Genomic DNA, 72,089 nt, shown 5'->3' with positions numbered 1-72,089 from the left:
AGATTTTTTGGAAATTTGGGTTTTAAAAATGAGAATGAAGGTGCTATTACACTTCATTGTGATAATCAAGCAGCAATTGCTTACACCAAAGATCCAAAATTCCATAGTAGAACCAAACACATTGATACCAAGTATAACTACGTTAGAGACATAATCGCCAAAAGAGAAGTGGTAGTACAATATATTTCTACGCATCAAATGGTAGCTGATCCCCTTACTAAACCGATTCCAAGAGATGTATTCCTTGCACATGTAAAATCTCTTGGATTGCGTAGAATTTAGATAATTGTATTTATCTATGAATATTTCGTTGAGCTTGTATTGTACTTATAAGACGTTTGCAAAAATGAGTATTATGGTTTTTCATCATTAACTATTGTTACATCATACACATCACATATGTTATTTGTTAAAAGCTCAACAAGGATGTCACACAGATTTTAGATCGGCTCACTCACACGAGCGGTCGCCTCTAGCGCTAAATGAGCGAAAGGAGATGAGATATAATGTTAGGATTATCGCCTCAAGAAAATGAGATGAGGTTATATACTATATTTATAACCGTTTTGGATCGCCCGTATCCAAATAATCTGTGATAGCCGGATGTGATTTCTCACTATTACCTGCTAAGAGTAAGAGTTATGAGAATTCAAGTTTGGCGTTAAGAAATGACTGAACTAAGATCCGTACAATATTCTGCTTGACATCAAAGATATAAAGAATATTGTAGCGCATGATTCATACCATGTGTGCTTGGACGACCAAGAAGGTAGTGGGAGAATGATTCCCTGCTTCTTCACTGTGTGAGACCATATAAGGATAAATATTTTCCTTATGATTGTACCCTTATACTTTTTACTACTATTTACGTTTTATTCGTGGTGTTTGCTATCTTAGCTTGCTACCTATGGTTATGGATGATTCGGCCTATGGAACATGTCTAGAAAAGCAACTATGTATAAAATTGTAAATTTTGAGTAAGAAAGGAAGATTTGATTCAATGTGTTCATTTGGCGCCAATCTTGTCATGTTTTTAAAGAAATGTGACTTGATAATGAATACACAAGTATATATGTTCTTTAACATGCTCTGTGAGGGATTAGAGTTTATCATTTCAAAAAGGATAAATCTAGGGTACTGCGAGAATAGTAATAATTTATTTTTAAGAGTAGAAGCTGTTATGTTATTCCTAACAGATGCATAGCTATAAGATCCCAAGTGCAGGTATACTCGCTAGGTCGCACGACCTGTGTACTAGTATGAAATTGTGAATATTTTTTTAGAAAATCTTGCAATGAGGTTTAAGCCGTCATGTGCGAGTGGGAGATGTTGGTATATGGGTCGGGTCGCCCATGACGGATTGACCCGAACCCAATTACCCAATATGGGTTTGCATGGGAGAGTGTTGCAACCTTTAATGAAAGGTGGTAACTTATTGGAAAGTTACACCTATTCATGGCACCCAATTGATTTTTATATATATATGTATTATATTACATATCAAACTAATGAATTGATTCGTAATTAAACACTCCCTAAATATATACAATCTAGAGTACACAAGGTGGTCGATTACAAGTATTTTTCATAGTAAAAATACTTAAGACTTAGTGACATAAATCATTCAAACTTGTGGAATCAACAAGAGGTATGTCTAGAACGATCCTATATTATTTCCGCATATTACAACACTTGGTGATGTTAGTTTTTTTCCATATTCTTAAAGTAGATCACCTGGTCTACTTCAATGAGCATGAAGATTATTTTTCATATTTAGAACATGTATCTAATGAGGCTTACGATAGGGAATTTTATAGTCTCTGAATTTTACGGAAGGTCTTAAGTCTCTAAATGCAATAGGCCGTGATTCTAGGGGTGCTTCTTCATCGGTTCAGCAAGACAATACTACAAATTATTTGGAAGCAGTTTTTCTGTCTCTATTGGTGCAAGGAGGTGTGAAGCAAAGGCAATCATGTCAGGTAGATTAGTCGATATGGATAAAATGGCAGAGGAATCAAGAAACGCGACGAAATCTTATATGGAGAACAAAGACCTCCAACAAGCGGAGTTCATTACTCCATCGGTCAACCATTATAGGCGGAACCTGGAGGTCGTAGGAAGAAAAAGAGAAGCCTATAAACTGAAAATAATGGAGAAGAAAGGAAAAATTCAAAAAAATCAAATTAATCCAGCAAAGCAATAATGGAGAAACCCCTGATGCGAGAAATCAAGGACCCAACCAAGCTCGAAACAAACAGAACAATCAAACAGATCCAGCCCGACACACTGAAGAAAGAACAAATTCAGGATACAATGCTTCTAAGCTTATCTCATGTTTCTAAACCTATCCATCAATTCAAAATCATGATCAAAACTATATAACCCTTGCATGCAATCCATTTTTTAAATCAAAAATCAAGTTTATGCAATTTCATCCATAAACCTCAAAATTCAATTTGAAAATCCATCAATTATTCAAGATCCATTTGAATTAACCATGAAAATCAACTATTCAACTCAAATCCACCATAGAACATCATTTTCATGTTAGATCCAACAATTAAATGAAAACCCCCTAATTTGATCAATTACAAAATTAAACCACAAATCAACCATTAATTCAACAAATCAAGACATGGGTTTTGATTAGTTTACCCTCAAACCTTTACCTTCAATTTCCAGAATTTAACGTTAAAGAAATCACAAATAATCAACCTTTAAAGTCTTGAGTAAATTTGATTGAAACCTTTACATGCAAAGCTTGATTTTCTTCTTTTATTTGATGATCAAAACTTGATTTGATCTAGATAATATAGCTAGAAAGGGTTTGTGTTTAGGTATAGAGAGGTTATAGAGAATAGACTTAGAGAGTATAAATTTCTACCAACTTAGGGTTTGCATCAAATGGGTTTTATAGGCAGAATGTTTTGCACGATCGTCTATGATACTAGATGATCGTCATGCAGCTCGTCCAAAAGCCAGTTTTGTCGTTTTTTGAACAGACGGATGTCTACTTCCTTGGACGATTGTCTATGAACTAAAAACCCTTAAAACCTTCAATTCTCGATTCAAACACTTAAAGCTACTCTCACATCAATAAATACACCATATCTACCCATCAAAGAATATATAATAAAACACATACATCACATATAAATACATCACATATATAAACACGTATTTCTATCAAATTAATTTCAAAACTAAACCCAAAAACATATCGAAACTGACGTCATTTCTCAAATTATGACGTCACTCGGCTATGGGGTATTACAATTGACTTATACTCCCATTATCAGGGTTGCATCTTGGGGAACTATCATGATGTTGATCAGATGACTCGAGCCTTCTTGTTTTATTTGTTAAAGACTACCTTATTCTGCTATTCAGAGTCTACTCTACCCCTCTGTGTTTTGCTGGCACTAAAGGATTCAGATCTAATCATGACTTATGATTGGGGATTTGTTACCCTTGCTTATTTGTATACCAGAATGGATCAAGTTGCCTGTGGATGATCCTGTCTCTATGGGATGTGGCATGTTGTGCACGTGAGTTCCCTTTTTGACCCTTGTTGTTTGCATATTCTGTCTTTACCGGCCTTTTGACTTAATTTTGTATTCCCTTTTTATATTTGGGCCATTCAGACTGGCGTCTTGACTGGATTCATATGTATACCACTTTCGGGTATTCCTCTCTTGAGATTTTAGGATTTTCCCCGTACCTTGACTTAAAATCAGGGATCTACTCGTAGGAATCAGCTAAACGATGTAACCTGGATTGATGTAAACAAACGCAAGAACTCTGGTTAGTCTATAAATTGTATTTAAAAATTTTAATTACCTGGAATAACTTTATAGAAGCGATCGTCCTGGAATACCCCTCCGAGGAGGCTTTGGCCAGGTTGGTTTCAGGGAGTTATTGACAAGTTTGATAAGCACTACTTGATGCACGATCCGAACTGTTAGACCTGGTTTTTGGGTGAGTGGGTTCTCAACTAGTGGGCTGCGGCTCGCGAGTGCCTTATACCTAGGGTGCCGCCATTTTCTATGCTGTGTGGTCGGGATGTTGCCTCACGTGGTCTTTGTTGTGACTTGAGGGGTTATCCTGCTGCCGACTTTGCTTATGTTCCTTGTGGGATCTATACAAACGACCTAGTGAGACCCCTTCTTCTATGTAGATTACCTCTGGTAGGCGTGGTGGCACATCGAGTGCCCATTATTCTGGATGCTCCAATCGAACAGGCTGCTATTGAGCCTCAGGTATGCACCATTTTTCTTGGTCCTTTGTCCTTAGAGTCTGCTTTGTTGTTCATCTAACCCCCTTTTCTCAGTCTGGTGCCTTCTTAGAGACGGCCTAGACGTGGATATTGTGCCAGTCATGCACGGATGTGGGTTCCTGGATCTCTTGGATGATTTCTGGCTAGTGAGCCAGTGGTTGCTGGATCTTCTGGACTTATTCCTAGTTTGATATGTCGGATTCCAGAGAGCGATGCTCGCTATTTGGATGCTCGTGGGCATAAGCAGAGTTTCATCCTTGCCAGATATGTCGAGACTTCTTTCACGCCTCCTAGTTATACTCATGTGAGTCTGCGCTACATGCTTGTGCTTTTGTTTATGCTGGCAATTATTTGCCCCCTTGACTGAGCGCTTATTTCTGGTTTGCAGGTACCGTTGTCCAAAACTGCTCAGCTGGCCAACATGGCTTCTTTCTGGAGGGATCATTGTGTAATGTATTTGGATAGATGAGGGTAAATATTCAATATGCTTATGCATTATTCTAACTTGTATGTATGTATGCGTGTATGCAACTATAGTTCCGATTGCTCTTTGGGCTTTTGTATTTCCACATTAGGGATCTAGAGGACCAATTGCGGCATACTGATCTTGAGCCATCTGGTGGCGGTGTAGGAGCTAGGCCATCTGGTGGTAGGTGAGGATTCAGTACCCCTACTAGTTGTGGAGGATATGCTCTCGAGGAGCGAAGGTGGCGATATGGAGCTACGGGTTCAGGACTGGAAGTTCGATCTTTGGCTGTGAATTCTCTGTGTTAGTATGTTGTTTTGGATAATTAACCTTGCATGTCTGGATATTGCATCGTGTGTCAGGATAGACTGTTTTTTGCATTCTACAGCCATATTATATGTTGGATTCCTTGTTTGTGCCTTTAATTTTATAAAAAGAGGTCTAATTTTTCATCTTCCGCTAAAATTGGCATGGTAGCACAAACGTGATGGTATTTCTATAGCTGGAACCCGATGCCCCCTAATGTCTGGTAGTAGGAGCACGATGTCCCTTATGGATGTCCGATAGTTACTAGTAACCTGATGCCCCATATATTATAGTAACAGGAACCTAATACCCCTATAGATGTCTGGTAGTAGGAACTTTATGTCCATTGTGTTATGATAATGGGAACTTGATGCCCCTTGATGTCCGGTATTAATGGCCCCACGCCTCTGGATTTCGTGCTGTGAATTTTCAAAAATTGGCTCAGTTTTCCATTTTCCGATGGAATTAGCCTTGTGGCTTCCGAACTCTGGTTTCCCCCCTCATTGAAGCATTCAGTTTTTTGGTTGGGGAACTGCATGATTCAATGAAGAGTTTTGTTGCCTTGCTTGACCCGTTAGGGATTCCATTGTTTGGCCTTGTGGGACCCATCTATTCGTTTATAGATAAATTATTTTATTCCATTTTCTCATGGATTATGCTTTCAATATTTATGATCGTTTTCCCATTCTTTCTAGGAACATGTGCTGGTCAATAATAATAACATGCATGCATGACAAAAGATCTATTTTATTGGCTCATTGAATAACTGGTACAATTGAGATATTTTTACTTAAGGCGGTCATACCAATTTCACTTTAGTCAACATGAGTATTACTTTTGTAAATTACACATTTGCCATCCTTTCAAATATAAAGCACCTCTCGTCCCCCAGTCAAAATATATAATCGCCAATCCTATTGTTTGTAAACCAAAACAAGTTACTTATACCGGTATCACAAATCCAGCTAGTGCCATTACATGCGAGTACTTTAAATCAGTTCCGAATTCGATCATAGGTAGTATCTCTTGAGTTGGTATTTGTAAGATTATACTACACATGATGACATCTTGCTGATTTTTCATGTAGTGGATGAACCTGTTCCTGAGGAATTTCCCGAGTCATGGCCGAGCCATTAAGAAGTTCTTACTGCTAAGAAACATCGAGCAAACACTGGCCCTAAGACGACTAAGAAGGAGCCTTTGAAGCATGTGAGGTCTAAGGCTCCTAAGTCTTCAACTCCCCAACTGATCGACGAGGATGATGATCTGGGCAATCAAGTCACAACCCATGCGAGACCTTAAGCCGTTGCACCTTCCATCCTTCAACTAATTGACGAGGATGATATTTACGATCCTATAGTTACCCATTCCATGATCCATTCAACTCATAACTCTCTTTGTTAGAGTGATGATCAGCCTTGTATTGTAACTAAAAAATTCCAAACTGAAATCGCTCTTGAAAATATCGAGACCCATCTTGATACGATCCAGCATTTGAGGTCTAATGGGCTTTGAGTTTTTTAGAGCAAAACTAACACGACCAATTTGCTTTATGCAGTTTCATCCTTGGTTAAGCATACATGTTGTGATCAAATCAATCCAACTGGTCATACTTCCCTCTTCATTGTTCATAAGAACTTTTTAATAATAAAAGAGAGTGTGGCCTCTACTAGATCAGTTTGTTGTTCCTAAAAAGGCAAGAAGAAAGAAAAAGAAGATATTTGACTATAAAGTGCAATCTCTCTACAAAGAAGGCATTAAGCTCGCTCCTAAGATCGACATAGCCACTATGAAGATAAAGACACTTCTTGTACAGATCGAGCAACTCCATAAAGAACTTGCAGCTAAGAAGATTGCATTACTGCCAACCAAAGATCGGTTCAAGTTAGTCTTGGCAAAAAACAACTCTCACAATACGCGTTGATCCTTAATGAAAGCAGAGCTGTTTGCTGATCAAGCCAAATATGACGAGGCTTGCAAGGAATATGCCAAAATGAAAGAAACTAATTGGCAATGTATTCAATTCCGTATAATTTTGATTCGCTTGCTAATTATGAATATTTCTTTATTTATCTAACTATTCATGTTTTATGACATGTGATGGTTATTTTTGCATTTGATTTATTGACTTCTGAAATACCCATAAGGCTATTCGGCTTCATTTTAATATTTGGATGAGTTACCAAACTTGTATTTTTAAAACGATCATCACTTCCCAAACTAATCATGTTTTATTATATCACTTGTCATCACAATTTACACATTTGTATTCGACTATAAAATTTTGAAGTACCAATCAATATAGTTAGACATTACATAAAAATTCGACTAAAGATCCGAATTTTCTCATTATAAAATTGGAATAAAAATAAACAACACTGTCTTGATCAGATTGGTCCTAAGTCCAAAATGTCATTATTCTTGGATATCTCTTTGTCAGTGCCATCTCAACAACTCGGTACATATTTCTTGAGGAATTGCATGTTGATAGCCCTGGCATGCACATCTCCATCTATGTTTTTTAAGACATAAGCTCCATTTTTTAGGACTTGAATTACTTTGAAAGGTCCCTCCCAGTTTGGGTTCCATTTTCCCAAAGTTCGGTCCTTCTAGTCAGGTGGAAGAGTGGCTTTCCATACCAGATCGTCTACTCTGAATGTTTGATATTTGACCTGCTTGTCGTAAGACCTTACTACTTGTCGTTTTTGTGCTTATAAGTGATCAAGTGCATCCAATCGCTTTTCATCGAGATCCAGAGCTTCTACTACCATTTTCTCAATATAATCCTCTTTGGAGATCATGTGTTGCATCCCTCGTCTCACTTAATTTACAGTTAGTTCCATTGGGATAACATTATATCCATAGTGGTCAATTTTTGAGATGTTCGATTTGGCTGTACTACCTCATATAATATCTAATGTTGTTGGGGATAATATGGAGTAGAATGATTCATTTTGAAACCATAGTCCTCTAAAAATGCTGTAGCTACGGACCTAGTGAACATAAATCCTTGATTGGTTGTAACAGACTCGGGGAGACCATGTCAGTGTATCAAACATTCTTTAAAGAACTTAATCACTTCACCCTGGTTTGGGGACTTTAATTGTTTGGCTTCAATCCATTTTGTAAAATGATTAGTGGCGATTATTATAAATGTATGTCCCTCATAAGAAGGGGGGTATATCTTTCTGATCAAATCGACTGCCCATCCTCTAAACGACCAAGGTTTGATAAGAGAGTGCAATAGTTCTGACAGTTAATGTTGGATTGGTCTGAATTTTTAACATGCTTCACATCCTTTAGCATATTGAATGAAGTCTTGCTCTAGTTTTCGCCAATAAAAACCATACATGTGGATGCGCCATCTAATCCTTGGCTTTGTTTAATGTGCCCCCGACATTCCTTCGTGTACTTCAGCCATAACCAACATTGCCTCTTTTGAGCCGATGCACCTCAGTAGTAAAGAGTCATTAGAACGTTTGTGAAGTTCATCGTCCAAGACCACATAACTCAGAGCTTGTTCTTAATCGCTAATATATTGGGTCTGGTTTGTCAAACCATTTCAACAACTCCTTTCTTCAGTCAACTGTTAGATCCAGCTGATATATTGATATTTGGTCTTGCAAGGCCAAGCCCCCAGTATAGAGACGAGGCGTTGATCTTTTAATTGTCTCGTATCCCACCATAATCTTGTATCTGTTTCTATGCTGAGCCGAGTCATTTTTTCTATATTTTCTTCTCTCTCGGCGAATTCGAGCCATAACTCCGAGAATTTGTCAATGAGGTGCTTGGCTTCATTGTAATATTAAATTAATGACTCTGACTCACATTTGAATTCTCTTATGACTTGCTTGATCACCAACATCGAGTCTCCTTTAACTTGGATCAGCTAGGATCTCTAACCCGATAACTAATGCTTCATACTTTATCTGATTCTTGGTACACTGAAACGTGAGTGAAAAAGACATCTGAATAACCATGTCTTGCGGTGATATGATTACTATTTCGGCTACTGCCCCTTTATTGGTCCTTGAACCATTGAACCACACCTTACAAGGGACTATACCAATATATGTTATTTCCTTCTCAATTGGGAGACTTGGATGGTCTATAAGAAAATCAGTCGATGCTTGTCCTTTAACTGCTTTTTACGGAACATGCACCAGTGTAAACTCCGACATCACAATTGCCCACTTACCGATGCGATTCCTTAGGTACGGTCGAGACAATATGTACTTGATTACATTTATTTGGGATAAAACATAAACAACCACAGGTAATATATAGTATCTCAATTTACAACATGTAAATTAAAGACATAAGCACAATTTTTCAATGGCTGAATATCGTTACTCCGTATCAGTCAGACATCTACTTAAGTAATAGACTGATATGTCAACTCCTTGATCTTATTGAGCTAACATACAACCCAATGGTTCATGTGTTTTTAATATGAATAATAAGAAGGGTTAACGTGGCTTGGGAGGCATCATGACTGGTGGTTTGGATAAATAGTTCTTGTTTTCCTCAATACATGCTAATGCTCCCCTGTCAAAACAAATTGTGACGTCTCATGAGCTTCTAAAAGTATACTCCATCTACATAATCGGCCTTCCACATTCGAAATGAATCTTCGTAAAAATTTGATTTAGCAGATTAACCTTTGGAGCTGCTTCTTAGTCTTAGGAGGATTGGAATTCATAATTACTTTTACCTTGTTCTTATCTATCTCCACCCTCTTTTGGTGAATTAAGAATCCTAAGAAGTTTCTTACCGAGACCCCAAATGCACACTTGAGTGAATTCATTTTTAGACCATTTTCCCTCATTCTCTAGAAGACTTTACAAAGATTGATCAAGTGTTGTTCATTAGTTTGTAACTTGATAACAACGTCGTTTATGTAGACTTCCAAACAATCTAAACTAGAGAACATTTTGTTCATCGTCCGTTGGTATGTTGCTCCGACAATTTTTAGTCCAAGCGGCTGTCACGACCCAAATTATTGAGCCGCGACCGGCGCTAGGGAATGGGAGTGGTATCTCCAAATCCCGTAGCAAGCCTAAACCACTACAAATTTTTCACGATTAAAACATATTATTATATATAATACGTTTTCAGTAATCTTCTTTAAATAATATAATTCAAATATCAAAATATCGTATTCCTTTCCTGAAAACGTTCGCGAAACAATTCTTAGAAACCAGGGTCTTACCGAGTGATATCTCATATCCAGCACCGCCCTGTTTCTAATCATAATCATAACCAATTCCTCTCAAAGCAATTGGTACAAAATTCAAACGGATAACACACCTTTATAAACAACTTATTTATAAAATTGTTTCAGAGTTTACTACACAAAGTACCGTTTGAAATCAAATTATTAATATTAATCTTATACTGACATCTATTGACTACTGCAGCTCTAAGGACTTGTACTTTGTGCAAGTCAGAAGACTTCCAACACAAAGGAGATGGTCTGTCTGATCAGACTCCGATCACCTGAAAGAAAACACTGTGAGGGGGTCAATATTTTGGAAAATACTGAATGAGTTTGCATATTGCTAACGGTATTGTAAAAACATAACATCGCATTGTAAATAAAGCTTTAATATAAAAATATATAATCAAGCATTTGATCCGTTCGAAACTAAATCCTAAAACTCAACACAACTTACGAATATTCAGATCATACTGATCCAAATGGTCAGACCCGGGAGTGTTCACACTCAACCACGTCAGCCGCGACCAATCTTTTAATCCCAAAGTGTGAGTCCAACTCACTAGATACGGGGCTCAGGTTACTTTAACCGAGTTCTCGCTCGTATCGAATTTTATCCAACTTCGAAATTCATATTCATATTCATATCATGCATATATATATATATAATCAAATTATTTCTCATAGTCAAACACACTATAGACTGACTCAATATTGTGATCACATAGCTTATTAACACCCAATAGGTAGCTAGTTTCTTCGGATCACATACTAGAGTCTCGGTTCAAAAACAATCATTCAAATCATCAAGTCATATAAATGCGATGCATAAAATCGTAATATATGAAAATAACTTTTATAAATAATACGCGAAAGTAATTGCAACTCACTGTGACCGCTATCCAAATATGCAATATAATAATCCCGCAAACGTAAGCTCCACGCGTTGTCCGATCACGTAGCCGCTCCAGCTAGATGGCTTGGTAGCTTGTCGGGATACGTCAGTTACTTAGTCGAGTTACCTGTACGTTTAATCCATAAATGTAAACTTAATGCTAAAACCCTAAGTTATAAATATAGGTTAGCGCGATCGTATTCCAAATACGACTTTTAACTTTGATTGTGTTCTAACACTTGGTCGAGATACTCGTTTTATCTCTTGTTTATCGCTTTTCAAACATAGGTTCCTTTTATCTCAAAATCCTAATCGAACACGTTATGTTCGACATCCAAATTTCTCGTTTTTGGGGTCCGTGTTTCCTTTTTAGTGACCAACGTTCTTAAAGTCGGAAAAGTAGGTCTTAACGGGGAAAAATTCCCTAAACGAATACGTCATTGGTTGTGCGAGCGCACAAGAGAATGTGTGCGTTCGCACAACCTTGTGTGCGTTCGCACACATAGGTGTGCGATTGCGCATTGTGTGCGTTCGCACACTGTGCATTCGCACGGTCTCGAAATCCTTTTTTCGGGCCGCTCCGATGTGCTCGATACCCTAAAACGAGCTATACACCGTTTCTATCAATATCTACTTCAAAAACGTCGATTGAAACATGATTTAGACGTATAGGATTCGATTACCTCGTTAATTATTAAAACAACCATAGAACTTTCAAAACCTTGAGTTAATCATTCAATCTTACCTCATTTTGAAGCTCGTAGTAGATTGAATTCTGAACAAATCGATATAAAGAACTCGCGATTTGGGCAAGAAACAGCGAAACCGCAGCGAATCGATATCGTTCGTCATTTCCTTTCCTTATCTCCTTCTTTCTTTTTCTTTTTTGTACTCTTCTTGAATCATCTGATTCATTCGTTTCCTTATTATATAGTTTGGCTAATTAGCCACTTTAATCCTTTATTTCTTTAACTTAAATCATTTCTCTTTTAAACTTTCTATTTTAACCCAATGGTTAATTATTCACTTTAACTCGATTACTTACGTATTATTTATATCCAAATAAATAATACTAACCCAAGATTATTATTTTCCGTCAATAATCTTATAATTGCTATTCTCGAGGCTTAATTGGATAATTTATACTTCAATCCTTGAACTTTTCAAAAATTGCAATTTAGCCCAAATCGCATCCGCGTCCAAATTTTAAAAGGTCTCCGATTGACCTGAAACTTTTACCACAGATACTATAAAACATTTCGCGGACCTTGGTGAGATAATTTCCATTACAGGATTTATATTTTATTTTATATTAATTTTCTAACCTTTTTCCTAAATTCCGCTAATCTCGCTTATCATAAATTATTCTAAATTCCTGATTTTTATTAAATTAAATCCATATTAACTTAATTTATCGGAATTTGCGGCACGTGGCATGATTTAATTACTTTAAAATATTTGGGGTATTACAGCGGCATAACTACCCATTCATATGCACCGATTGGCCCCGAACAATGAAATGGTGTTTTAAGGACATCATATTTACAAATCGGGATTTGATTGTAGCCAGAATGTGCATCCAGGAAACTTAACAGCGTATGCTCGGCCGCGCCATCGACCATCATATTAGTTATGGGCACTGGATATTCGTCCTTTGGTGTAGCCAGATTCAAGTTTCCAAAATCCACACATACTCAATTTGCCATTTCGTGACAAAAACAATGTTGAATAACCATTATGTATATTTTGCCTCTCGAATAAAATTATCAGCCTCAAGACGTTTTATTTCATCTTAAATAAGCGTCTCTACTTCTTTGGACATGTGTTCTGGTGATTACCTAAATGGTTTGAACCCCTCTCGTAGAGGCAATTTGTGTTCGGCTACCCGGCGATCAAGACCTGACACTTCTTTGTAAGACTATGCAAACCTGTCTTGAAATTCTCATAACAAAGTGATGAGTTTGTTTGTCAAGCTCTCCTCGAACCCAGCACAAATGAATATTGGCTTGACAAACTCGGTTGATCCCATGCTATTTTAAGTTATTTCATCTTTCAATTGAGCGGGATCGTCTTCTAACTTTCCAAATGCAATTTTTAAATCAGTTATTTATAATGCACCTATTGGATCTTAATCTTGATATTCATAGATGCATCTAGCCAATTCACCATGCTCTCTTCCAAAAGGTCTCGGACCTTACCTCTGGTTATTTGGTGTTTACTAATCATCGGACTAGTATAGTTGATCGACCCTTACCCCCGAGGGTGACTGTTCTTGGCCGATCCGCACAAACCACTATTCGTGGAGTGTGGTGGTATTTTGCGCTTAATAGCTGTATGTATTTGACTTGCTCATCATACATCAAAGCTTACCATACAATAGTATCCTCCTCGAATGGGTTTGGATTACCTTGCACCACTTTGGCGACGTCATCTTTATGCCACATAATTAACATTTAGTGCATTGTTGATGGTATGCACATATTAGAATGAATCAAGTCTCAACCGAGCAAGACGTTTTAGCTACTTCTCGCATTCACGATAAAGAAATTGTCCTTTATCTCTACTCGGCCAATTTTTGTCTTTAGGGTACTATAGCCCTTAGGTGGTGTTGCTCCTCTCGCGAATTCAGTCATGTAGACATCAGTCAGTTCCAACTGGTCTCACTCAATCCCAAGTTTCTTCAACATTCGGGCGGGCAAGATGTTCACACTAGCTCCTTTATCGATAAGCACCCGGTTAACCAGTACACATTAATATTGGATGAATGTGTGTTGTCATCTGGTTGGGTGGTTTGCTAAAAGACTCTATTACTGAACTTTCAGTATCTACTTTGTCGGGCATAACTACGTCTCCATCTAACATACCATTCTGTCTGGGCTTATTGCAAAATGACTCTTGCAATGTTACTACACAAATTTCACGTGAGACTTTTCGCTGATGGCTCTAGCTTTTAACTGCCTGTTGGCTGTCGAGACCACAACGTCTTTGTATGAAAATTTATTTACCGTTTCTATTCCAATTGGTTCGACTAACATTTCTTCAAGCCCTTCCTTACTTCCAGTTTTGTTTGTCAACATAGTCTTTTAAACTGATTGTCCCGATAATGTATTTGGTAACTTATTATCAACAAAAAAAAAATTATCTTTCGAACTGGTGATTTGGATTGGTTACCTTCTTCTGCTTTAAGCCTATCTTGGAGACGCTCATTAGCACGAGTAGAATTACCGTTTGGGTAAAGTAATTATTTTTTGGCAGGTAAATACTTTTCATCTCGATTTGATCATGTTGTCTATATGAGAGCGGCCATTTGCGAGACTCTTGTCTCATTCTCTACATTCTTCTCTTATGAGTATTGCTCATGTGAGGTTGGTTCTCAGTTCGTCGAAATATCCGTTTGAAAACTGCAGCACCTTCCGCTCCCCTAAGCTGATGTTTTTGCCATTCTTTTATAGGAAATTTGGGCTTAGAAGTTTTTGGATTCTCCTGAGGTCGATTATAGTTTTGTTCTGCCTTGAACCAGGTCTTGCACGATGGCACCTAACTTCGGATATGTGCTCAAAGCCTCTTTTTTAGGAATATTATCCATTATCACCGATGTTTTGGTCTGTGCATTCTCCATACGACATTTTGGCTTCTTAGGATCCCATTTCTCCATGAGCTTCCCTCTACCTAGGATACAATCAAATAGTGGCCGAATTGTTTTGATGGTAATACACTTAACTTTTCAAGTTGGTATCAGTGCTTGAGAATTGCTATGTAGCCACTTGTAATAAACACTATCAAAACATCCTCTTCAATGGTCCAACTCCTTATATTTTTGCCTCTTTCTCAAAAATGTTGACTGTTTTCAATAAAATCTATTCTAACAATAATAATAAATGGCTTAATTACTTAAAAAAAACCCTACCTTAAACTTTTTTTTTGTTTATACCCTGACCTTGTAAAAAAGTCATTTGTACCCAATTTTGGATTTTTAAGTTTCATCTCTACCCAAAAATACTAAAATTGCCTCTTTTCACTTGAAAAAAAGTTTAAAATAATCCTTTAATTTATGTTTATATACTAATTAGATGTATGATATAACCTTTTATTTAATTGTTTTTAATTTTTTCATCATTTAATTTATTAAATTGTCAATTATATTTTTGTATTGGGTAGAGATGAAACCTAAAAACCCAAAATTGGATACAAATGACTTTTTTACAAGATCAGGGTATAAACGGAAAAAAAATCAAGGTGAGATTTTTTTAAGTAATTAGGCCTAATAAAATTAGCCACATTTTATAATAAAAAATATTAAGTAGTCTGATCACAAATAAAAAACATATCTAGCAACTATTACAAATAAAAACTTACACTTTAACAAAAATATAAACATGGTATTTAAGAATGATACAAAAACTAAAATGCTTTTACAAAAAATATAATTACAACACAGGATTTATTTTAAAAATACAGAAAAACAAATTCAATTACCAACTATGTATAATACAAACCATATATACCAAAACAAATTGTTTTAAAAACTGGACCGCCCGGTTGAACCGGTTCAATCTGTGACCAGACAACTATTATGTTCAATTAACCTCTTAGAACCGGAATTCGGTTCAACCGGATATAACTGGATTAAACTGCAGAACCAGACTGAACTGGAAACTGAAAACCATATTGAACCGCCTATTTGCCTAGTTTTGTCTTAATTTTTATGGAATGCAATTTTTCTTCAGCAAAGACCAGATTCATCAGATGCTTCCACGGAGGATCTTGATGTTCTTTTTACTTGTCTCATAAACTTTTTTTCATCTAAAAGACTAAACCCCATACTTGAAACATCAACCACCATAAGAATCAACAACCCACAAAAATTAGTAATCATGAAAAAAATCAAATAGAAAAATAATTTCCATTTTATGATGTGATTCAAATATAGAGAAATTCAATAGAAAAAGAAAAAACTAAACCCAATAATAGAAAGAAAAATGAAAAAGACCCAGCAAATCTTAAAAAGTGCAAAAACAATTAAAGAAGTCCAAACAAAATAACCATTCAAACCATAAAACAAAAAGAAAAGACAAAGGAGAAGAAAGAAAGTTAGTCATTTGCAGAGAATGGGTAAATTCGAAGAAAAAAATTCAACTTTAAGTTTCCTTTCAAAAGCAAAATTGTTAAATCAAAAAGTTAAACAATTGTAACCGATACCTTCTGCCAGTTGAGTGCTAGGCTTTCGGTGTACATGAGTGTCTATTAATTATTTATACCTCCATCTATTTTTATATAGATGTCTATTAACTATTTATACTCAACCGGTTCAATTGGCGGTTGAACCAGTTGAACCGATTTAACCGAAATCCGATAACTACAGCGATTCTGTTATCGATTCAGTTTTTACAACAGTCTCAAGACAAAATGAGTGAAATTTTAACAATTAAAAAATAGTCAGCAAATAGCTACTAAACATACAAAATAAACCATACATACCAAGACAAAATGAATGGAATTATAACATATTTGCGTAATATAAATAAATATGAGTTGGTTCTTTTTCTAAAACAACAAATAAAACTAAACACAAATTTTGCAAGAGGCACCAAAAGAGTACCTGGCAGGCATAAGAAGATCAAAGACATTTCCACAATCATCACAAAGGCAGATTCTCTACTCATATATCAGTCATATTCACTTGTATAAAAAAAAATCACATAGTTTGAGACATAATGCCAAAACAGTTGGTTTATGAATCAAACATAGCTGAGTTATGTTAATAGCATCAGTGAATTAAAATCACTAGAGTAGGATAATTCAGAGAAGTAAGCAAATGAATATACACATTCATAAGCTATTACAATGATACTAACGTGCATTCAACGGGAACACAAAAAAGTGAAAGGAAATATTCATATAACGATTCAAATACAAAAATCTCAAAGGAGATGAGCAGCAATAATTATCTTTTAACAAAATCTAACTAACTTTCAAAAGTAACCTCGCATAAAGTTTCTTTGCAATACTTAAAAATAACTAATAATAGCAAAGTTATAATATACTATTGGTGTCTACTAAAGTTAACTCTCCAATTGTTGAATATTTGTTAGGCATGTGAATTTCTGAAATTACTCCAGATGTTTGATATCTAGTAAAAGTTAATAATTAATGTAAACTCAAATTTGTATCAAAATCAATAAACCACACATTATACCCTCAAAATGGCTACAAAAATCAATAAGATCGTCATCATACACTCAAAATGTGAGATAAGACGATAATTAGCAGCACTATGCATACGTTTTAGTAAGATTAGACATTGAGTTGTTCATAATCAAATTCAATATCTAGACTATAACGGGCTTCTGCCAATATCAATTAAAAATTTCATGGAAATTATACTATTGAGAATTTGCACAACCACACAATTCACGCAAAGTTTGCACATGTATAGTCAACTTGGATGCATTCCTTATACCCATCAAATCACAAATAAAGTTATAATTAATTAATTATCAATAACCAAATTCAAATTATATAAAAAAAACAAACCACACATTATTATCCTATTCTGTTGCAACCCAAATATAGCAAACAAAAAAACTGCATCTATGAGCATGTTTCTGATATCAAATAAATTATCAGTATACTCTTATAATAAAACTCTTCTATCAGTCACAAACCACCAAGATAAAAAAAATCAAGAGATTATCAGTGTGAAAGAATAACAAGTGCATACCTGAGAAAGAGCAGTGACGGCGAGAGTGGAGTAGCGGCGTCGGGAGGAGCAGTGGGGGACACGAGAAATGACGGTAATGGAGCAGCGATTGTCGCGGAGCAGCGACTGTGGTGATGGAGTAGCAACAGTGGTGTACGAGAGTTGCAAAAGAGATCGTGTTTTGTTTATTGAAATAAAATTTAGCTCATAAATGGGAAAGATTAACCTGGGTTTGATAGGGAATGGGTCATTCCCATTTCGTGGGTTTTATAATTGGGAAATTGCAGAAAATACTCTGTTTTTTAAAAATATTTGTAAAAATACTCTGTTTTTAAAAATTTATTTTTTTATCTTTTTTTCCGAAAATTTATTTTTTTACTCTGAAAATTTGTAAGAATACTCTGTAAACTGTTTGAAACTGTATTTGAAATTGTTTTTTAGAAACCGTGTGAAACTCTATTTGAAACTGTTTTTGAAAACAGTTTTAATTTTTTTTTAATAAACCGTTTGAAACCCTATTATAAACTGGTTTTGAAACGGTTTATAAAGTTTTAAATTGTTTTTTTTAAACCGTTTGAAACTCTAATTGAAACTGTATGCGACGGTTTCAAATTGTGTTTTTTGAAACTGTTTGCAACTGTTTGAAACTGCGGAGTAAAAAAATAAATATTTAATTTTTTTAGGTACGTTTGCAAACTTTCAGTTTATGAGTTAAATTTGTAAATAATTTTAATTTTTTAGGTATTTTGCTAAACAATTGCAGAAATTACTCAGTTTTCGAAATATTTGCAAAAATACTCCGTTTTTTGGAACATTATTTGTTTACCTTTTTTTTGAAAATTTATTTTTTACTCCGTTTTTTTTACTCTTAAAAAATTTGTAAAAATACTCCGTTTTTTAAACTGTTTAAACTGTATTATAAACGGTTTTAAAGATGTCAATTTTTTTTAAAAATTGAAACCTTTTGAAACTGTAATTGAAACAGTTTTTAAAAAATACTCCGTTATAAACCGTTTGAAACTCTATTAGAAACTGTATTTGAAACTGTTTTAAATTCTATTTTTATAAAACCGTTATAAACCGTTTGAAACTCTATTAGAAACTGTATTTGAAATCGTTTGAAACTCTATTAGAAACTGCATTTGAAACGTTTTTATAAAACAGTTTCAAATTGTGTTTTTTGAAACTGTATTTGAAACCGTTTGAAACTCTATTTTTATGAAACCGTTATAAACCGTTTGAAATTCTATTAGAAACTGTATTTGAAACCGTTTGAAACTGCGGAGTAAAAAAATAAATTGCGGAGTAAAAAATAAATATTTATTTTTTTAGGTACGCTTATAAACTTTCAGTTTTTGAAGTAAATTTATAAATATTTTAATTTTTTAGGTATTCTCCTAAACTGCCCTTTATAATTTCCATTTCTAGACCTTTTTTTTAAAACAAACAGATTGTATGGGAATGAATCATTCCTATTCTCATTCTTGGGCTTTTTTTTAGTCAAACCAAACACCCCCTAATATTTTATAATCATCGACTTGTCAATTTTTTTTAAATGAGTATATTTATTAAATTATTTTAGTTCATCTTTTAATAAATAATAGAGAAAATAACAAGAAAACAAGAAAAAAAGCTTTACTTTTCACACAATACAATTTTATTAAGTTTGTTTACTTTGTTACCAAATATGAGTGTTTTATTTCATCAACCACCACCTTTTTCTATTAACATCACGTGTTTTATATAAAAAAAAACCCTAATTTAATGTTTTTTTTTTTTTAATTTTCCCCCTTTTCAGCAGGCCTGACCATGAAACAGGTGCACCATGCACCTGTCATCACAATTGTTTGGGAAACAGGTGCATGGTTCACCTGTTAATATATAAAAGGGGACAATTTTTTTTAAAGGTCCCCATACATTGTTTATTAAATATATAATATATATTTATATAAATATTTATTTAATATTTAATATTTATATTAAATATTTTTTTAAAAAAAATTAATCATTAATTTATTTTTATATTTATAAAAATAACATATTAAAATAGTTTATTTTATATAAAATTTTAAAAATATTAATTTTAAGTTCGAGATATTTGAATAGACTATTATCAAATTAATTTTATAATTTTTTTACTTCTGTTACATATTTTAAATATGTATATTCCGATACATATATGTTGTTTGGTGCATATTCATAATATTTAGAGTTGGTAAATTTTAGTTAATAATTAATATTTTTGTTGAAAATAATTCTTACTTTACTAGTGAATATGAGAATGGTGATGTTACTTTTTTTATTCTTATTATTTTACAACTATTGCAAAAATAACCCTTAATTTGCTAATGAATATTTTTTTTGATACATATTTGGATACATATTTGATACATTTTCAATACATATTTAATACATCTCTGATATATAATTTAGATCGTTTAGATATTTTTTTATTTTTTATTGATTTAATTAAATCAACCGACTAATTAGATCTGTTTGTTATTATATTTTAAAAAATGGATACATCTCCCATACATATTTTATTTAATTCTAATGGACTATATTTAATTGTAATTCGAATATATTTTTAATACATGTCTGATATACAATTTATATATGATAGATACATATTTGATACATTAATTGAATTAACTGACTAATTCAATTGGTTCGTTTTTAAATTTAAAAAAGCTTATAATTAGTATTATTATATTTATTGTTTTATAAATATTTGATCGGTTTGTTTTCATGATTTGACTGAAAGTTTCAAGGTGGAAGAAATAAGAAAGACGAGTATAAGTGCAAAATATTCGATAAATATTTGATACATCTCCGATATATATTTAATGCATCTTGTATACATACGTGATACATTTTTTGATACATAATTTATACATGGTATTTATAAAAAAACAATATTAAACATGATAGATATATTTTTTAAATGTACTCAATAGATACATCGCTGATACATAATTTATACAAGATAGATATATTTTTAAATATATTCAAATAGATACATGATAGATACATTTTTATTAAATTTATATACGATATATATTTAAATAGATACATGATAGATACAGTTTTATTACACTTATTTTTTTATACATATTTGATACATTTTGCGACGTATCAAATTTTTTATTACATGTTTTATATATTTATTTTAATATATATTTGATACATATACGATACATAATTTATACATGAGAAATATATTATTCATGCATTAGACCCGTGTTCGGTATGTATGAACAATATATTCGATAAATAATTAATAAAATTATTTTTAGTACATATTTGATAAATCTCCGATACATAATTTATACATGAAAAAACATATTTGATAAATCTCCGATATATATCAATATTATATTTGTTTGATACATCATTGATACATAATTATTTATTGTAGTTAATTAAACTAGTTTTTTAATTTTTGTAAATATTATTTTGAATAGTTTTGTGGATTTTTTTTATATTTGTAAATATACAGAAATAATAAAATACTGTAAATAATCTGTATATATTTTTAAAAAATAAATAGATTAGTATCAATTTTTTTTGAAAAATGTATCAATGATGTCTCAGAGATGTATCATATGATATTACAAAACTGTGTTTATAATTTGTTGATGCTTGCTTGCTATAGGTGCTAACGCGCTGACGCGCTCTGACGTGCTGACGCGTTATGACGCGCGCTGACACGCTCTGACACGGAAATCACATGTGCTAGCTGTTGTTATTCCTTGTTATTCCTTTTTATTAAGATGGTGTTATACTTGCCATGTGTCACCTATTTAATGGAATGGTGTTTGTTGTAAACGTTTTTGCTTTTGCGGTAGGAATGATAAATAAGAGAGTTAGGTGACAATGAGTGAAATGTTGAGCTATTTTTGTGGTATTTTTGTGATTTTCTCTAAATAATATACAATTGATAGGGACATGCATATTTATTTGAATATTTATTTAAATTTGGCGACGATGAATTTTCTGTTGCATTAGCATGTTTGTGCGCTACTTTCTATCTTAAAAGTTAAAACGGTAAAATTTAAAAGTTGAAATGTTAAATGAGTGATTCTAAAAAAAAAAAGAATGTTAAATGAGTGTAAAGGTATAAAATTAGGAGTCAAATTCCGCATTAAACCTTAAGTAAACTAATTACCCTAAAATATCGTTGGTTCGTGATTTCATAAAATTGGCGTAGACTAAGGCCAAGGCGCAAAATAACTGTAGCAGGCCCAATTTCTCTACCATTGGAAAGTAGAATGGCCCATAAAGAATTCTATATAAAGCGCAACAAACCCTCTCGTCTTCACACAATTCTTTCAAAGAAAATAGCAAACCCTAATTAGGGCATCAGCCAGCCGATCTTCTTCAAATTTTTTTTAATTTTTCTTCTTAAATTCTTTTGTAAAACTTGAAAGAAAATTAGGGCAAAGATGAACAGTGCTTAATTTCTGACACCTCTTGTATGAGAAGAGCTTTGAATAAAGGCTCTTCTTTGAGCACAGACAGCAACTTTCTGAGCCTTTTTTTAATTTTTTTTTTCATTTGTTTAAACAGTTTTTTTTCTCTTTTTAGTTTTTTGAATTCGTGATTTCATCAGTGAGGAAGTTTAAATTTATCTGATTTAATTTTAAAGCCGACGTTAGTTAAACTATTAAAATAGTTTGAGTAATTAAGTGTTGATTGAACTATTAGACATCCTTGGCGGTCAGCTGTCTGAGTCTTGTCATATTTTTATGTTTGGAGGATTCAAAATATTTTCAAAACACTTATCAACTATATCAAATGATAATTATTTTTTATAAAATAAGGAAAATAAAAGAAATGAAATTTTTCTTGAGAAAATAGTAATTAAATATTTATGTGGGTGAAAGTTAACTAAATAAAATTGGATTGTATTTGATATCTAGGGAACAAATTCTAAAAACTAAGATTGAAAGCATCAATAATTTTAAATGTAATTATTGTTGTACTGCATTTGATTGTTAATTTAGTGTTTTTAAATGTTTATAGAAAATAAATAGATGAATTTTATTAATTAAGCGGTTGGTGAATACTAATTGTTCGATAACAAATTAGCGTAGAGCACTATCTATTAGAAATTGCTCAATGTTAATAGAGCGGTTAGTCTTCACCTACCGCTCAATTGGTGGGATCATTCTTCTTTTTATATAAATATTAAAGTTATGGATATAATGCAATATCATATATAAATATGACCGCTCCTTTCAGTTGTATTTTTTTGATGAATTTTTTTATATAGATGTAAAATCGGTTTTTTATTCTATTTAATCGATATTTTATCTATATTTTGACCTTTATCCTCTCAATAAAAAATAATTCTTTCCATGTTTTTATATTGGAAAAAGTTAATTTTATTTATTATGAATCATAATTATTTTAAAAATAATTTACATTTTTTAAATTTAGACAATTCTACATTTTCATAAAGTTTAAATTAATTTTCTTTGATTTTTCTATTTTTTTTGGGTGTTTCTCTTCTCCAAGAATGAAGCTTATGATAGAGATTGTCTAGGTTCGGCTTAAAGATTAGTTTACGGTTTTAAAAGATCAGTTTACAGTTTTAAAAGATCAGTTTATAGATTTAAACACTTGCAATGTATTAAGGTTTTAGATTTTTATAGATCTATAATATTTTTATGTTGCAAGTTTTTAAATTTATAATTTTTATAATATTTGTTATTGTATTTGGATAACTTTTGATGGTTAATATATCAAAAAAAAAATATTCATATCTGTAATTTTTGTTATTAATAAAAGTTGTAGCTTTGAAAACAAAATTAATTTTTTTAATTTTTTTTCCAATTAAAATTATTTTAATTTATTTATAACAAACCAATACATAATCTGGATATGAAAGTTTGAATTTCAACTCTACTAAATAAAGAAAAAGAATTGAATTTCCTTCGAATTTTGTAGGGATTTTGTAAAATAAACAGTGTAAATTAATTTAATTAAAATGAAATTTTTTGATCTATGTTGTTTATTTTGTAGGGATTGTGAACATGAATTTTTAAAATTTAAAATAAATTTGAATGAATTTCAATCCGAATAAAAGAAGTGATAATGATTTAAGAAATATCCAAAAAAATATTATTTTGAATCACAGTTTCTGCCCTACACCATTGACCATTAATAAGAGCTTGAAAAAAAAAAATGTGTTTCATTAAACATCACTGAGGTTAGATTGTTTAGAGAAGAATCTTCAAATACTTCAATGTAATTGAAAATTTTGACATCAAGTAAAAGAAATACGATTAACATTGGTACTTGATGATTTCGTTAGTGAATGAATACGCCAAACATTATAAAAAATTTAACAGTGCAATGTCATAACGGATGAAGGGATTCAATTATATAATGAACAAAGAATTATTTTACCTTTTGAACTTGATATAAAATATCAAAAACGTTAAAAATAAAAAAAATGGATCAGTTTTATTTTAAATTTGGCAAAATTGGGTTAAATACATTCCTTCCCATTCTCACACAAGACCATAAAATACTTGATGGTAGTTTTTTTTTTCTTAAGTGATTTTTTATGGTAAAAAGTTTAAGAGATAATTTTCAAAATTTGTTAATTAAAAATCAAAGGATTCTTATTTAAATGTTTACCAAAAAATATAGAAGAAACAAGGCTTAATTCCTTAAAAAACCCTCACCTTATATTTTTTTTCGTTTATACCCTGACCTTGTAAAAACACCATTTGTATCCAATTTTGAGTTTTTATGTTTCATCTCTAGCCAAAAGCATTAAATTGTACTCTTTTCATTTGAAAAAGAGTTTAAAACAATTCTTCATTTTTAATTTATATATTAATTAGATATTAATGTTATTAATAGAACAAAAATACCATCTTTTTCAAAAAATTAAAAATAATAATAATCTTTTTTAATTTTTTAAAAAAATATTTCCGAATTTTTTTAATTTTTTAAAAAATATTTCCGACAAAAAAACTAAAAATAATAATAAATTTTTTTAATTTTTTTATTTTTTTATAAAATTAGAAAAAAATTAATTATTTGGATGTATTTGATTATTTTTTAAGTTTAAGGATTTATTTGTATATTTTAAAATAGAAAAAAGTATGTTTTAAACTCTTTTCCAAATGAAAAGAGTACAATTTAATGCTTTTGGGTAGATATGAAACATAAAAACTCAAAATTGGGTACAAATGGTGTTTTTACAAGGTCAGAGTATAAACGAAAAAAAAGTGCAAGGTGGGTTTTTTTTAAGGAATTAGGCCAAGAAACAAAGGGTTAGTTAAATGTTTTTGAGGTCATCGAACTGTAATTTTTTTATAAAACGGTTATCGAATTATATAAAGTTATAAACAGTTATCGAACTATAACTTTTTTACAAAACAGTTATCGAACTATAAAAAATTACAAACTGTTATTGATATATTATTATTTTATAAAAAGGTTACCAACTTACTGCTTTATGATACATCTTTTTTTGTCCACATCATCAAGATGACAATCTTTTTGTAGAAAAATAATAGTTTGTAAATTGTTTTGTAACTTTTTATAGTTTGGTAATCGTTTTGTAAAATAATATAACTTTTTCTGTTAGGATACAAAAGATTAGTATTATCTTTGATAATTGGAAAGGGGAGTGTGTGAGAAAATTTGAACTCATGACCTAACAGTTTGTTATAGAGCGTTTATATTATTTGTTAGAACATAAAATATTATTGTTTACCGAGTAATCTCTTAAATCTTGATTAAGCTCGGTTGATTTTTTTGGTACACAGTTCTTGATTCTTGATTTTGTGAACACAAAGAAGATTAATTTTTGGTTACCTATAACGAAAGTTGCCGAACTCCATCCTCCAGAGCTTGACCGGCGTAGTCAACTGATCCGTCAACTATGCCATCCATTATTTATTGAGTTGTAGCATCAGTAGTAGAACAGATTGGCCATTTGCTTTCAAAACATGCACCAGCAGAAATGATATGCCGATGTGCAGGGTTATTTACACGTTTGGTCACCAAATTTTACATTTTATATGAAATTGCTCATATAATTTCTTTATTTTAATTAAATATCGCGAGAGAAGTTCTTTTTCCATTTCACATGAATACCACCTTTCAATTTAAAATTTTAAAGTATACAATCACGCGAACACTAAAGACGCATATTCTTCAATTTGCTCATTTTCAAATAAAGTTTTTGTGACTGATTCAATTAAAATCTGTATATGATTTCTGTGCTATTAACTTATGATTCAAATTGTGCATTTAGAACTTTTCCCTTAACGAAAAAAAAAAGTAAGACAAAATACTTTTTCTGATCCAAATTCAACATAGTCCAGGATTCATAGTAAAACATACCAAGAAAAAAGCAAGGAGCCGTCATCTCCATTCCAAAAAAAAAACCCTAAACCTAACGAAACCTCCATCGATTCTCAGCCAAAATCTTACCTTCTATTACAAAATCCTGCCAACCACGTTATCTACTTCGAGAACTTTCCTAGGTCTTGGACGTACCTCAACCTTCAAACAGCTTTTGAGACATATAATTTATTCGGGAAAATTTCACTTGCAAGGAAACTTAATTTGGCAAATTATTGTTTTGGTTTTTTACGTATTGATGCACAATTGGATATTGATTGGATTCTTTCAAGGATTAAAATGATCTCTATTGGAAAGTATAATTTGAAGGCCTATGTTGCTAGGTTTCCACAGCTATTGCCAGAATAAAAGACTTTACCTAAACCTGTTAGTACCATCCAAAGGAAGCCACTACAATCTTCCTCTACTACTCGCGACTTTAAGAGCTATGCGAATGTATTGACTAACCCTTCAACCACAACAAACTTGAATCCGGAAGCCTTAACAAGGTCTTATGTTAACTCTACTGATTGGTTATCTCGTTCTGTTGCCGTCTCTATGAGTTCAACTATGTCAATTTTGTCTTTGGGCAAATTTTTATCAAAACTGAACATTAACTTTGAAATGTTATCAATTCTGGGAGGATTAGATATGTTAGTTACTTTTTATTCTAAGGAAGAAACAAATTCTTTTCTCACTAAAAGACATGGTTCTTGCGATAGTCTTATACAAGGTTGTTACAAAGGAGTGGACTTTACTTCTAGTTCTAACAGACTAGCTTGGCTAAATATTTCGGGTGTGCCTTTATCGTTATGGTCATAAGAATTTTTTATTTTTGTTGATAATTAAGTTGGTGAAGCGATTACAGTTCACAGAGACGTTATTCTTAAAGACAGACTTGATGTTGAAGCTGTTTTGGTCTCTCTTAAAGGGAAACATGTTAACCATGAAATGAAGATCTTATTTCAGAACACACACTGCTTAATTCATGTGCTGGAAACAGACTTGAGAATTTCAGTTTCCTCTCAGAATTCTAGTACTGATTCACAAGATTTAAAGGAGAATTATGGTTCAATTAAATCTACGAACAAATTCTCTAGTCTAAGGCCATTGATTAACTCTCAAATTTTTCCATCTTCCCCTCTTTTTTCTTCTCATTCCTCTCCTTTTTTTGATTCACAAAACAGAAAAAAAAGCCCTTTATCCGGAAGGGATACCCATCAAAATAGCAAAAACATCCCTTCGACAAAAAAGGATACCCTTTTAAACAGCAAAGAAATCCCTACGTCTTCCAGGGATACCCTTAAACCTTCAGAGACACATGTTGAGTCCTTTTTGGAGGAGACTTTGCAGTTTGCAGATGATTCCATCATTAAGATAGATAACACTACTGTTCCAAATACGTTTAATAACATATCTCTCGGTGAAGATGCTCAAATGATATAACTGATGGACAAGGTTTGAATGATATTCAAGCAGTGGTATCTGATAGTGTTGATTCCCCTAAACAACCAACTTCAATTTCAGAAGTCCTTAATGTAACTCGAGTAAACAAAGAGATACTTGTTACTGCTCCTATAGAAAACGTCTATGTGGAGGAGCTTGCTGATTATGCAACATAAATTAATGGGGCAGAACCATCTCGTCGAGAAAGTGTAATTGAAGCAAGACCTGTAGCTCAATGTGCAAACTCTATAGGAAAAGCTTTAGACACCAAGTGGAATTTTGTTCGGAAAAAGAACTCAGGCAGATCGTTTAAGAAAGTTGATAAACTTGGTAACATTCAATCATTAACAAATTCTATTGTTGATACTGATTCTGATATCTCAGATTCTAAATTTCAGTTTATGAATAATCTTTTTTTTTGGAAAAGATTCCAAAAAAGGACATTAATTAATATTGAGGTTCATGAGGCTAATTTGACTTGGAATGTGGGCAAACAGTTTGGTTTATTCAATGACAAGGATAAACACTCTATTATTTTGAAATTGGCAGAGAACATTTGTAATAATGGCGAGAATGTAAGATATTGAGGTTTTTGGGTTCCAAGGTTTTGAATTTTCTTTAATGTCTATGCCTCTTAAATTTATATCTTGGAATTGCAGAGGTGGACTTTCTAGTTCGCGGAAGCAATGTGATATTCGAAACTTGGTTTCTAACAACAAAATTGCTTCTAAGTTTAGTTTAAACTAAAAAAGAAGTTATTGATGATTTTTTAGTGAGGAAACTTTGGCCAAACTTAGATTTCAATTTCTCTTTTATTCCATATTCTGGTGCCTTTAGGGGTTTACTTTTGGTTTGGAACACTATTTTGCTGCATAATGTTTCAGTTACTTCTAGAAACCAATGGTTGTGTATGGATTTTTTTATGGTTTGGGGTTCATGTTCGCCATGTCCTTATTTACGCTTGCAACTCTTCGGTAGATAGAATTTTTTTTTGGAATGAACTTAAAAATTTGACTACTGCAAATGGTATGGTGATCTTTAGTGGCGATTTCAACGACATAATTACTCCTTCAGAGAGACTAAATTCTATAGGCTACACTCCGTCGATGTTAGCACTTGCTGATTTTATAAATGTCTCAGAATTATTAGATATTCCACTCCAAGGCCGTTCGTTCACTTGGTATAACTCTATCTCTAGATCTCGTATAAATGGATGCTTAAGTTCTTATAGCTCGGCTATTGTTTGGCCTTTTTATCGCTCAAGGCTCTTCCAATATTCCACTCTGACCATACCCCAATTCTATTCCAATATGCGAATGACATAGAGTAGGGACCTAAGCCTTTTCGTTCGATAAATGCATGGTGAGATAACACTGATTTTGAAGGATTTACTTGGAGTTCTATTTATGCCCAAGGGAACAATCTCTCTACCATTCATAAGCTGCGTAAAATTTGGCAACTCATTAAAACCTGGAACACCAATATTTTTAGTGATCAAAAGAAGAACATTTATGATCTTTCTCTCGCCATCAACAATCTAGAAATAATGAATGATACCCGTTCTTTAACTGATTCGGAAAACGATCAGTTGGCAACTTTGAAGACAAATCTTTGGTTGGCAGAAAAAAATTTGGATTCGATTTGGGCACAAAAATCTCGTATAAACTGGTATTTGAAAGAGGGGAGGAGCACCAATTTTTATTATAGTACGACATCAGGTCATTATCGAAATAATTTTATCTCGGAGATTCAAGTTGGCAGTGACTCTTTTCATGAACCTGCAGATATCCAAGAGCAGATTAGAGACTATTTTAGCAGCCTTTATTCTGATTCTCAGCAGCTCACAGATGTTGATTTTAATTGTCTTGATTTTAAGAAAGTCATGGATGAGCAGGAATCAATTCTTACGAGTCAGTTCTGCGAAGTTGAAGTTTTTTTAGCTCTTTCTGCTTGTGGTCAATCGAAAGCACCCGGTCCCGACGGTTTCAACTACGTTTTTTACAGTAAGGCTTGGAAGTACCTTAAGCATGCTATTATGGCAGTCTTCAATGACTGCCATAATAGCTCTAAGTTACCTAAAGGTTTAAATACTTTGTTCACGATTCTAATTCCAAAAGTTGCAGGCTCATCGAACCTTATAGATTGCAGACCCATCAGCCTTGTGAATGGCATCTATAAGCTACTCTCGAAAACACTTTCTCTCCGTTAGGCTCCTATTTTGCCGGGTATTATCTCTGAATACCAGAATGCTTTTATTAGAGGTTGTAGCATTTTAGATTGTTCTTTTATTGCTAATGAGCTGCTACATTTAGCCAAAAAAAAGAAATGACAAGTTGTTGCTTCTCAAACTTGACTTTCACAAGGCGTTTGATTCGATTAATTGGAATTATTTGCTGGGTATTTTGAGGGCTATGCAGTTTCTGGATACATGGATTATTTGGATTCAGAATTGTTTTTCTTCGGGTACAACTTATGTATTGGTTAATGGTTCTCCTATTAAACCTTTTAACCTTCAACGATGAGTTCGTCAAGGCGATCTTATGTCGCCCTTTCTTTTTGTTCTGGCTTTAAAGGGGCTAAATAGCATTCTGAAAAAGGCAAGTGATGTTGGTTTGATTGAACGTTTGTCTTTTTACAGAAATTCAAGATCGGTTTCCCAACTTCAATTTGCATATGAAACTTTATTATTTCCACCTTTCAACTTGAACTACATTAAGAATATGACTCGAATTCTTAGATGTTTTGAGATTGTGTCAGGCGTCAAGATTAATTTCCATAAAAGCTCCTTAGTGGGAATTAATATTGATGATCATGATCTTACTTTGGCTGCTAACATTGTTGGTTGTAAAATTGACAATTTCCCTTCGAAATATCTTGGGCTTCCTCTAGCTCACCGTTCCATTAATTCGGGTACTTGTAATTCTATTGTTCAGCGTTTTAATCTCAAATTGTCTCTTTGGAAAGGTTCAATGCTCCCTCATGCAGGCAGGTTAGTCCTCATCAAATCTGTCCTGCATAGTATTCCGGTTTACTATATGTTGATTCTGAAAATGCCAGTAGCTATTCGAAACCATCTTGAAAGCCTTATGAAAAAAATTTTATGGAAAGGTGATGTTTCGAGTAGAACCTTTTGTAAAGTATCTCAGAAATCCATTTGTAATGATTTCAAAAATGGAGGGTTAGGTATCTTTAAGTTGCGTACGCGTAACCAAAGCTTGTTTTTTAAATGGGTGTGGAAAGTACGTTTTAATAGCTCGAATTCGCTTTGGAAAAAGGTTATTTTAGCGTGTTCTGAGGTGAAAGATCGGATTTCTTTAAACTCCAATAGTAATCCAAACCTCTCATTTGTTTGGAAGGGAATTCAGTCTACTTGTTGTTTAGACACTCAAGTGTGGGATATTTTTAGCTCATACATAACATTTACTGTCAAGAATGGTTTAGCTATATCCTTTTGGTTTGATTGATGGCATGCTTGTGGTATTAAGCATGATCTTTTTTCTCGATTATTTAACGGATATTAAACTCCCTTGGTCACTCAAGTCTCAGAAAATTTCAAAAAGGTCACTAAAGTCAATTTTCTTACAAAGTGGTCACTAAACTATACCTTTTATTACAAAAATATTTCTATTGTTACAAAAAGAACACTAAACTTTTTGTGAACTATAAAAAAATCATTGGGTTATTCCTTTTATTACAAAAAGGTCACTAAATTATGTTTTTTTTGTAATTTTGACTTTCCACATAAGTAAAAATGTTAGGTTTTTACGTCATTTTATATGGGTGAACCCTTTATACTAATCTTAGGCTAAATCTTAGGCTAAATCCTAAGAAAATTGATTTTTTAAAATGTATAGTTCAGTGACCATTTTGTAAGAAAATTGATTTTAGTGATCTTTTTGAAATTTCCTGAAACTTGAGTAACCCAGAGAGTTTAATATCCCATTTATTTATTGCAATGCATGTTTACAGTATTTCCAACTTTTTATTTCTTGATCTTTATTCTCAGTATTTCTAGTTTTTTGATATATGTTTATAGGATGAGATGATATATTTATTGTTGCATGTAAAATATGATCATATTTATTTGATATATATTTGTAATTTGATAAAATTAATAATATGGCAAGTTCTTAAAAGTTAATTGTATCCACGAACCAGACTTTTCGTCCGATGCACACTATCTTATGAATTAATATAGGAGTAAGATGTCTAGTCTCTAGAAAGATATTTCTAGCCCTACTAGATAGCGACTCTATTTTCAGTATTAACCCATAAGTTTGCCATAAATTTGAGGAAACTGGGGATCCGCACGGCCCTTCCCACTTTCAATCACTTTTCACTTTATTTTTGTTTGTTTAGTTATAAAAATTTTGATATATGATTAATGCAAAACTAAAATTAATTAATTATATAAAATAAATACAAAATTGAAATTAAATGTGTTTCAAACAAAAATAAAAGCAATCGTGTCTAACTTTTTATTCATATACTTATTTAATTCATGATTATAAACTGTCATATCAATTGTAATGCATATATTATAAACTACTAATTAGGCTCTCTCGAGTCATTAAATAGTAAAATCCTAATTCGATCAGTTAATCAATATCTAACTCACTTTTGCGTAATTAAACATCAAATTAATCAACTTTACTAGAATTATTAAGCAAATTTATTAGTTACTCAATTACCAATTCATTCTCGCGTAATTGATTAATAAGTTTTTAGTTAAAAGTATATCGTGTATTAGCTCTCTCTTGAGTCAAATATGAAGTGAAGTATAAATTTAATTAGCTAGATCAAAATAAGCATTCAATACAATAACCAGAATACAGTTAACACAGAAACTTATAATCATAAAAATGTAAAAACATAATCAAAGTCTTAATTCCTAAAAAGGATTTTAGTTACGCATAATGATAAAAACATCAAAATAATTAAGGAGTTCATGGTAAGAAAAATAAAACGAAGCAATTTCACTCAAAAAATTTCATCTTCATCTTCGTGCCTTGACTCCATCAAAAATCTTATGGATGGTGGAAAGCGATAAAGACTAAAAGTTAAGTGCTATAAAGATAACTAAAAATATGACGAACCCTTAATCTAAGGAGAAATCTTGTTTTTCTAAGGGTCTTGAGTTAGAAAAAAGTTTTTCCATGTTTTCTAGTATTTACAAGAGTCATTTTTAAGTTAAAACACTTCCGGTTTGAGTTTTAAATTCACATCCAAGTTGTTTTCTAATTCTCATCTCGAAACAACTTTCTCTCGCGCATAACTCAGTAGGTTCACGCGCTTCATACTTCATTTTTCTTAGTGCGGGGGCGAAAAATTTCTTAAAGATAGATTGATTATAGGCAAATTTTTGTACTTTGCGAGACATCGTGCAAGAGCACTGCTCGAGAAGGTGCTCGAGCAATTTGTATTTCACGCTTTTTTAATAACGACTCAAATTTCGCTCCAAATTTGTTTTGCTAATCTTAAAACTCCATAAAATAATTACATTGTGCCTGAAATGCTCGAATACAAAATAAGTGCAAGCAACACAATTCAAACATCTTTTGCTTGTCCTCAAGTAAGAACACAATCAAATTTAAATGAAACCTAATCATCCATGTTCATAAACCACAAAGTACCAAAAACTTGCAAACTTCCTAATGGTTATGAATAGATCAAGTCTAATTTTAAATTAGACAATAAAATGAGAATTAATATTGAAGTGATCATGCATATTTTCTTACATGAACCAATATCACCAAGAATACTCACACAAACTTAACTCGGTTTCATAATCCAAAATAACAATGCTACTATGAGCGGAGTGGGGTTTGGGGGCCGCTCGCCCAGACTTATGGCTGATTTCGGATATGGAGAGGTTTGAAATAATGGAGTCGCCACTGTAACGACCCCAAAATTCTAAAATATGAAAAGCATGTCACGAAATTCTAAAATCTCGTAACTTAGACCAAGTGGATCGAAAATGGACACAAACATGAGAATTTTTAAAGAAATGTTGGGAAATAATAATAATAATTCAAAATGGAAATTATTATTATTAATAATAAATAAGGACTAGTCGGAAAAAGAATTTCCGAAGTCGTTTGGACAAGTAAGCATGTCGGTTTAGTGTTTAAGGTAAAGTGAGCCCTTAAACCACATGAGAGTGACATGTTTCACACCTTAAGGGCTTAAGATGCCTTAAGTCATCCATTCCTCTCATTTCATTAAGATAGATAAAATTTAAAAGAAAAAAAAGAGGTCTTTTTCTCCTTTTATCTCCTTTGTCCGTGAACCCCATCACCATCACAACTCCCTCCATACTTCATCAATGCTCTTCAAAATTGAAGTAGAGATATTCTAGGAACAAAGACAATCAAGGTATATATGATTTTGAAATGAATCTTTTGATGGTGATTTGGGTGAGATAGAGCTTCGACATGGGCAACCCTTCTAGGTAAGATAATATTCTGATTTTGATTAAATGTATGAATTGAATTTTAATGAATGGTTGTGGATTTTGGTTTGGCATATTAGTGTTTTGAGTGATGAATTATTGTTGATGATGATTAGTCATAAGTTGTGTTGTTTTGATGCATTATTTGGATATGGTATGATAGATAGGGTTCGGTCCCTATGCCATGAACATGAATTGGAGTTTAAATGATGATACTAAGCATGTTATTAGGTTGCTTGAGCTGAATTATGAGGAGCTTAGATTGATTAAGATTGAATGAAAGTTTGACGATATTGTTGGAAATATTGCGCTGCAGAACAATGATATTGCGACGGAAATATCTCGGGCTATACAGCTTTGAATTAAGTTCCGTTTGTTTGTACGGAAAGTTAAGGGTGTTGGCTAAAAATGTATTGGTTTGAGTTTCTGTAGATGTGGCTTTTAAATTGTTCAAACAGAGCAGAACATTAAGTCGTGTGTAACAGTTTTGCAATTGTGGACAACCCAAGTTATTAACTTACGGGCTAGTTTTCGGCTCCTTCGGGTGCTAGATTTACTCTGAGACCTAAACAGAAGTCTAAGATGACATTTTGAACTTTAAAAATGTCGGTTTGTTTAGAGGTCAAACTATTTTACAGCTAGCGACTGTAAGCGATTACGAGGTCTATTATTCGACAAAACATAACACAAATATAAGTAAAGTTATTTGATGAATAAGTCAAATAACATTATGAACTTAGGTTTAAAGTAATAAACTTAATCAACTTAAAAGATGTATAAATCACGTATCAACACGTAAATACAAACGTATCGGGGTTAGACGCGATTATGTGATACTTGTGTGTATTTTTGTTCTCGAGTCTCTGTGCTTATCGAGTTAGATATAAACTTGATATTTATTTGATACTTGTGCTAGGTACGACGAGTCAACCTTCTAACGGACAAGGAGATCGGGGAGCTTACGTTATAATGATTAAATAATAGGAATAGCAAGTGGTGAGTTTGTTTTGTGGAATGTTTACATTTGCAGTATTTGAATTAATTGCATAAGCATTGTTTAGTGTCAAAATATCTTGTATAAAATGCATACATCATGGTTTTAAACCAGAATAGAACCGATGAAACAAACTACCTATTGGGTGTCAATAGTCTGTATGATCACTAGTGTCATTATGGACTAAATGTCTAAAGCTATTCAAGTATAATGAAGTGTAGATGAGATGTTTTGTGTGAGCTGTTTGTAAGATTTGTTTGAGCCAGCTATTTGTATGATTCGTTTGTATGAAGGAGGATATATATATATGATAGATCGTATATTGAGCTCGATGGATTTATATCTCGGGCCCCAGATCTAGGTCTAGTGGGTAATTCAGTGAACTATCTCGCCCCAGAGGCTTGGGGAAGTATCTCGGGACCCACAACTTGTGATCAAGATACGGTACGGTGGGAGTTTTACCATTTGGATGATATGATCTGAGGTAACTGCACGCGATAGGAGGTACGTCTTACGATTAAGACTAGGGTTTCATCTAGAATGCTTGTACATGGATGCATACGATTGAATCGTTTACACATTACTCCCTATGTTCCCATTTCTTTGTCTTTTTTTTTGATTTTTTTTTCTCAAAATAATTGTCCTTTACATATATCAATGATAATTTCTACAAAATAGCCCATATTTACCCTTTGCATTTTTTTAGTGGACTATCATTTCCATATCTCTTAAATACAAAAACATGGTTCCAAGACAATGCAATTAATGAATAAGTGCTTAATTTATCTTCTCATTTGGTTTTTGACGTGACTATTGTTAATATTAGTAGTATAAATTTCATATAATAAAACTGCACTTGCAATTCTTTAGAATAAAATTAACAAAAATGGTAGAGTCCAAAAAATTTATAGTAAACCTTCATGACAACTAAAAACTGCAAAAATGAAAAGGCCACAAGTTTGGATAGTAAACCTTCTGATTTGTCATTGATGGTTACAAAAGAAAAAGTTGAAAAGGATTTTGATTTGAATGAACCTGCTACACATGAGTTTGATTTGAATAAGTTTTGTGAAGAAGAAGATTTTGAAGTGAAGGAGAATTATCAAACAGTTAGAGAAATGCTGAAAATATATCTTCTCAAATTTTATTAATTTTTGTTATAAGTTTGTGATGAATTATATAATTTTATGTCGTAATGTTATTTTTTTTTATCATCGTCAAATATTTATTTTTTGATACTCATCAATTATTGAGGAAAAAATTGATAGAAATTAGATTGAAATTGAAAAATCAAATGGACAAAAATAATAGCTATCCTCTATCATTTTTTAAAACAAAAATAATTGTATTAAAACATGAAAAGCGAGTTATAAAGAGAGAAAAACAAAAGCCATGGCCAAATTAAAAACACAGATGTGTGCTTAATATGTTCAGCCAGCAAATGAACTTCTTTTTCTATAGACATTTGTATAAAAAAAAGAGAAGTTAAAACAAAATCATGATATAATTATTTCCATTAATGTATGAGTTACATGTTGCAACTAATTTTAATTTAGGCAGTTAAGAATTTCTTCCACCAATATAGGATCGCATTTGATAGACACAGGGAGATTTTCTTCTTTTTCCAATTGTTCCTTCTTCAAATGTGGAATCTTGTAATTTTGACAACCTTTCACTTTCATGCTCTCTTTCATGCATGTCTGAAGTGTTAAAAATATGTAATTCGACTTCGCAGTAGAAAAATTTTCATACGACTTCACAACAACGTTAATAAGCTCATCAATATTAGTAGGTGACTCTAGATGTTGCAAAGATTGAATAGCACGAAAAAAATCAAATATCTAAAACTTAAATTCCGGAGAATTTGGAGTTTGGGACATCAAACGAATATCAAATCCATCTTATGTGGCAAATCGACAAAATTCTTCATCATCATGGTTGATATGCGTTCTAGCATTATCTTGTTGAATAAATATCAGAAATCTGCAGTCTTTATTATGCCATTTTTCCTTAATACCGGTATGACTTTCAATAAAATACGATCTTATAACATCCCTTTTCACCGAAGTTATCAGTTTTGTCTCTAATGTTCCGGAAACTCTGTTAATACTTGTCCTTTTAGTCGGCTCATATGTGACAAAAGGAAATATACCAATTTTTCTAGAAAATAGTTCATTCCCTTGTGCATCAAACCTTGGACGAGCTACAGCAGCTAAAATCATAACTTTCCTATGAAAGTTTTGCTTTTACACGTCCGTAAAGGTTCATTTTCATCCGGTAGCAAGTAATAACTTTCAGATTGTTTTGTCATGTAGAACCACTTCTCATCAATATGATCTATGTTATACATACCTTATAATATTGGATCATGTGGTATGGAATTCTCTTCAAGCATTGATATGCAAAACTGTAGTCGAGATTTTTTATTTGCATCATTTAAAAAAGGCTTGATAGCATTTGGTGTCTCCGTATTATTCCAGATTTAAAATTTCCGAATAATGTGGTTTTACTCATATCCATGGAGCAAGCTAGAAACCGAAGAGTAGTTCGTTGACGTGGAGGAATCCCACGTAATCGATCTACATCAATTGCAACTCTTTTGCGGCCACAATTTCCAGTCATCTTGTGAGAGACATTAATATGCATACCACTGTTATTTCCTTGTCTCCAAATGCGACGAACTGTACAATTAGAAGTTGAAATAATCATCGCAATATCTTTTGATACTTGTCCATTTAATTCTCCATCAATAGATTGTTTAAGTAGCATGTCATACATATCTCGACGTTCCTCATTTGACAAGTTTCTTTTACTACCTACAGATTACACATGTTTAAGTTTGAGAAAGATAATTACGTACAAAAAGTCACATATTAGCATTTGTTATGAATTTACATAATGATAATATGTTCAAAATAATGAATTATTTTCCGCACATACATGATATATGCATATATTATAGAGCACTAATTTAAATTTACTAAGTAAGCATGGGTACTGCCTACTGGAACTTGAAAAAATATGAGTTGTAAATATGAATAAATCTTAAATATCAACCATATTAGAACATGCAAAATTGCTCCACATTCTTTTACGCATCTAACACAATTTTAAAAAGAACATAAAATATTAAAAATAAATTACGTACCTAATGTTGCATGTGATTCCATTTCAGTACCTTCATCATCTTCAAATGGCACATTGCTTGGACTAAGATTAAGATCGGGAATTAAATATTCACGTCTCCATTAAGATCCGGAAGTTGGAATTGTGGCTCTTCTTGCAAATGTACCATCAAATCAACTTGCAGCTCTTCATTATCAAAATCATTTAGAGTAATATCTATATTTAAATCTATTTGAAAATTTTGATTATTTTTATTTGTAGTCATCTTGATTTAATTTTGTTGTAGTAATTGTGTTTGTTTTATAAGCAGTGAACTTAAGGTTATACTTATGGCTGCTATGTGTTCTGTATTGCAGTGCAGGTTAACCCTACCCCATTAGTACCAATTGGCGGCATATAGGAAGAAGCACTACGCCTAGGAATCAACAACATGAAGACAAAACTTTGTTAGAAATTATCCTTTTTCTTTATTGGGATTGGGACTAAGAAGAACGGTTAGGACAACAAACATCCACTCGTTCGTACTTTGGTCGAGTGGCTATCGCTCCAGCGAGAACGAAAGCCACTCCTACTGGTGCATAAGAAAGAGGGATGGAGACAGCCCGCTTCCGAGGTAAAGATAGGGGCTTAAGCTTGTTAACTGCACTGGCTAAGAGCTAAGGCTTCCTCACAGGATTCGAGAAAGCCTATAAAGAAATGCATGGCGGATAAGTCAAACCTAGTCAAGCTATTTTCTATCTCATTCCTTAGCGATCTCACACTTTATCCCTTACAACCCTACGCTGTCTGTAAGTAGGAGCCTAACTTTGAAGACAGAAGAAGAAAGGGACTTTCGAAACTAAATGAAAACCATTCCTCCAACAGATGAATTAGTTTCTGTTATTATATCAATATTTGCAAAACGAACCCTTGAAGTGACTTCAGTCCTTACTATCAGCTAGAATTTTCAATAGTTTTCTCTTACTTGGACTTGGGCTACAGCCTAATGAAGGCTTTTATTTCTTTCGCTACAGTAAATTTCAATTCTAAGGCAATTCCATCGCCAAAAGGAGGTTTACACTGGGGACTTGCTATTTTGAAGCTAACATATTATTACATTAATTAGTGATTTTTTACATATTCCGTGGCTCTTGCCCTAATCCTTTGAATCCAGTAACAACGGGTATGATACCGCCTAGAACAATGTTTTTTCCAGGCCTTTTAACCAATCGATACGGCTGCGGATAACAGCTTTTGCTAAAACGCAAGCAGTTTCTTGAAAACTAGCTTCGGGGATGGTGGATCAGTTGGCGCTTCAGCCCTTTTAAGTAAGGCAATCGAAAATTCTTTCGAATCAGACAAAAAAGGGCATGAGCAGTGGCCCTATGTCGAGTAAGGGGTGAGATTTCTCTCCTCTCCCTCTGGTCGAGTGGCTATGCTCCTGCTGCTAAGTTGGAACTGGGGAAGTTAAAGCAGGACGTATGGTGTGACGTCGTTTCTAAGGACGTATTACATATCCTACTCGTATTACCTAGGTCTTCCGACTAGGGTGTTACCTGCGTAGGAAGAACACCTGTTTACATTTAACGGCAAACGCGGTTATTACCATAAGAAAACTTTGGTTGGCTAAGGAGAAAATGTGTTAGCATACCATTGCTGGACGTTGTGGAAGAGTCCATCCATCAAGCTTAGAAAAGCATGTAATTCCTTCAAAGATCCAAGCAGGAAGCAGTCCCGTCCTTAGGCTTGTTAACAGCCAGAAAGAAATCCCCTCTTCCGCTTAAAGAACCAAGCATTGGTTCTTGAGAGTGGTCTGTTCACATGAACAAATTATCTCTTTGATACTGGTACTATATTATCTAGAACGTATTCTAGACTTCGTCGAAAACAAGCCCAAGGAATTCAGAACGGAGCGAGAAATCAAATATTTTAAAAAGTTTAAGTTCAATTGTTTTGACAAAAAAAAAATTGAAATTAATTAAAAAGAAAAATTAAAATTAGTGATATTTGGAGGGAAACATACAAACCTATCATGGCAAATGTGACACAAAACTCAATTTTCCCTCCATATGTGAGGTGGCAATGTGACACTACCACATAAGTCACTTTCAGCAACACCGGATAAGTGTTGCTGTATGTACAAAAACCGTTGCCATAAGTCTATTGCAACGCTTTTCAATCAGCTACATTTGCGGCCGCTGCAATAGGTTTTGATAGCTATTGCAACAGTTTTTTTATACTATTGTAATAGAAATAAAATCGTTACAATTAATAGCAAAAGCAACGGTTTTAAACATCTACTGTAACAATTTTATAATGCATTTTAGGCAACGTTTATTTTTATAAGGCAACGATTTGTATAGTACTTTAGGCAACATTTATTTTTTATAAGGCAACGATTTGTATTGTACTTTAAGCAACATTTATATTTTATAAGGCAACAATTTGGATAGTACTTAGGCAACACTCATATATAATATGCAATGGTTTGACTAAAACTTTAAACAACGGTTTATATAGAAAATGCAACAGTTTATATTTGAAGAATATAAATTAAAAGCAGAAATTAAAATTATTCGCTCAATTAAGAAACGGAAAACATTCACTAAAATGGAATAACAACAAATATTCGCCCAAATTTAAAAAACGGAAAATATTCATAAAATCTAAAATTGGAAAATATTCCATCCATCCATTACATCACAAACAGAAAATGTTCACCAAAATATTCATCAAAAATAACGATTATACTACTAAACATGAGCGCCTTTTCTGCCACTAGAGAAGCTGTCACTCAAAATTGAACCAACGTCTGCAAATGAAAACAATATTATTCAATTTCAGCTCAATACTTAATAAACTGCACGCCACTTTAACTAAACTGAAGGTATCGTACCTCTGCCTGCGAGTTGAAGTACATCAATGGTGTATAGTTTAGGAAATTCGAGACCTTAGAGGTGTATATATCAGCATACCTGCAATTTTACGACACTGCAATCAGCACAATCTAACCAATCAAATATTCAACATTCAATGGAGGAAGAACCAAAAGTGCATACTTCTCAATTTGCCTTATCAAATGGCTTTTATACCACAAACTTGCGCGTGAAAGGAACCCCCACTTAATATGATGCAAATGCACACAAATTCAACATTCCGTACAACCCATCATCAAATTATCTTTGACTTGCTAACTATAATCACATGTAAGATATATTTCCTCCTACATCCACTATGTTTTAGGCCATTGTAGAATCATCAAGAGATCGCATCAAATATTTAGTCACTTTATCTTATATAAGCAACTAGTGCCATAACAATGCAAGTCCTCTGTTTAGGTTTTACCTCTTAGTTCTCCATCTGCTTCTATCATCGGAGCAATTTTGTTATCCAGTCTTTGCATGACAATCAAAAGCTTTTTCATGCTTTCTGTGAGTTCTTGATCGTCCATGTTAATCGCAGCAAGGATCTGAATGTTTAAAGACAAACATGAACCAATAAAAAACTTTCTTTTAACAAAGTTCAATCATGAAATTTACTGCATATATGAACACACTTAAGCTTCTTGGTAGCTTTAGGCAGTCCAGCAATGAGAAATATGCGGGAGACATAAAAGAAAAGTAAAAATTCTAAACATGGTTTGAAGAGCTACTAAAAATTAAAAACTCACTTAAGCAGGGCACTCTTTTATTCTCCGTAGCAGTTCATTGCATTGGAATATGAACTTTGGTTACATTTTTACTAGCAAAAGCGCCACCACTGACAGCAACTCTTCGAAGCAGTTTATGCGTGCTTTCTTTCTCATGAGTTTAACAAAGCAAGCCAACCACTTAAACCTGAAAATGAGATGCATTTCGTACTTTAATGGATCATATTTCATGAACTGACTTTCAATTAGTACAAGAATCAATTAAATATCTAGAGACATCCTTACATGTGGTGGACATTTTCTTGTAAAGATGGGACAATACAGTTTCCTTCACCACTTCCAACAGGACCTTACGCTGAAAAAATACCACTTATATTTGTTAGTTTTTAATAACCAATTTACAAATTAGCCTATATCCATGCCATCAAATATTAGTGCAGGGTAATAAAGATTCTAAATGTGTTTAAGATGGAGATAAAAAGCACAGATGCATTGTTAAAGCATATAAAACAGGTCTTAAGATTTCTAATATTTAATCACATTAGCTTGAAGACAATAAATTATTCAAAAACTAACTTACATATATTTAATCAGATTACATTAATAAGTAATGCAAATAGACTGACAATAAAAAGTGCTAAAAATGTAGCAATCCGACTTTAAAAATTACCTGATCATCTCGGTAATTTTGGACTTCTTGTCGTTATCCATTCAAATAAGTAGCCATGTCACCATTGTAAAAAGAAGGTAGCTTATGGCCAGCTGGTATGTCAACCAAACAGTGAATTTCCGAGCTGCTAATACGATAAAACAAGATTAGAGAAAGGTCAACTAGAATAACATGTCCATGATTTGCATACGGAAGTTCACAGTTCTCGAAGATCAAGGCAACAAAAAGAGAGGGGATTTCAACCTGCATCAACCAATGAAACGAGTTCGATTCAGTTTCTACAGAAATTGAACATTATATTTTTAATTCAAGACTAAACAGAACTGAAAAATCAAACAGAATTGAACCAAATTCATGATTTGGAAATCAAACTAATTTAACAAACTGAAATAAATTAAGGATTTGAAAGTTTACCAATGCAGCAAGGTGTACTTTGCAGCTCTTGTATACAACGCCAATGCGGAAGCACCAACCTGCTGGAGACGCTGTTGGGGAAAGAATTGGTGTGCATGGGAAGGAAATGCTAATTGAAGACCTTCATAGCCTGGGGTTGCATTTCTCTTGTAGGACTAGTCTCAAGTTTTATACTTTTCCTGCGGACCAAACATGCTTACAAATTTTTTGAAAGAAGGCGAAATCTGGCACAGTCGTCTTAGCTAAGATATGTGCCCTCTCTGTCACCATACTGTCAGCAATGAATAACTTCAAGCCATCAAAGGAAAAATACGCCGAAAGATTTAAAGATCAAATCCCGCCTATGATTGGGGTGGATGGAGGCCAAATCTAATTTATTCTCAGAAAATACAAGTAATCCAACATTTGAAAGAAAAGATAATAAATAATTTTGATTCACTTTTTTGACAGAAAAACAATATCCATTAAGATCTAAAAACATGGAACTTTAGACATGTAATCTAAAGCATCTTTATACCTAAAATTGATTTTCAAGTAAAGAGCACAAATGTAACTATCATTTTATCATTTTAAGCCAAAAACAATATGTCTAATTCAAATATTCAATCATTGATCAATGTATATAGGAATGCATTCATTGTCAATTTAAAATAATTTTTAATAGAGCAAGTAATTATATCTCCATAGAAGAAGCTAAAGCTAACTTAATATCTACATTACTTATAGGAACTGTGAGCACTCAATAAGCTGCAACTAGACTTACTTTTGTTCATACTTGTTCTATGGAGAAAACAATTTCTGTGTTATAAAATGAAACATATAGTTCCATATGTCCACTTGTATAACATTCAGATATCATATATGACTATAAGAGCTGATAGTTGAAATTAAAATGACGAGATATAAATCGGCAAAGAAACAAATTATATAGTTGAAATTAAAATGACGAGATATAAATCGGCAAAAAAAGCAAATTACCGGAAGCTTCACTAGTTCTCGGTTACAAGTTATAGCTACATGAGTAGCTCCTCCCTGTATAATTCATCATGATAAGTGATATTGGATGAGAAATAGCACTTAAAAGTGACAATTAATGATAATAAATTAATGATACAATGAAACATACCTCGTCTGCTACATTAACAGCTGAAGCAACATTGTCAAAATCAAAATGGAAAGCATCTTAAAAAATAAAAGCAAAATCAAGATCATAAAATCAAAATTGAAATCAAAATCAAAATCAAAGTTGAAATTGAAACTGAAATCAAAATTGAAATTGAAATTGAAATTGAAATCAAAATCAAAATCAAAATCAAAATCAAAGTTTAAATCAAAATAAAAATCAAATGATTGAAAACCTAAGAGTAGCAAAACCGGTGCTGAAATTGCAATGGACCTTCTTCCTCAGCAAAGCATCAAGACTGCGGGAAAAAGAAATGTATTTGAGTTTAGATGATTGGTAACCGCAAGAGCTGAATCTCATGCTCAATTGAAGTAACAGATGGCGATTGGATTTCACAGCAGTAGAGGCGGAGGAGGTTGATGAAGGTTGTTGCTGCTGTTGAAACCCTAGAAAAGAGAAAATGAGAGCACAAAATAAGAATTGAAAATCTGTTCCTGATAATTTTTTTTTAAAAAAATCGGTTTGAAGTTTTTAAAATCTATCAACTTTGTTTGACTAAATTGAATTCAAAAGTTGATCTTTATTAATAATTTATGTTATGTCCGAACGATAAACTATTATGAATGGTAAAAAAATGGGTCATGAACTCTAAAACTTCATTTTCAGATTTTGATTTAAAATTTGAGAGAGTGATTTTGAGCTATTTTAATGAAAAGTATAATAAAATATTTCCCCATTTTAATAAAATATTATAATTAAAGTATTTTATATTTAAGATAAGACAACAGTTCAAAAGTGTTGCTATATTCCGTTTAACTGTTGCATTTTCTTAAGTTAATGCAGCAGTTTTCCTTAGATGTTGCCTTATGTTGTAAATTTATGAATTTTGTTAATTTCTGTGCAACAGTTTTTAACCCTAACCTTTCTGTTGCCATATATATACTATTGCAACAAAATTGAAAGTGTTGCTATGCTGCTGTTGCTGAAAGTGACTTATGTGGTAGTGTGACCATCAATAAATTCATAACGTCAGTAATTAAGATTAGTGATATTGGAGTAGTACATCGGTACTTAGACAAGAAACAATTATTTATGCTATGACTTTTAGTATTTCTATACAAGGGCTGTTTTGTCATTTTAGTATATTTTCTTAATATGTGTGATTTGATGAAAAAGGACAAACAAAAGGGAACAAAGCGAGTACATTCAATGTTTTAAACGAATACTCTTATGTAAACTAACAATCTCACTCAGTTTCGATTGACTCCCCCAACAGTGTTTGGTGCATGTGTCCAGTTTTGGCAAGTCGGACTTCTATTCTTCTTTTAGAAGTCTGAAGTATGTACATGATCAGTAGTGTTGCAGTAGGGTCAAGTCCTAGTCTATATGGATGTTTGTAAAACGGTTTTCATGTGTGTAAAATCTGATGCATATGTATGTTATTTGAATTCCGCTTTTAAACATAACGTTTAAAATGTTACGAAGCAAATTCTAACTTTTTAGTTTTTATATTTTGTAGCTCAAACTGTTTTCGGACATTATTTGCATACGTGACAGTCATATTATTGGCATATTAAATCTCAACGTTTTAAAATTTTGCAAATAAGATCCCAATCTTTCGCATTTTTACACTTTATAGTCTAAAAAAAATGAAAAAAGGGCTGGAATTCGAGGTGAAGCTACAAAATGCAAAAATTGAAAAGGTTAGAATTTATTTCGTAAGGTTTTATACGTTAAGCTTCAATCGCTAAAAAATAAAACGTCGGAATTTGTTTTGCCAATATCTCTATTTAAATATATATACATTTTGCCCCTCAAATTTAATGGAAAAAATAACAACTAAGATCAAATATATGATTTCGAACAAAATAGACATCTAATATTGTCAAAAATATTAAAGCTAAAGTGTCAAAACAAATTTCCAAATTTTAAGACAATAAATGGTCTTTTTATAATTTTACACAATATTTAAATAAATATTCATTTTGCTTTTTAAATTTGTTACTTTTTCTATCCCGTTTAAAAAAGATGCATTTTTTAACATAAAATAACATTAAAAATAAAATGGATTTTTAAAATGAGATAAATAAAAATAGAACGTATCTATTTTTAAACGAGACAAAAAATATGAAACATAAAATTAAATTAAATTTGTGGTTAAAAAATATTTTTAATATTGACGTTCTAAATTTTTAACTCATTTTATCCGTTCACCTGAAATGACAGTAAAATATCAAAATTTAAGTGGAAAAATACTATTAAAACATGACGAATAAGATGGAGTTGAAAGTATAAAACAAATTCAAATGCTAATTTTACAAATATTTTGTGGGTAGACGTAAATTTAGCCGCCAAATTTAAAGGCCAAAATAAATTTTTATCGCATAATATTTATATGAAAAAAAATATTGTACCTTCACATACTCCTACTCCCCCATTCATCTTCATTTTTAAGGAAAAAAGATCTCATTATCTCTCTAAGTGTAACCAAACCTAAAATAAAACCATGAAACAAAGCTTTTATTATACTGTTTTTTTCTTCCTCTTCCTTTTATACTCCTCTAAATTATCAGCAGCTCTCATTCCAAACACAGATATAGCCAGTGAGGACTCTCTTGAAGGCAGTGGGGTTGTTATTTTTATTTTATTCTTAGAAGTTATTATATTTATCAATTATTTTTATAAAAAATATCATTTCGAAGATTTTTTCAATTTTAGAGTTTTTTTATTTCTCGTTAAATTTTTTAAATTAGACAATTTATTTTCTTGTCTTGATTTTCAATTTTTTGTTGTTGCAGTTAATGGGATCAGAAGCTTGTGAGAGTGGGGATGAAGAATGTTTGAAGAGAAGAATGACTTCAGAAGCTCACTTGGATTACATCTATACCCAGCAACACGAGAATTGAGAATCATTGATTTTAGGAATGTAATTTATTTCATGGTTTGCTAGGCCTTAACTAATTAGGCCTTAATTAATTTTATGAAATTCTATACATATAAATATGGCAATTATGTCAGTTTGATTTTAACATGCAACCTAAAAAATTTCTCTGCAATCTAAACACTCGAATTGAATGGATTTAGAATATATAGCATAAAATATAATAAAATAGCCCTAAACATGCTCCTAATCAGTTTTTCATGGCAATTATAGCAAAAGCATTAAAAAGAGCAATTATGATAAAAGTTGATAAAGTAGACTAGCATGCATTCTAATACAACAGTTATGATAAAGATGACAAAAAACGTTGTTATGACCCAAAATCAGAGATCGTGACCGGCGCTAGGGTATGGGTATGGTAGTACCAAACTCGTAGATAGCCTCGCAGATAACATACAAATACAAAACCTACAAAAAAATTAATGCTCGGGGGCAACCAAAGATTAACATTCAATACTCCCATATAAACTTGAATTTCTCGTAACTTTGAGCATCCTTCTCAGCTTCTGGAAATTATCGTATTTTAACGGTTTCATGAATTTATCGGAAACATGCTCATTGATTCTCACATACTCCAATTCAATTTATTTATTTGCAATACAATCTCGGATAAAATAATACCTTGTATCGATATGCTTTCGTCGTTCATGAAACACGAGATTTCTTGCTAGTTCTTGAGTGAATTTATTATCTATTATAATCTTGGTCGGTTCTTCTCGCTCTAAGTGAAGTTCTTTTAATAATCTTTCTGACCAAATTTCATGACACACACATGAAGTTCCTACAACATACTCATATTCACAAGATGAAAATGCTAGAATTGGTTGCTTCTTTAAACATCGAGAAGTTGCATTATTTCCCATTGAGAACAAAAACTATTTGTGCTTTTTCTATAATCGGTATCTCTAGTCAAATCATTATCAAAATAACCCGTCAACTTAAAATCATTAGACGGCGAATAAAAAATTCCATGATCAAGTGTGCCTTTAAAGTAACACAAAATTCTCTTAGCTGTTTTCATATAAATTTTTTTGGGTTTCTCCATAAACCGACTTATAAGTCTCACTACAAATAGGATGTTCGGTCTCGTATAAGTTAAGTATTGTAAACTTCCAACGAGACTTTTGAACAAAGGGGGATCTATTCTCCCAACATCTTCTTCCACTTTTAGAAGTTTTACTCCATCTCCATTGGTGTGCCGACAAGCATACATCCTGACATATTGAACTTCTTAAATATATGTTTTTTCATAACGCTCATGTGAGATGAAAACCCTATTTTCTATCGGCTTTACTTCAACTCGCATATAATAGGACATGAATCTCATGTTAGTCATCTCAAATCCGCATTTCATACCCTTCTTAAAGTCATTGAACAAATAGATATTAGTACTTGTAAAAATGCTACATAAATATAGACAAATAATAAATCCATCGTGCTTTTTGACATAAAGAGAATACCCATGCATGCATCTGCGGAAGCCATTCCCTCAAAAGTATTTATCGATCCGACTATTCCAAGCTCATGGTGCTTGTTTCAGTCCTACAAAGCCTTGTTAGGTTTAAAGACTTTATCTCATTGTCCTTTAATAACATATTGCTCGGGTTTTTGATGTAGTAAAATTCGCAAATAAACATCTCTAATTTAAAAGTTGTTTATTAACAAATAATACCATCAATTGACTTCTAAATTCCATTAATTCAAGAATGAATTCTACAATTTAGGTATCAAACGTTGTTGATTCGACTGAATACCAAAATTTAGGAAATACACAAAAACTGTCTCAAAAACATCAAAGTTTCCATATAAAGATTAATAATGATGTTTAATACTAAAACGATAAAGACTCTAATCCGGACTTAAAAGGAAATAAACCTAAAAATCTGGCATAATAAAAAATTATCATTTTACAAGCCCAAATGATAGAATTTGGTCCAAAAGTGACGGACGTCTTAACAAAGGTTGATGTATGTCATTACTTGAGCCATTCCCAATAAAGTCAGGCCCGTAATTTCATAAATCGCACACCCTAAACTTTAATAGAATTATGAAAATGATATTATGCCACTTTCTGCTCCATTTTTTCTCCATGAAATCTAACTTTAGTTTTTTAATATAAAATTCCTTTTCTAGATATCCAGTTAGAAGTGCTAACTTAACATCTAACTAACTAGTTTACCAATAATTTTGAGCATTAAGTGAAATCATCAGTTAGATAGTCTTCATGCAAGCAAAATGAGAAAACACCTCATAATAGTCAATCTCTTGTCTCTCTTGTACCCTTAGGCCATAAGTCTATCTTGAATCTCTTTTCTTCTTAATTTTATACACCCATTTAATCTAATTGGTTGATGAGTACTTAGAAGAGAAACAAGTTTCCAAGTATCATTCTTCTCTCAATGGACTGGATCTCCTTATTTATAGCTTGAATCCACCTCTTATCCTTGTTAGCTTCTTTAAAGCTTAAAGGTCCAATATCAACCAAAAAACATAATAAGTTCATATCATGTAATTTTTCATTTTTGCTGGTCATTACCGCAAGAGTGACGGTATCGCTACAAGTAATAGAGTGGACTAGAAGTCGGGGTTGTTGAACCCATCGAGACAACAGATTTGATGAGAATGATTTCAATTAAGATCGTTCATTCGGTTAGCAAAGCTAAGGTAGAGATTTGTAAACACGTAAACAACTAATACTAAACCAAAGTAACCAATAAATAGCAATTAACAATTCATAAAGCAACTAAACTAGCAATAAACAACAGATATTGAATAATAGAGATATCAATAAAGTAAAGCATTTAGGAATTGAAACTAGCTCATATACATTGCAATTATTGTGTGGTGAATGTAGGTTTCAATTTAATCATTTCGGATGTGGTAATACATCTAAAAAATTATTCCATCAAAAGTATTCTCCTCTAGCGCAAGGAATAGAGGAAGCCATTTTATAAAAACTCTTTACTCTGTCTTTAAATCCTTTCCATCAAAATGCAACAAATTTTGGGGATTCATACGAGGGAGCATTTGAGGTTGTAACAAGACATATTTAAATTTCCTAATGAAATCCAGCCATGTTCGGTGACCGTTGGAGGATTCAGACCTAGAAGATTCTATATTTTTCTAGAAGACAAGGTTAATGGTCTCTGGTGAATATAAATAGATAATCACTTGAATAGTTTTAAGGTTACAAAAATTATCAGATCTTAACATATTCAAAGCTTTCAACAACTTTATAAAACTCATTTATTGTGCATTAAACATATTAATTTATTTACTTTTTCTTTGGTGAAACATTTATTATTCTTCATTATTAATTGTGAGTTCTTGAATAGTCTTGAAAAATCATCTTTGTAAGTTTGAGTTGAACTTTTAAAAAACTCCTTTACAAATTTAGAAGTTAATTTATAATCACCAAGTTGTAACTTAGTTCAAGTTTAGTAAATTACAAATTTTAATATTTTATAAAGTAGTGGATGTAGCTTTTAATTTAAAGCAAATCACTTTAAAATTATCTCTTGTGGATTTCTTGAACTCTTAAACCTTTTTATATTTTTTAAATATTTTAATTTTTTAAAAGGGTTAATTGCAAATAAATTCACCAATTTTGGTCTAATTTGCAATTATAACATAGACTTTCAAATTGGGCAATGCCATCAACGAACTTTGCAATGTTGGAAAAGCAATATACCGATAATTTTTCGGACATTTTTGCTCAGTTGGAAGCCGGAACTGCCATGTATACTAACACAATGAATTTCAGTATTTTCCACGTAATTTAATACGTTACAAATTAAATCACGAACTTTAACGTAATTTACAATTAGAATACTAAGTTTAGAATTTTGGCAGAAACAGGTATCAAATTTTATTTTTTGACATATCGAAACACCGTTTATTTTCCAATGTGTCAGGCTTCCAACTCTGCAGATTTGTATCGAAAATGAACGGGGTTTTAATTTGCCAAAAAGTGAAAGTTGGTATTTGACATTGCCAAATTTAAAAGTTTATGTTGTAATTGCAATTACGATAAAGTTCGTGATTTAGTTTGTAATTAACCCTTCTTAAAACAACTTATTCAACCCCCCCCCCCCCACCAAATTTCGAGATAGAGGCAAAATGTTGTCACGGACTCTGAGCACAACAGACAAAGAAGCCTTATGACAATCATACCCGTTATGTCTGAGGTACCTGCAAATCACACATTACTTGAGAGATAAGTCACACAAACCACGTTTATACAAGGACTATGGAAGATTGTTGACATAAAAGGAACATGCTCTTAAACCACCCGCGTTTGACACCAATCACCACACACTTCCCCCCTATCTGGAATAGAAGGCCAGCTCAGTCTGTTATCAGAGAGAGACACTTCACAAAAGAAAGATCCAACAGTAAAAATATTACCTATTCAAACCTTATATTCAAACTGAGTTATTTCCTTTTCATTCAATATTTTACAGTTATCTTTCTTTTCTCACTTTTTTCTATTACTAAATACTAACTTGATCGTTAGAGTGGACGCCCGAAAATTCATGGTTCTTTCTAACTATCATTCTATGTTTTTAAGTTATTTAGTTGGAGTATATCTGATGCGGTTGCGGAGACAGATTTTGAGTTCGTGGAGAAAATGGAGCGCAAAGTGGCGTAATGGCATTTTTGTGATTTCGGCAGTTTTTGAGGCTTTTAGTTTATTTCGTCTTATACCGAGTTTAGGATTTTTATTTTGTCTTAGTATTTAAACAACCTTATGTGTTGTTGAACGATAGTTTTTGATGTTTTGAGAATTAATTTGTTATTTCTCAAATTTCGGTATTCTTTGAATCAACGATTATTTGATGCATATTGCCTAGTATTCTTTTATTTGAATCAATAGGTTTTAGAAGTTAATTGCTGGCATAATTTGATTATCAACAGCTTTTAAAGTATCTTGTTCTTTGTTGTGACTTCCGCTACATCAGTTGGTATCAAAGCTCAGTTCGTTTCTGGATTGAATCATGCTGGCAAGGAGAAATCAACGTGTGGAAGAAGTTTACGAACGCGACCATATTCGTCAGGTCGAGCAGCGACTAGATGAAATTGACCAACGAATGGAAGAACGGATGGATCGAATGATGGAACAGATGACGGAACAGATGGGTGCGTTGTTGGCTAACCAACCACCTAACGGAAACCAACACTTGCCACGAGCAGAATTTCCTGTGTTTGGCGATGAGGAAGATGATGAGTATTATAAGGAGGCTCCACAACGACGGCAGCGAGGGCGCGTTGATGATGATCGACGGCGTTGGGAGAGTGGGATGCGGACTGAAATTCCTGAATTTTATGGGGGCTCAAATCTGAAGAATTCCTTGATTGGCTAGCCACGGTAGAGGAGATTTTGGAATTCAAGGATGTACCGGCTGACAGACGTGTACCCTTAGTGGCAACCAGATTTCGTGATAGGGCAACGGCATGGTGGCAGTAGTTGAAATTGACGCGCAGCCGACTGGGAAAACCCAAGATCGACACGTGGGAAAAGATGAAGAAGCACTTGAAAACTGCATTTCTGCCTTATAATTTTCAGCGATTAATGTACCAGAAATTGCAAAATTTGAGGCAGGGAAGCAAATCTGTGGACGATTATACCACAAATATTTCCAATTGATTGCTCGGAATGAGATACAAGAGACTGAAGATCAGTTGGTTGCAAGGTATATTGGTGGGTTGCGGGTCTCAATTCAAGACACGGTCAATCTGTTTGATCCGGTGTCGCTTTCAGCCGCTCATCAAAAGGCGATGCAGATTGAGAAGCAGAGCAGGCGCACAAGCAGTTTTAGCAATTCTGCGACAGCAGGTGCCTCTGGCAGTGGCAGTAGTGGAGTGGAGAACAAAACAGCAGGTGGTGCCGTCAATAGAGGTACGAACAATTTTAATCAGTTTCCTAGATCTGCTGGTAGTAGTAATATTCGCTGTTTTGGCTGTGGTGAGATGGGTCATAGGCAGGCTGACTGTCGAAAGACCGCTGCTAAGAAAACATTTTTTGCGGATACCGATGATTTTGACGATGAGGAATTCGACATGATTGGTGACCCAGTTTATGACAGTGGCGAGGGTCTCGAGGAGGAGGTGGTCTCTGGAGATACTGGGCTTGCGCTGGTTGTGCGACGGGCTTGTTTGACACCCAAGGCAGCAGATGAAAATTGGTTGTGGAGCAACATTTTTCAGTCAACCTGCACTATTTTGGGGAAGGTTTGTCGTTTTATGATTGATGCAGGCAGTTGTGAGAATATCATCTCAGCAGAGGCAGTCCAAAAATTGGGCATTCAGACAGAGAAACACTCCAAACCGTATAAACTGGCGTGGCTGAAAAAAGGTGGCGAGGTTAGTGTAACATTACGTGCTTTAGTGCTTTTTTCTGTTGGTGAACGATATAGAGATTCTGTTTGGTGTGATGTGGTTACCATGGATGCGTGTCATTTGTTGTTGGGGAGACCTTGGCAATTCGATCGAAAGGTCATGCATGATGGGCGAAATAATACTTATAGTTTTGTGTTCGAGAGTGTTAAAATTGTGTTACAGCCCAGTCGTGGTGTAGAGACAGCAAAACCAGTGGAGAGTAGCACTAACTTGCTGTCCCTGGCAAAATTTGAGGAGGAGCTGCAGAAACTGTGTATGTGTTGATTGGGAAAGAAACAGTCGACGAATCTGCGGTACCAGAAGAAGTCGCACCGCTTTTGGCTGAATTTGCAGATGTGTTTCTGGATGATTTACCGTCCGCTTTGCCGCCATTGCGTGATATTCAACATCACATTGATCTGGAACCGGGGGCAGCCTTGCCTAACAGACCTCACTACAGGATGAGTCCTACGGAACATGAGGAGTTGCGGCGGCAGGTGGAGGATTTGGTTGATAAAGGACATGTGCGTGAGAGTATGAGCCCATGTGCAGTACCAGCCCTTCTAACACCTAAGAAGGATGGGACTTTTTGAATGTGTGTGGACAGTCGAGCAATTAATAAAATCACAGTCAGGTACCGTTTTCCTATCCCATGACTGGATGATTTACTTGATCAGATCAGTGGGGCGACGGTGTTTACCAAGCTGGATTTGAAGAGCGGATACCATCAAATTCGCATCAGAGTTGGGGACGAGTGGAAAACGGCTTTCAAAACCCGCGAGGGGCTGTATGAGTGGTTGGTGATGCCGTTTGGGTTATCAAACGCACCGAGTACGTTTATGCGTGTGATGAACCAAGTTTTGAGACCTTTTATCGGTAAATTTGCTGTTGTGTATTTTGATGATATTTTGATATACAGTGCTAATCCCGAGGTGCATCTTCAGCACTTGCGAGAGGTTTTATGTGTGCTTCGCAGGGACAACCTATTCGCTGCCAAAAAGAAGTGCGCTTTTCTGACTCAAAAAGTGTTATTTCTGGGATATATCGTGTCTGAGGAGGGACTTCAGGTGGATGATTCGAAAATTGAGGCGGTGAAACACTGGCCTCAACCGAGTACCATTACTGAAGTTCGGAGTTTTCATGGATTGACATCTTTCTATAGGCGGTTCATACCTCATTTCAGCAGTATTATGGCTCCTGTAACCGACTGTATGAAAGGTGTAAAGTTTGAGCGGACAGCGGAGGCCGAGGCAGTATTTCAGCAGATTAAGTTGCGGTTGACGACTACTCCTATTCTAGTGCTGCCAGATTTTTCACAACCATTTCAGCTGCACAGTGACGCTTCGAATTTGGGGACTGGGGCTGTTCTGAGTCAAAACAGTCGACCAGTGGCATATTTCAGTGAGAAATTGAATGGAGCAAAGCTGAACTACAGTACATATGATGTGGAATTTTACGCAATGGTGCAAGCGGTCAAGCATTGGCGGCATTACTTGTACCACAAGGAGTTTGTTCTGTACACTGACCATGAGTCATTGAAGCATTTGCATCGCTAGGATAAAGTGTCACCACGTCATGCTACTTGGGTGGCTTATCTACAACGATTTACTTTTGTGGTCAAGCATAAGGCGGGGGTTACAAACCGGGTGGCAGATGCATTGAGTCGTCGCAGTAACTTCTTGGTTTCTTTACGTGTTGAGGTACCCGGTTTAGAATCGTTTACTGATTTGCTTGAGACTGATCCTTATTTTTCTGTGGTTATGAGGAAAGTGCGAGCAGGAGAGCTGACAGAGTTTTTGTTGCATGGCGGATTTCTGTTTACAGGGAACCAGCTGTGCATTCCAGAGAGCAGTTTGCGAATGCATATTATTCGAGAGCTGCATGGAGAGGGGCATGTTGGGCGTGACATGACCTTGCATCTCGTTCATTCATATTACTTTTGGCCTACCATTCGAAAAGAGGTGGAGAAGTACGTGCAGAGATGTCGTGTTTGCCAAGTTTCGAAAGGAGCGGCAACTAATGCGGGTTTGTACATGCCGCTTCCAGTGCCATCGCAGCCGTGGGCGGATGTTAGCATGGATTATGTGTTGGGATTGCCGCGTACTCAGTGAGGGTATGATTCTATCTATGTTGTTGTTGATCGTTTTTCTAAAATGGTCCACTTTATTCCTTGCAAGAAAACGACAGATGTTGTTTCAGTGGCGCAATTATTCTTTCGAGAGGTGTACCGTCTTCATGGGCTGCCCACGTCTATTGTTTCGGACATAGATACTCGGTTCCTCAGTCATTTTTGGCGCAGCTTGTGGAAGATGGTGAACACGCAGCTGAATTTTAGTAGTGCCTACCACCCTCAAACTGATGGTCAAACTGAAGTTGTGAATCGGTCGTTAGGCAATTTGCTGCGGTGTTTGGTTGGCACTCATGTGAAGAGCTGGGATCAGAAATTGTGCCAGGCAGAGTTTGCTCATAACCATGCGGTCAATAGGAGTACCGGGTTCAGTCCTTTTCAGATGGTGTATTCGATCGCCCCAAAGGTCTGTTGGGTCTTATGCCATTGCCGAGCAATGTCAAGGTGCAGTCGAAAGCAGAGGATTTTGTGAATGGCTTGCAGGAAGTTCATCGGGCGGTTCATGATAACTTATTACAGGCTAACTCTGTCACGACCCAAATTATTAGGTCGAGACTGGCGCTAGGGAATGGGAGTGGTAGCTCCAAATCCCGTAGCAAGCCTAAATTTACATCTCATGACCTTATTCTCATCTCATCTTCCTTATTCTCATCTCATGACCTTATACTTCGTACACATGTCCTTAACATAGTCCACGTAATATTAATATGCATTCCATCCTTTAATTTTATTAATCTTATGTGTCATCTTATCCACATCTGATACATTTCTTACGTTCTTACTTCTTATACTCTCGTAGTATGTTGGCTAGGTTGGTTACTTTCAGCCGTATAAGTCTCCTATGAATAGCCTTATGAAGCTATCGCTTAGTCCTCTGTCTGACGATCGCAACGGTCAATTCCTAATCAACCTTCTTATGAATATTATACTCCGATATTAAACTGATCCGATGGTTTAATCAAAAGGTATGTTGGTTTAACAATCTTCTGATATCGCGTAAAACTTGCGTCATCCATACATAGAGATTGTCTTATGTCTCTAAGGTTTAAGCTATAGATCGATTACTATATTCAACTATCACTTCTTGCACTTCTATCATCTTATAACATAGAGCTCTAATCACTTCGTCCAAAGATAAAGACATCTTAGTTCACTAGTCAATGAATTTTACTTCACCATTCAGGCGTATCTTATCATTATATTCTATAATAGGTCTTAGACCTACGACTATCTTCGTATCTTCCCAAAACATAACTTCTTGCTCGCGTCCTTATAAGCGTTCGCTGTACTTTCGAGAATTTCTTGTATGTAGATCTCAAACATTTCACCTTCGTTACAGAGTTCCAGTCTAGGTCTACTCACATCAAAACAATTATGGTTGCAACCATTTCGAAATCTTTGAAATCCAAAGAAACTGACTCTATTACAAAATTCATATTTAAATTCTTTATGCTTTAGTATAATTATGCACTAGGGTGATGACGTCTCTCATCCCCAAAGAGTTGCCATAACTTACCCCTTATCTGAGCATAATGCATATGATGCATGTCCTACTAATGTATGAATTCAGTTTCTATTCTTTTCATTTAATGTGTATGTAGTGATGCAATTCTATTTATGTCATGGCAATAGTATATTGCTATATCGAATCTAGGCACAATTATACTTTCAAAATCATTAAAACAGTTAATCTTTGTAAATCACAAATCTTTCACCTTGTAAGTTCTCTAAACCTTAAACTCTGTAACTTGGGAAATTCTTCCCTGTAACTTGGGAAATTCTTCCATTCCTGTGGATCCACGTTTCATTATCGATCATCTATTAGCGCTTATATCGCATAACTTTGATGGTACCATATGATATTTAGCACGCTAGCCTCGTCATAGCGTTGCATAATGTCGACTGTCCACCTCGTACGTGATCATACGCAACGATCATATAATATATCGATCATTCTTACATAAGCAGAATACTTTTGCATACGTATATCATCTAACAATCCTATCAATCATATTAACAGACTCAGATCGTAGAGAGGAGAATTAAAACCTTATGATCAAACGAAAACTGATCAAGACATGACTCGAATCCCTATGTGCTGCTGTAGTTCCTAGGTAGACTCACACACAAGAACAGTGGTATCCTGGACCAACTGTTTGAAATCACATATTAGCAGAGGTAACTGGACCAACTGCTCTGATACCACAATTGTCACGGCCCAAATTATTAAGTCGAGACCGGCGTTAGGGAATGGGAGTGGTAGCTCCAAATCCCGTAGAGAGCCTAAAACCACTATAAATTTTTCGCGAATTAAATATATTATTTTATATAAAACATTTTCAGAAAACCTTTTTAAATGTTACTATTATAAATATCAAAATATCTTTATTGCTTTCTGAAAATCATCGCGAATTATTCTTATAGACTAGGGTCTTACCGAGCGACATCTCATGTCCAACACTGCCCTGTCTCTGATCAATATCTTGACCAAATCCATTCATGGCAATTGGTTAAAGTAATCAAACGGTTAACATATAATTTTTATAAACAAATAATATATATACTTTTATATCAAATCAGAGTTGCCCACTTAAGTAAACCATTTGAATTTAAACCTTACATTATATACAGACATCTACCGACTACTGCAGCTCTACGAAGAAAACGTCCCTGCCATACTCTTTCACTATTGTAGACTTCCGGAACAAGGAAAGGAAGTCCGTTCTTCAAATGTTTTCCCCTGAAAGAAAGACTTTGAGGGGTCAGTATATGGGAATATACTGAGTGAGTTCATACAATTACTAATAAGTATTTTATAAATCATAAAACAATGCAATAACGTTCGAACCTCATGCAGCCAAGTATAGGATTCGACTGAAACCCTAATCTTCAAACATACTAATCATCTATCATGCAACCCAATCATTAATATCAAGTTGTGAGTCCAACTCACTGGTGGGTCCAACCCACTAGATACGGGGACTCCAGGTTACACCGTAACCGAGTGCTCACTCGTATCGAAATCATACACCCAATCTTGAATTTCATAATCATAATCAACTCACAACTGTATCAAATCAAAACTGGTGATCACGCAGTCCTATTGCCGCTCAATAGGTAGCACATTCCATCGGATCAATACTGGTTTCAATTAACCTTGGATATACCGAAAACTAATGACGAAACACAGTTTTGCGGTGACTGTGGAGCACGTTAGAAGGTGTTCTACGGGGAGATAGTTAGGTTATAACTTACACCTACACCTAGATAACCACATCATTAGTGTAAGAGGAACCCAGTAATTCAATCTGTAACAGGAAGTTACTATAGATTGATAAAGAGTTAGAAGACATTCTGTACAAGATATAGAATTCATAAGGAAGTGTAAAGGATGTTAAGATTGAGTAGTCTGTTAGTGAACTAGAAGTTCAAACAGATGAAGAGGGTAAGGTTAAAGATTAAAATACTTAACCAACATTACCCTAAAGTGATTAAAAAATATGAAAAATTTATAATAAGATTAAAAATCTTAGTTATAAGAGGTACAATCAATAATAAAAATGAACTAGAGAGTTCAAGGGAGTAAAAAGGAAAAGTGAATTCAAAAGGTGATATCATAAGACTTAATAATAAGTTGATATCCCAAAAGTGAGTTTAAAGTTTGTACTGTCTGTAAAGAATTACAACGAATAGGAAAGGTAATAAGATGTATTAAAAAAAAATACAAGCTTGGCTAATAGCCAACTTCAAGGACGATTTCGGAAACCGAAAAGAGGTCGGATTAAGTTCGACTCTTCACGGAAGTTGTAGATTGGATGTCAAAATATGGGAATTTGAAATAATATTTAGAAAAAGACTGGTTTAAATGCTTGGTTCATTGGCTTCAATAACAGCAATGACATCAGTTTTGCAGTCTTTCAAAATTAGCTCAAAGAGACAACTTTGAGGTCAATTTCCGATACCTTCGAGAAAGAATCTCAACTCGAAGTCTAAACGGAAGTTGTAGAACTCATTTCCGAATATAAGAATACCAAATTTATTTGGTAAACGGACGCTTCATGATAAGCGATCCGGTAGCCAAAGTAGGCCCAAAAAGAAGTAACATAAGGGAATAATTCGAGGTTAATAAATACCAAGACTTCTGATAACAGAAGTCAAGGTTATAGGTTTAGAACCTATAAGTGAAAGTACAGTGAGATAAGATGTAAAGTGATTGAGAGTTATAAGATGCAGTTAGAGGAGAACTGCAAAATGCTAATATAAGCATTTATATACTAGTAAAGGAAAGTATATGGTCTAAAAGGACCAGTAAAGCAGAAGTAGAAAAATTGATAAACGAAAGGTAGTAAGTTGACAATAGTGCACAGCTGTGCAATTGAGCCATAGATGACATCAACTATGCAATTGTGTCATAGACGACAGCAGTTATGCAACAGACAACAGCAGTAATATTTATGCTATAAAAGCATAGAGTTTGATTTAGAAAAAGTAATTTTGGCTGTATAAGTAAAAGAAAAAGTGTATGTAAATTCGAGGACGAATTTATATAAATGTAATACCCCGTATTCTTATAAGCCACGTGTAAAGGTTTTATTAGCCGGGAATATATAAATTAAATTTAAGCGTAAAATTTAATTTATAAGTATCCCTAAAATTATATCGTAATAATAGAAGTTTAAAATTTAAATCGGGTATTTAAATTTTAATAAAGGGATATGAACGGGACTAATAGAAAAGAAAATACGACTGAAGTCATAAGATAAAAATATATTGATAATTAATATATCAATATACCACTCTAATTGGAGAGTTTAATATTTCGGATAAAACCCCGAAATTAAAATGTCGAAACTCGGAAATCTCGACGTGTTATTAACGAATATAAGTTAAGATATATATATATATATATATATATATATATATATATATATATATATATATATATATATATATATATATATATATATATATATATATATATATATATATATATATATATATATATATATATATATATTATATTATTAATAAAAAATAAGAAGGATAAGAGAAAGTGAGAGGCGGTTAAGAGTGGGGGAGAAGAAATGAAAAATGATTTCTTTAATCCTTAAACTTTTACTTTAATTAGTTTTAGTTATAAACTAATTAGGTATTATTTGTTAGTCCAAATTAAAATAAAATAATTTATAAGTTCCGAGTGAATAATTTTGGTGTTATTATTCGCGAAATAATTTGACGAAGTTACCATCAAAATTTTATGAAATTTGGACGTAGAAAGTTTAATCAAGTGGGACTGATTTGGACCTAATAAATCTTCAGAGATTTATTAAAGATAAAATATAAGTCGGATAAGAATAAAAATTATATTTTTATTCTTTTTATATTTTATTAGATTTATGGGTAATTTTTCACGAAACTCGGAAGTCGTTTCCGTTTGAGCTACGGACGACTAGTTTAGAAGTTGGTTTAAAGTGCATGATTGAGCTAGTACTGAAACGCACTTTGACCACTTCTATATATATAACATTTGGGTTCAATTTTTGTACCCAGAAATCATTTGCTTCATTTAAGCAAATGAGGTTGAGCTGCTTAGCTCTCTACAGTGTGCGAACCTTAGGGTTTCGCGGCGATCCGTCCGTTTCTCGATTCTAACTCCATTTCTTCGACGATTACTCAAGTAATCGAGATATTAAACTCGTATTAAACGTTTATTTCAATATATTTCGATATATTTCGAATATATATTCGTTTATAAACGGTTACCGTATCGAACGATTAAAATATACGTTCAAATTGTGATTGGATTGTGTATATGTGAACTAGGACGTTAAAATAGCGTTTTGCAGCGTTTTGAAATTCAATAGCACGTCGGAATGGCCCGGGGATCGATTTTCCCCGGGACTGGCCTGCTGTGCGCCCGCACATCAGAGGCTGTGCGAACGCACAGTACTAGCTGTGCGAACGCACAGCTAGTCAACTGTGCGAACGCACAGCTGGCTGTGCGAACGCACAGCCAGTCACGTGCGGACGCACAGTGACTTAGCGGGACGTGTGCGTAGGGACTTTTCCGGACTTTTTCGGCGGACTTTCGAGGGGCGATTTTGAAATGTTTTCGCCTAGTAACTCGATGTGTTGTCTGACCGAAACTAAAATATTTTAAATAAATATTTTTAAACCTAAGTCAAAGACTTTTAAAATGAGATTTTAAAAGTAAAGTTAAACGTTTAAAAAGGACTTTAAAAGAGTTAAAGTCGACGTTTAACCGGTTTAAAAGATTTAGCAAACGATGTTGCTAAATAATTAGTAGTCGACTGTGAATGGCTTTGGCAATCAAGTCGATGCTAGTAAATGATTTTAATTAGGTATTGTTATACCTAAAATGACTTTTAGAGTGAAGTCTAAACGTTTTCTCGAGGTGAAAACGGTTTATATGGTTTTTAAAAATAAAGAGACCATAAGTGTTATGTGTTATGTGAATTGTATGATTTGTATGGGCCTAGGTTTAAGAACCTAGATGTTTATACCAAAAATATATATTGATGCTTGGTTTGTGTGTTTTGTATGTTTGATTCGACTAGCTGTCCAGCAGTCAGACCAGGACTCAGGGGAGTCTGTCACACCTACGACGGTGCTAAGTAGTAACTTAGCAGTAATGTGAGTTTACGTGTTTACTTTTAAATATCAGTATTCAATTATTTTAAATCCATAAATCGCAGTAGTATAACTTAGCCAAGAAAGGTCCATTGGAACGAGCTACCTATTGGGCGGCAATAGGGTTGTGTGATCACCAACACCGATTTCTAGATATACTTCTGTCGAGGTATAGAGGCATGTCTGTCGTGTAAGTCATTGGGAAAGTAGATGCCCTGACTTCACGGGTAAACCCTGAGACGACAGTAATACAGTTACGGTCGCGGGTAAAACCGCGATGGCAGTTTCATGATTACGGTCCAGGTACCAGAGATACAGAATTGGACGGCAGTGACTTGGGTCACGGTCTTTATTCTGTTGTCTATAAGCTCGTGATAAGAGTGTGTCTATAAGGAAAATTGTGGACTAGGGTTTCATATGGATCAACGTATTGGTAATATTTTTTATATATAACTGTTTTATATATATTATGCGATTTTGGTATTTACCTGTAAACTGTTTACTCACTCAGAAATATTTATATTTCTGACCCCGTTGTTGTTATCCCATTTTCAGGAAATGAGCTTTGAGGTCAGTCGAGCTTCCACATCCCTTCTTCAGGAAAGCTCTTCTTTGGTAATGTACATAGGATTTTGTACTCTTAGTATGCTGCAATAGTATAAGTGTAATGTGCCAGCAGCCGTGCCACTAGTCCTCTGTTTAGATACTCTGATAGGATCTAGTGCACGTGTGTGTATCTTCTGGGTGGCTGCTTAGTGGCATATTGTATCTAGTTACCGAGTCGGCCTCGTGTGTTTTTGTGAGGGTCAAAAACAGTATGATTATATACGCCGGCTATGTGTAACCGGTCCGCTGTGTATTTTAATGTGTTTAATACCACCGTTGCGAGACGCAGAGGTATCCGCATTATTTTATTAAACATATTAACGGTGGCGTGTGGATTGGAACAGGGCTGCCTAAATGTTAAGGCAAGCAAAAGATAAGTCCCTGGTTTCCAGTAATCATCACGCCAGGTTTTCAGATGGAAGCGAGGGTTGAGATAACAAGGTTATCCAACCAGTACTTCTGAAACCATATTTCGCTTATATGTGTATTTTCAGAAATCGGGTTACGTTAAAAGAGAAAAGTTTTAACGATATTTTCTGAAAACGGATCGTACGCGAGGTGCGATCTTTTAATAATATTTGCGAAAAATTTCTAGAGGTTCTAGGCTTGCTACGGGTTTCGGAACAACCATTCCCATTCCCTAGCGCCGGTCGTGACTTGGATTAGGGTGGAATTCGGGTCGTGACAAAGGTGGTATCAGAGCAACATTTTGAGTACTCGACCATCCGAAGTACTGTTGCTGATACTGTTAAGTAAGTTGTGTTAGAAATTATGGGGATTCCTAGTAGACTATTGCAGCAACATAGGATTCGAGTCATGTCTTGATCAGTTTTCAGTTTTTGAAAACATTTAGCTATAAGTAGCAACTCATATACGTCTGTAGAGTATATGTGATGTTTGATCAGGAACATATGAGATGTTCTTGTGTTTGAAACACGATACTAACAAGGGAACATGTGAGATGTTCCTGTGTTCGAGACGCTCTATTAGAGTAGTACGCAATGGTCAGATCAATTGACCAGTATTCAAGGATGTTGATTATGTTCGAATACAGAACGAGGCGAAGATTCCAGAAGAATCGTTTGTTCGAGAAAATAGTTAGATTTTCTCTGAACTATATGTGTGATTGCTATGTGTTTTATTTTATATGTGTTTATAAGGTGTTATCTGTTATATGAAAATGTGTTTTTCTATAAGTGTTATATCGGCTACTTGCGTTATGGCCACATGTGTTTCAGCATGTTTGGGCCTAGTCGAGCTCAGCTACATGTTGCACCTGATCCACATGGTTGCCCGATCAGCCAATTGTGCCTAGAGGCTGAAGATTTTGCTTCAGTTGATGAGATGGATACGGACGATGATGTTATCGAATTAGAGGATCTGGAGAGATCAATGGGAGACATAGATGTTATTGATGATAGTTATGATTCAGTGTCTGAATCTACTGTTATACCAGCCTATAAAGGGTTCAGGCTGGAGCACTTTTTAGGAGAAGTGAATCATTTGAGAAGTATCCAGAAAGGGATAGTTAAACTCCGTTGCAGACGAGGAGAAGGTCCGATGATTCGAGAGGCACTACTGCCTCGACAGTCATCTTCAGGTAATGTTTAGATATGTGTCTTATGTTTAAGTTAAGTACATTTATGTGTTTTAGTATGAAATACTAAAACTAAAAAACATAAAGTACAGATAGAGAATATCCTTAAACAAGAACACACATACTAATGAACAATAACTGTTAATAAACAGCGTGATGATGAATAATAACATAAAAGATAAATGTTAAATAAAGAACAATAAAGCCTAATGTGAGGATTAGGAAACCTTGAAATGACACAGAGAAGTAGTTTGAAAAGAAACTTGTTAAAGTTTTGTTTTACAGTTGAACGTATAATTGTGCTCAGATGCATTAAAGGTGCATGTTGCGAAAATCACTATAGAAGAAGCATACCTGAATTTTATATATACATAAAATGATTTTGATTAGGGCATGCATCATATATATTGATATATCAGTATATCAATAAAAAGTGAATTGAAATAGCAACTCCTTGGGGATGAGAGATGTCATCACCCTGAAGCACAATTGTATGAAAAAGTTTTGAACCGTGAATTTGAGAATTCACAATTTGTTTGAAAAGTGAGATTTAAAAAGGCCTGCAGGCAGGACAAATTATAATTGTCTCAGATGAGATAAATTATATTTGTCTACCAAATTGATTTGAAATTGTTGAGCGTCAGTGTACGCGAGACAAAACTGTATTTGTTCAAACGAAAACTCTGTGATAGTGACAAGGTAGATGGAAAAAAAAGGATAAAGAATAACAGTTTTTATTATAAAGACAAATAATAAAGACCTAGATTCTAATGTTTCATTCCGAGACATTAGAGATTAATGAAAATACAGGAAGAGTAGAGTGAGTGAGAATCTATATTCTTACTCAGGTGTAGACTGGCATAAGTCTAGTGATGAACTTTTATGGTAAATAAAAGTTCGAGGGTAGACAATAGAAGATTGTCACGATTAAGATAAGAGAGTAGGATCTAATTAAACACAACTCGGTTAGTTTGACTTCAAGTAACTATATGTGAACAAAGTCATACGCACGTGTTTAATTAAACGGATTGGAGATCAGTCTTACAGACAGAACAGATGTCAGTAATGGACATATCTCTTAAATCCATAGGAGTGGTTAGATAAAATCAAAATTCATAAGTCTGATAGGAGTAACCTCAGCAGTTAAATAATAAACAACAACGAAACATCTACAAGAAAGATGGTAAAAGAAAGTGTGAATATTCTCAGAACCGAGTAGGTACGCTACTAGTTCTGAAATGAATAAAAACGATCAATGAATATGTTAACGACTAACGGAGTTGTTAAGTCGTGTTAACAGATATTCATTAATGAAAATGATTATTAAACCATGAAACGAATAAATAATATACTTAAAAAGTATATCAAACCTTGAACCAACATAAAATAAAGATGTTATCAAGGTATAAATGAGATGGAGATAGTGAGTGGAAGGAGTAAGTTTCAGAAGTTATCTGGAAACTAGCAGGGTATAGTAAAACCCTAATAACTTGTGATCGAACCGTTAGATCAGTTTGATATTGGGATATGACAATCCCAAGACGGTTATCTAAGTTTTATCCGTTGCGATCGTCGAACAGAGAGGTAGACGATGCACGATGATGAAGATATTGTCGTGGAACTTGCGTGAAATTTTGGCGGTAAGCCAAAAGTGCAAGTGACAACGATAAGAAGTATAAACTTTAATTAACTTGGAATTATCAACATAAGCTCCAGATATGTATATAAATGAATTTGAAAGCTGTAATGAGACAGTAATTTCAAAGGATGAAAATTCCGAGAACCGAGCCTTACGACTGTGAGGTCTTGGCTGGCTGGTAACGGAATATACATGTAATGTACATGTATTTTCAGTGTAGGGCCAGAAATATGTATAGTATGGCCGACTAAAAGTAGAAAAATGTTAATAAACATTTTGTTTTCAAAGTGAAATGTTTGAAAACGGAGCTAAAGTTGATAGTTAGTTAATTAAATGCAATAGTAACAGCTATAGTACAGTTATAATAACTGTTAGCTGTGAACAAGGAGAATATGTGTATAGAAAAGAGGTTAAGAAATCTAATTAACCTTGGATATACCGAAAACTAATGACGAAACACAGTTTTGCGGTGACTGTGGAGCACGTTAGAAGGTGTTCTACGGGGAGATAGTTAGGTTATAACTTACACCTACACCTAGATAACCACATCATTAGTGTAAGAGGAACCCAGTAATTCAATCTGTAACAGGAAGTTACTATAGATTGATAAAGAGTTAGAAGACATTCTGTACAAGATATAGAATTCATAAGGAAGTGTAAAGGATGTTAAGATTGAGTAGTCTGTTAGTGAACTAGAAGTTCAAACAGATGAAGAGGGTAAGGTTAAAGATTAAAATACTTAACCAACATTACCCTAAAGTGATTAAAAAATATGAAAAATTTATAATAAGATTAAAAATCTTAGTTATAAGAGGTACAATCAATAATAAAAATGAACTAGAGAGTTCAAGGGAGTAAAAAGGAAAAGTGAATTCAAAAGGTGATATCATAAGACTTAATAATAAGTTGATATCCCAAAAGTGAGTTTAAAGTTTGTACTGTCTGTAAAGAATTACAACGAATAGGAAAGGTAATAAGATGTATTAAAAAAAAAATACAAGCTTGGCTAATAGCCAACTTCAAGGACGATTTCGGAAACCGAAAAGAGGTCGGATTAAGTTCGACTCTTCACGGAAGTTGTAGATTGGATGTCAAAATATGGGAATTTGAAATAATATTTAGAAAAAGACTGGTTTAAATGCTTGGTTCATTGGCTTCAATAACAACAATGACATCAGTTTTGCAGTCTTTCAAAATTAGCTCAAAGAGACAACTTTGAGGTCAATTTCCGATACCTTCGAGAAAGAATCTCAACTCGAAGTCTAAACGGAAGTTGTAGAACTCATTTCCGAATATAAGAATACCAAATTTATTTGGTAAACGGACGCTTCATGATAAGCGATCCGGTAGCCAAAGTAGGCCCAAAAAGAAGTAACATAAGAGAATAATTCGAGGTTAATAAATACCAAGACTTCTGATAACAGAAGTCAAGGTTATAGGTTTAGAACCTATAAGTGAAAGTACAGTGAGATAAGATGTAAAGTGATTGAGAGTTATAAGATGCAGTTAGAGGAGAACTGCAAAATGCTAATATAAGCATTTATATACTAGTAAAGGAAAGTATATGGTCTAAAAGGACCAGTAAAGCAGAAGTAGAAAAATTGATAAACGAAAGGTAGTAAGTTGACAATAGTGCACAGCTGTGCAATTGAGCCATAGATGACATCAACTATGCAATTGTGTCATAGACGACAGCAGTTATGCAACAGACAACAGCAGTAATATTTATGCTATAAAAGCATAGAGTTTGATTTAGAAAAAGTAATTTTGGCTGTATAAGTAAAAGAAAAAGTGTATGTAAATTCGAGGACGAATTTATATAAGGGGGAGAGAATGTAATACCCCGTATTCTTATAAGCCACGTGTAAAGGTTTTATTAGCCGGGAATATATAAATTAAATTTAAGCGTAAAATTTAATTTATAAGTATCCCTAAAATTATATCGTAATAATAGAAGTTTAAAATTTAAATCGGGTATTTAAATTTTAATAAAGGGATATGAACGGGACTAATAGAAAAGAAAATACGACTGAAGTCATAAGATAAAAATATATTGATAATTAATATATCAATATACCACTCTAATTGGAGAGTTTAATATTTCGGATAAAACCCCGAAATTAAAATGTCGAAACTCGGAAATCTCGACGTGTTATTAACGAATATAAGTTAAGATATATATATATATATATATATATATATATATATATATATATATATATATATATATATATATTATATTATTAATAAAAAATAAGAAGGATAAGAGAAAGTGAGAGGCGGTTAAGAGTGGGGGAGAAGAAATGAAAAATGATTTCTTTAATCCTTAAACTTTTACTTTAATTAGTTTTAGTTATAAACTAATTAGGTATTATTTGTTAGTCCAAATTAAAATAAAATAATTTATAAGTTCCGAGTGAATAATTTTGGTGTTATTATTCGCGAAATAATTTGACGAAGTTACCATCAAAATTTTATGAAATTTGGACGTAGAAAGTTTAATCAAGTGGGACTGATTTGGACCTAATAAATCTTCAGAGATTTATTAAAGATAAAATATAAGTCGGATAAGAATAAAAATTATATTTTTATTCTTTTTATATTTTATTAGATTTATGGGTAATTTTTCACGAAACTCGGAAGTCGTTTCCGTTTGAGCTACGGACGACTAGTTTAGAAGTTGGTTTAAAGTGCATGATTGAGCTAGTACTGAAACGCACTTTGACCACTTCTATATATATAACATTTGGGTTCAATTTTTGTACCCAGAAATCATTTGCTTCATTTAAGCAAATGAGGTTGAGCTGCTTAGCTCTCTACAGTGTGCGAACCTTAGGGTTTCGCGGCGATCCGTCTAAAAATAAGAAGGATAAGAGAAAGTGAGAGGCGGTTAAGAGTGGGGGAGAAGAAATGAAAAATGATTTCTTTAATCCTTAAACTTTTACTTTAATTAGTTTTAGTTATAAACTAATTAGGTATTATTTGTTAGTCCAAATTAAAATAAAATAATTTATAAGTTCCGAGTGAATAATTTTGATGTTATTATTCGCGAAATAATTTGACGAAGTTACCGTCAAAATTTTATGAAATTTGGACGTAGAAAGTTTAATCAAGTGGGACTGATTTGGACCTAATAAATCTTCAGAGATTTATTAAAGATAAAATATAAGTCGGATAAGAATAAAAATTATATTTTTATTCTTTTTATATTTTATTAGATTTATGGGTAATTTTTCACGAAACTCGGAAGTCGTTTCCGTTTGAGCTACGGACGACTAGTTTAGAAGTTGGTTTAAAGTGCATGATTGAGCTAGTACTGAAACGCACTTTGACCACTTCTATATATATAACATTTGGGTTCAATTTTTGTACCCAGAAATCATTTGCTTCATTTAAGCAAATGAGGTTGAGCTGCTTAGCTCTCTGCAGTGTGCGAACCTTAGGGTTTCGCGGCGATCCGTCCGTTTCTCGATTCTAACTCCATTTCTTCGACGATTACTCAAGTAATCGAGGTATTAAACTCGTATTAAACGTTTATTTCAATATATTTCGATATATTTCGAATATATATTCGTTTATAAACGGTTACCGTATCGAACGATTAAAATATACGTTCAAATTGTGATTGGATTGTGTATATGTGAACTAGGACGTTAAAATAGCGTTTTGCAGCGTTTTAAAATTCAATAGCACGTCGGAATGGCCCGGGGATCGATTTTCCCCGGGACTGGCCTGCTGTGCGCCCGCACATCAGAGGCTGTGCGAACGCACAGTACTAGCTGTGCGAACGCACAGCTAGTCAACTGTGCGAACGCACAGCTGGCTGTGCGAACGCACAGCCAGTCACGTGCGGACGCACAGTGACTTAGCGGGACGTGTGCGTAGGGACTTTTCCGGACTTTTTCGGCGGACTTTCGAGGGGCGATTTTGAAATGTTTTCGCCTAGTAACTCGATGTGTTGTCTGACCGAAACTAAAATATTTTAAATAAATATTTTTAAACCTAAGTCAAAGACTTTTAAAATGAGATTTTAAAAGTAAAGTTAAACGTTTAAAAAGGACTTTAAAAGAGTTAAAGTCGACGTTTAACCGGTTTAAAAGATTTAGCAAACGATGTTGCTAAATAATTAGTAGTCGACTGTGAATGGTTTTGGCAATCAAGTCGATGCTAGTAAATGATTTTAATTAGGTATTGTTATACCTAAAATGACTTTTAGAGTGAAGTCTAAACGTTTTCTCGAGGTGAAAACGGTTTATATGGTTTTTAAAAATAAAGAGACCATAAGTGTTATGTGTTATGTGAATTGTATGATTTGTATGGGCCTAGGTTTAAGAACCTAGATGTTTATACCAAAAATAAATATTGATGCTTGGTTTGTGTGTTTTGTATGTTTGATTCGACTAGCTGTCCAGCAGTCAGACCAGGACTCAGGGGAGTCTGTCACACCTACGACGGTGCTAAGTAGTAACTTAGCAGTACTGTGAGTTTACGTGTTTACTTTTGAATATCAGTATTAAATTATTTTAAATCCATAAATCGCAGTAGTATAACTTAGCCAAGAAAGGTCCATTGGAACGAGCTACCTATTGGGCGGCAATAGGGTTGTGTGATCACCAACACCGATTTCTAGATATACTTCTGTCGAGGTATAGAGGCATGTCTGTCGTGTAAGTCATTGGGAAAGTAGATGCCCTGACTTCACGGGTAAACCCTGAGACGACAGTAATACAGTTACGGTCGCGGGTAAAACCGCGATGGCAGTTTCATGATTACGGTCCAGGTACCAGAGATACAGAATTGGACGGCAGTGACTCGGGTCACGGTCTTTATTCTGTTGTCTATAAGCTCGTGATAAGAGTGTGTCTATAAGGAAAATTGTGGACTAGGGTTTCATATGGATCAACGTATTGGTAATATTTTTTATATATAACTGTTTTATATATATTATGCGATTTTGGTATTTACCTGTAAACTGTTTACTCACTCAGAAATATTTATATTTCTGACCCCGTTGTTGTTATCCCATTTTCAGGAAATGAGCTTTGAGGTCAGTCGAGCTTCCACATCCCTTCTTCAGGAAAGCTCTTCTTTGGTAATGTACATAGGATTTTGTACTCTTAGTATGCTGCAATAGTATAAGTGTAATGTGCCAGCAGCCGTGCCACTAGTCCTCTGTTTAGATACTCTGATAGGATCTAGTGCACGTGTGTGTATCTTCTGGGTGGCTGCTTAGTGGCATATTGTATCTAGTTACCGAGTCGGCCTCGTGTGTTTTTGTGAGGGTCAAAAACAGTATGATTATATACGCCGGCTATGTGTAACCGGTCCGCTGTGTATTTTAATGTGTTTAATACCACCGTTGCGAGACGCAGAGGTATCCGCATTATTTTATTAAACATATTAACGGTGGCGTGTGGATTGGAACAGGGCTGCCTAAATGTTAAGGCAAGCAAAAGATAAGTCCCTGGTTTCCAGTAATCATCACGCCAGGTTTTCAGATGGAAGCGAGGGTTGAGATAACAAGGTTATCCAACCAGTACTTCTGAAACCATATTTCGCTTATATGTGTATTTTCAGAAATCGGGTTACGTTAAAAGAGAAAAGTTTTAACGGTATTTTCTGAAAACGGATCGTACGCGAGGTGCGATCTTTTAATAATATTTGCGAAAAATTTCTAGAGGTTCTAGGCTTGCTACGGGTTTCGGAACAACCATTCCCATTCCCTAGCGCCGGTCGTGACTTGGATTAGGGTGGAATTCGGGTCGTGACATAGCTCCTCTTACTTGCGTAGTTCAAATCACTTATTGGAAATAAGTGTTTCATTTAGGACGTACCGTGGTCGCTCTCTTTACTGGGAATAATGAAAATCTTGTTCTTTACTCTCTTACTGCTTTGATCACAGTTTTCTGATAACATCGACTTGTGCAACTACCATTCACTATCGTCTTTGCAATCCATTGTGTTCTTTAAAGTTCCATATATCGTCATTTCTTGACGGCTTTCTACTTACTTTTCTGTAGCAAGGTTCCTTGCTTACATTACTTAAATTACTAATCCAAAGCAATT

At 33.8% G+C, this 72,089-nt stretch overlaps 1 protein-coding gene, 1 long non-coding RNA gene and 1 other non-coding gene across 6 annotated transcripts; 2 read left to right on the top strand and 1 right to left on the bottom strand.

The window, feature by feature from the left end:
- The first annotated feature begins 22,299 nt into the window (after positions 1 to 22,299).
- On the top strand, positions 22,300 to 22,396 carry LOC126676038 (small nucleolar RNA snoR1). The gene has a single exon (XR_007640214.1). It is a non-coding gene; the product is annotated as a small nucleolar RNA snoR1 (small nucleolar RNA).
- An 18,469-nt stretch (positions 22,397 to 40,865) lies between these two features.
- On the bottom strand, positions 40,866 to 44,634 carry LOC126671735 (uncharacterized). 4 transcript variants are annotated; one of them, XR_008790269.1, is made up of 9 exons: positions 44,087 to 44,622; positions 43,939 to 43,992; positions 42,961 to 43,231; positions 42,547 to 42,789; positions 42,162 to 42,231; positions 41,898 to 42,063; positions 41,573 to 41,696; positions 41,124 to 41,202; positions 40,866 to 41,039 (listed from the first exon to the last, which is right to left on the bottom strand). It is a non-coding gene; the product is annotated as an uncharacterized LOC126671735 (long non-coding RNA). The 4 variants fall into 4 exon arrangements; XR_008790267.1 differs by having other exon boundaries at positions 42,961 to 43,992; positions 44,087 to 44,634; XR_008790268.1 differs by having other exon boundaries at positions 43,939 to 44,620.
- Positions 44,635 to 46,493: 1,859 nt separating this feature from the next.
- On the top strand, positions 46,494 to 47,112 carry LOC126674972 (putative phytosulfokines 6). Its single transcript, XM_050369534.2, has 2 exons — positions 46,494 to 46,712; positions 46,882 to 47,112. Exons 1-2 carry the CDS (start codon positions 46,590 to 46,592, stop codon positions 46,987 to 46,989), a joined length of 231 nt encoding a protein of 76 aa, XP_050225491.1. The 5' UTR covers positions 46,494 to 46,589; the 3' UTR covers positions 46,990 to 47,112.
- The last annotated feature ends 24,977 nt before the right edge of the window (positions 47,113 to 72,089 follow it).

Source organism: Mercurialis annua, linkage group LG3 (genome assembly GCF_937616625.2).
Source record: "Mercurialis annua linkage group LG3, ddMerAnnu1.2, whole genome shotgun sequence".
Lineage (NCBI taxonomy): Eukaryota > Viridiplantae > Streptophyta > Magnoliopsida > Malpighiales > Euphorbiaceae > Mercurialis > Mercurialis annua.
This window is presented reverse-complemented; position numbering and strand designations above follow the sequence as displayed.

What these genes read in the sequence shown, in the direction of transcription:
- LOC126674972 (XM_050369534.2), top strand. Translation starts at nt 46,590, where the DNA reads ATGAAACAAAGCTTTTATTATACTGTTTTTTTCTTCCTCTTCCTTTTA. An exon ending in ACTCTCTTGAAGGCAGTGGG is followed by an intron (nt 46,713 to 46,881) that starts GTTGTTATTTTT and finishes TTGTTGTTGCAG; the next exon opens with TTAATGGGATCAGAAGCTTG.